At 44.8% G+C, this 72,089-nt stretch overlaps 1 protein-coding gene across 1 annotated transcript; it reads left to right on the top strand.

Annotated features, from left to right (window-relative positions):
* The first annotated feature begins 29,289 nt into the window (after positions 1–29,289).
* On the top strand, positions 29,290–33,955 carry Foxf2 (forkhead box F2). Its single transcript, XM_048347387.1, has 2 exons — positions 29,290–30,731; positions 33,792–33,955. The coding sequence occupies exons 1-2, from the start codon at positions 29,543–29,545 to the stop codon at positions 33,953–33,955; spliced, it is 1,353 nt and encodes a 450-aa protein (XP_048203344.1). The 5' UTR covers positions 29,290–29,542.
* Positions 33,956–72,089: the final 38,134 nt, after the last annotated feature.

Here is a 72,089-nt window from a genome sequence, read left to right on the forward strand (position 1 = left end):
GGACATAGGTGACATTGCTAGTAAGATCACAAAAGAAATTGCTGGGTGGCTTATGGCTGTAGCTACTCATTAGGCTAAGACCTTGAGGGTCATAGTAAAAGGCCAACTAGGGCAGAAAATTCTTTAAAACTCCATTTCCAAAAGTAACAAGCCACAATCAGGGCTGAGTACATAGCTCAAACCTGTAATCCTAGCTTTTCAGCAAACAGAAATCTGAGGTTTGAACTTTGAAGCCAGCCCAGACAGAAAATTCCAAGAGAATATCTCCAATTAACCAGCAAAAAAAAAAAAAAAAGCTGGACTATGGTAGAGTACTTGAGCAAAAACAAGCCAGGGGAGGTGCTCTGGCCCTGAGTTCAAGCCCCAGGACTGGCAAAAAATATCTGGACTGGAACTGTGGTTCAAGTGAAAGAGCACCAACTGTGAACACAAAAGCTAAGAGAGAGCTTGAGGCCTTGGTAACTGCCCCCCCCCAAAAAAAGATGATAGGAGAAACACTGAGAAGAAAATTAATCTCACAAAGGGTACATATTCCATCTCATACTAAGAATCGGGAATAGCTGCATGTTTCATTAGCCAGCAGAGCAACTGATTTTCATATTCAAACTGTCATTTGACTATACACAGCTCCAGGAAAAGTCTCATGTAAAGAGGAAATCTTGTCTTGGCACTTTTATGAAAGTGGTTTCACAGACTCCCTGAAAAAGTCCCGAGACCACATTTTGAAAACCACAATCCTACATGATTTTCTTTGGAAGCTTCAGGGATCCTGAGCTGGTCCTGAAGGTGGAATCCAAGAGAAGAAGAGACACAATCAGAGCAGGAGGAATACGGGGCTTGGGGACAGACTATGGGGGTTCTGCCCAGTCTTGGAAGGTTACATTCTTTGAATAGGAAAAGTCTCATAAACACCAACAGTGCTGGCTTCCAAAACAGAAAAGACATTCATGGACAGCCCGATTATCATTTTTGCTTCTCTGTGCATTTCCTTCTGTTCCTAAGGGTATTTTCAAACTGTACTGTCAACCTCTCACATGTGCACACCATTCTGGAGATGGGTCATAAACATTCAAACTATACTGGCTCAGTAATGGGGACATTTTGGCTCCAGACTGTGCTGAACTTTGCCCATTCCAGAAATAACCTATAAGACATTCCCAAGGCACTGAGTGATGCAAACCACATTTATCCACTTACCATGGACAAAAATGTGACTGCAAAGCAGAACTCTGCTTGCTCCCAGATAAAAGAAGGATGGGAACCATGTTCACGATATAAAATCTGCATTTCCCTTGCCTTAAAAGCAGTTTTCAAGCTCAAGACAGAATCTTTCACTTGTAGAAATGGTTTTGTTTAGCACTAGTGTCAAGTACCACTTCTATACTCTCCCCTTAAGCCCAGGACTGGGGGAAGAAGTCACTTGCCAGATTCATGAGTCTTGCAAATAACAGGTGTAGCAGTAAAAGGAATAACATGTCTGCCTCATTTATTGTAGGTACAGTGATCAAACATTCACATTTTTACTGGGTGCTAATAATGTCTGTAATCCTAGCTACTCAAGAAGCTGAGATGTGAGAATCACAGTTCAAAGCCAGCCTGGGTGGGAAAGTCAATGGGATTTATATCTCCAATTAACCAGCAAAAAGCCAGAAGTGGAGGTATGGTTCAAGTGTAGGTATGGCTCAAGTGGTGGAATGCTAGCCTTAAGCAAAAAAGCTAAGGGAGGGACAGTGTCCTGGTCTTGAGTTCACATACATACATATACAAACACGTATACATGTGCGCACGTGCGCCCACAGAGAAACTCACATTTTATTCTATGCATACAATAGTGGAACTTGAGCTGAGGGTCTTGTGCTCTCACTGAGCTTTTTGGCTCATAGCTGTTTGTCTACCACATGAGTCACACCTCTAGTTCCTCTACACATAATTTTTTTTTAATTCAGTGTTATTTGGCCCTGTAGCACAATGACTAGATTGACATTTGACTGGATACCCTTGAACCCTTTGCCATTTCATTATTGAGCTTTCAATCTCTTTTCATTCTGGTAATGCAGCTTAAAATACCAGGCACTATTTCCTTATGGTTCTGGAGGTTGAAGTCCAAGGTCAAGATGTGGGCAGATTTGGTTTCCGAGTCCACTGTCCTTGGCTTGTAAGTGGCATCTTCTCTCTGTGTTCACAAGTCTCCCCCTGTGTGCATCTGTGTCCAAGTCAACTCTTCTTATAATAACACAAATCATACTGGATTTGGGGATCAATCCAAAGGTCTGATTTTACTTTAATGACCTCTTTTTTTATTTTAATTTATTTATTAATTGAACACAATTTTTTTTGACAAGGTGTTGTGCAAAAAGGGTACAGTTACATAGTAGGGCCGTGTGTACATTTCTTGTGATATCTTATGCCCTGTTTTTCTATCCCTTCTCTAGGTCAGGTAGACATATATACAATATACAATGTATCAAGAACATATACAGTGGGCTGGGGATATAGCCTAATGGCAAGAGTGCCTGCCTCGGATACACGAGGCCCTAGGTTCGATTCCCCAGAACCACATATACAGAAAATGGCCAGAAGCGGCGCTGTGGCTCAAGTGGCAGAATGCTAGCCTTGAGCAGGAAGAAGCCAGGGACAGTGCTCAGGCCCTGAGTCCAAGGCCCAGGACTGGCAAAAAAAAAAAAGAACATATACAGTAGCCACGTGGCCACGCCCAAGAAAGTTCGCCTAGAGCTTTAAATGTAATGTCCATATTAGACAATATGTCCACAGTAGTCTTATATGAACGTACATACATAGCTTTTGAGCTATTGTATTCCCCTGAGAGGTCAATTTTTGACCTTTATATGTTGAGTAATTGTTTGGTTTTAGTTACATACTGTTGGGTCGCTGCCCCAATCCTGTGGGGAATACTATTTGACAAGCAGTTTTTGGTTTCACAGACTTGGTCTCTACTGTCTCTCCGTCTCCCTTTCTTAACAGTTTAATGACCTCTTTTAAACTCCTGTCTCGGGCTGGGAATATGGCCTAGTAGCAAGAGTGCTTGCCTCACATACATGAAGCCCTGGGTTCGATTCCTCTGTACCACATATATAGAAAACGTCCAGAAGTGGCGCTGTAGCTCAAGTGGCAGAGCACTAGCCTTGAGCAAAAAGAAGCCAGGGACAGTGTTCAGGCCATGATTCCAAGGCCCAGGACTGGCAAAAAACGAAACAAACAAACAAAATAAACTCCTGCCTCAAGTTTAGTAATATTCTGATTTGTTAGAGGAGAGGCATCCTGGCACAGGACAATAGTTCAGAAATGCAGGTCCCTCAGAATCACAGAGACAAAACTATTAAAAGTTAAACATCTGATCTCATTCAGGAGCAGGTTCATTTTCTCTTCCCATTAAAGGATTAAAAGACAAGAAAATGTTTAAGATAAAGAATAAGTATATTTGAGAGAGAAAGTGAAGCCTGGAAAGAAAGTAACAGAAACTCCTCAACAGAGAGGGACTAGAGTGGATTCTAACAAGAGTCCTCTCAGAAGGTGATCTTAGAGTACGGGACTCCTCCCATAGCCACTCTCCAACGTTTTTTGTTTTTTTTTTTCTTTTCTTTTCATTGTCTGAGTGGGCACCCAGGGAATTATGGGAAGAAGCATTTGAAAAGGAGCTGGAGGCACTATGAGAACAAGAAGGGCCATGATGGAACACATGCTACTGGCCACATATTATGTCCACCACTTTTTATCCCTATCTACCTAACAATTCTCCTTTCTCTCTCACATTGAACTCCAAAGTGACTCAGTCCTATTTCATAATAATAATCTGTTCTCATACAGAGTACCCCTAAAATATAACACACAAAGTTATTACATGGTATAATTTTTTTTTTCTCAGTACTAGGCATTGAACTCAGGGCTTGGGACTTGGTAGGCCAGCATTCTAGCACTAAGCCATATCTCAGCTCTTTTGTGTGCTTTTTTTTTTTTTTTTGGTTAGTAGTTACACAAAGAAGTTGCCATTTAACAAAGTATGAACATATTTTGATCAATGTCACTCCTTTCAACATTCTCACCATCCATCCCCTTCCCAGCTTTTCCCTCATTCTCACTGCATTTTCCCCTCTCCTCTTCGTTTGTCTACCCCTTTCCCTTTGACCCCAACCTTCCATTTCATTACCTGCTTCCTGCTGTTTTATTTTGCTGAACATTGATTTTGCCTTTCTAAGGAATTATAGTATTTGAGATCTCCTTTGAATTTGCCATATTATAATTAGCATATCTGTATATATTTTTATAACACCCAACATATTCACTTATGCATGTGTAAGCTAACTCTAGCTTCCATATATAAGGGAAAATATACATCCTTTGTCTCTCTGGGCCTTCTTTATTCCATTTAGCATAATTTTTCCAAATCTTTACATTTCTTTTTTATTGTATTTTTTTAATCAGTGATCAGGCTTGAACTTAGGGCCTGGGCTCTGTCCTTGAGCTCTTTTCCTCAAAGCTAGTGCTCTACCACTTTGAGGCACAACTCTACTTCCAGTTTTCTGGTGGTTTACTGAAGATAAGGGTCTCACAGATTTTCCTGCTGGGGCTAGTACATTGATCCTCAGGTCTCAGCCTCCCGAGTAGCTTGGATTACAGGCATGAGTCCCTAGCACCCAGCTCCATTTCTTTACAAACGGTGCAATATCATTCTTTCTAATGGATGAGTAAAATTTCATTGTGTATAGATACCACATTTTCTTGACCCATTCATTTACTGAGGGGTATCTGGGCTGATTTCATACCTTGAATTTTATTTTTGTTTTCTTATGACAGTTATGGGACTTGGACTCAGAGCCTGTACACTGTCCCTTAGCTTTTTTACTCAAGGCTAGTGCTACCATTTGAGCCATAGCTCTGCTTCCTGATTTTTGCTGGTTAATTGGAAATTAATGTCTGTGATTTGTCTGCCTGGACTGGCTTTGAGACATTACAGACATGAGCCAACAATACTCAAGTCTTTTTTGTTGTCATTTTGTTTTGGGACAAGATCTCAATACCTTTGTCCAAACTAGCTTTAAATGTTCAAGTCTCCTGCTTTTGTCTTTTGATTAACTGGGATTGCTTACACGTGTGCACTGGCATGTCCAGCCTATATAGCATGAATTTATACACTTTAAAATATTTTCTGAGTGATAACTCAAAATAATTCTATGTTTTGTTATCTTTATTCTTTGTTTAAAAAGATTAGGGAGGTAAATAAACTTTTTGAAACTGTATTTGTTATTATCTTTAAGTTGTTGTACAAAGGGTTATAATTCCACATGTCAGTTTATGAGTACAATGCATCTTGATCAATATTATCTCAAATAAACTTTTAAAATGTGATCTTTAAGATGAGGCACAGGACCGTTTACTATGTTTACCAAGAGTCGTTTCGCTATATGTGAACTAAGTTTTTCCACATCAATAAGTAAGGCTGCATGTGGACACATTCTCACAAAACATAGCATGTGCAGATTAAAGAAAAACACTTTGGGGGTCAAATTTTCCACATATGCTATCACACCACTCAATTTCATATGCAAATGATCTCCTTTAAAGCATCAATGTTTGAAGCAGGAAATTAATCAAATCTGGATTGTTCATTTTTTATGGTTTTTTTCCTGTTCCTCTCTCTAAAAATGGATGATTCCCAAGACATACAGGAAAGTTGGGACCGTTTTATCCTCTATTCCATGAACTCATACACATCTGCATTTGCATCTGGTGTTCTATGGCCTGACTATCCAAACCAAAGAGACATCCACACTAGATCTGGAAAACTATTCATCAAAAGTTGGGGCGGGAGCGGGGGGCGGGGGGGGGGGTATTGCAAAACTTAACTGCCTGCTGAAGGCCATGGAAAAGATGCTGGAGGCAGGGAGAGAGGGAGGGAGCAGTAGACTGAAACTCCACAGTTGGTAGGAAGGTTCAGAAATCCAGCATTTATCTCTGCTGGTTTCAGTCTTAAATACCAAGGAGCCCTGAGACCCTTCCACTGGGGACAACAGAAACAGAAATAGCAACATCGTGTGACCCTCTGTGGTCAGTTAGCTTCACTCTGTAATCTACAAACAATCTGTCCACTGCATCTAGGGGAAAAAAGCACAATTTTAGGAAGTCCAAACAACCTGTGAACCCGCTGACCTGTAGATAACCTATTCCGCAACAATGCCACTTGAAAGAGGATTTCAGTTGGGAGGGGGGGGAAAAGGAAAAAGGAAAAGAAACTTATAAAGGGTGGGGGGACGCTCCCTCATTTAGAGCTATACAGATGAGAGTTTACATTTCATCAGATTCCTATCTTGATAAACCTGACTCTGAAGTCTTTGGGGGTTATTTTTCTGCAAGGCGTAAGTAACTATGGAGCTGGGCATGCACTACAGTGTGAACCAAGTACCCCTAAATGAAGCAAGTACCTTACACAACTGGCACAGAGCAATAGACACATGCTGGGCACTATAGGGAAAAAAAAAAAACTTAGAGAATCTTTGGGTCTTTTGAGCTGGGACTTCAAAGAAGGGAAGATGGTAGTAGCATGTATATGCAGACTTAAAGATACAAAGATTCAGGCAAAGGGGGAAGGATTTTAAAATATGCTGTGGAATTGTTACAGAACCCTCCCTCCACTTTAAGCAAGACACTGTGACCAAATGACTATCTGAATTTCATTTGAAACAAAAACATAACTTAAAATTTTTGTTTTCACATTCAAATTATAGAAACTTAGGAAAGGTGTTATTTTTTTTCTGAGTGTGTGTGTGTGTGTGTGTGTGTGTGTGTGTGTGTGTGTTGGTACTGGGGCTTGAACTCAGGATCTCCTGACCTCTTTGCTCAAGATTGGATATCTATCACTTGAGCCACAGGTCTTGTTGCTGATTAATTGAAAATAAGAGTCTCACAGACTTTCTTGCCTAGCTGGCTTTGAACCATGATCGTCAGATCTCAGGCTCCTAAGCACCTAATATTACAGGTGTGAGATGCCAGTACCTGGTTTATTTGATTCTTATATTTCTCTATGTCTCTGAGATAACAAAACCTTTTGGACAATAAATAATTTAGCAAACTTTCATCAGAGTATTAAAAACAAAGTGAAGGAGGTTGGACTCACCACTTTGAAGGACTAGTGTTCCCTCCAAATCAAAATGAAAACCATAATCATCTTTTTTTTTTCTTTTTTGCCAGTGCTGGGGCTTGAACTCAGGGCCTGAGTACTGTCTCTGGATTCTTTTTGCTCAAGACTAGCGCTCTACCACTTGAGCCACAGCACCACTTCTGGCTTTTTCTGTGTATGTGGTGCTGAGGAATCGATCCCAGGGCTTCATGCTTGCCAGGTAAAAACATTCCCAGCCCCATAATCTTTTAAAGAAGGTTTTTTGACAGTAGATGAGGATGTGGAGAGAACAGAGAAGACCTTGGACAAACAGGGCCACTTCTGCTGTCATCTGCAACCCAAAATAGCACATGAAAGATGGATTGGGCCCCTCCAGACTGTCTCTAGCATGATAGGAGCCCAGTCCCTGTGACACCCTCCCCTCCAGATGACCAGCTCTAAAGGAAACACGAGGGACAACATGGCTCAACCCAAGGCCAACCTGAGAACAGTCCCATCCACAGTGAAAACCCAAGATTTCTCTTCCTACTTGTGGTGAAAGCAAGTCCTGACTTGGCCTCCTGCCCATCCTCATTGTCTAGTCCTGAAAGGATGGACCCTTGGTCAAGCATTTTCTATTTAAAAGGAAGATAAAAGACTTTTATAAATCTTGGAACTGCAAAGAACAGACCTTCTGGATAACATTTTAAATGAGAACCACTATCAAGTTGAACAAAAGACAAAAAGAGAATGCATGCTTAGTCCACAATAAACCAGTGTTTATATCCTAAGCAGTTTCTATGTAATTGCTAGACTTTTCATGATCAACGGTCCACCCTATGAAAAAGAACCATAAAATGATTCCCTTAATCTTCCTTAAATTATAGAAATTAATCCAGATGGCTCTTCAATTGCCTCAGAGATACCAATAACACTCACTTTCATAAACTCTGACCTATCGTTCCAACTGTCCTTATCCCTATGCCAGGGACCCTCAGGGGAAGGCCAAAGCCAATGAAAGAAAATATTAACTATTAATTCTCTCTGAACTTTTATTACGTTTTTCTTCTAGAGGTAGTGAATTCCTCCATTCACAAAGCTTTTGGTTTGGTTTGGTTTGGTTTGTGTTCTGAAGCTGAGGATGGCACCCAGGTCTTTGTCTATGCCAGGCTTATGTCCCAACCCCATCTGCCTTGTTTCTTTGAAACCTTCACAAACTCTCGAGAAGGAAAATAAAGGAAAGAAGGAAGGGGAGGAGGGAGGGAGGGAGGGAGGGAGGGAGGGAGGGTGGAAGGAAGAAGGAAGGAAGGAAGGAAGGAAGGAAGGAAGGAAGGAAGGAAGGAAGGAGAAAGGAAGGAGAGAAAGGGAAAAAAAAACAAAGATTAACAACATAATGCTTCACTTTCTTAGCCTTCCTCTGTCCCTTATGGTATATCTTTTCCACTCATTCAAATAAAAATTTCAGAGATGTAGCTTAGCCTAGCATGTGCGAAGCCCTGGGTTCTACCCCCAGCACAAAAACTAATAAACAATTAATTTTTTTTTCAAATTTTCATGGGTCTCATTGTGGGGATAGTCTGAGGAAAACAGAAGTCACCAGGCTTTGTCAAAGAGCCCTAACAAACCTAGCTCTTCCTGACACCCTCTTGCATTGGGATTGTTCTGCAACCATAGTCAAAATTGAAGACATATGGAAAAGCTACGCCTGTGTAATCTGATTGCGTTACATCTTAACGGTCCTCCAGGAGGGGAGGTGGGAGGGAATTACTTGGACCAAGAAAAAGCAGTGTCACCAAAGACAGGCAAAGCTTTAAAATAAGCCTCTCAATAGAAGGATCGGGCAGGGATGGGCTCCCTGCTCAGCCTCAGGGGTGTACTGCTAATAAAAAAGCAAATGCTGGCTGGCCTCTGTTTCTAAGTGTCATAGACCCGTGATGTCAGAGTTCATTATGCACACAGGGGCAATTTACTGCCTCATAAACTTGTAGACAAGGAAATTGTTAGTGAAAAATAAATGGTTTCCAAAGCTTAGATGCAATCACTCATTCAGCAGTTTCCCCAAGGTGCACCAAGCTGATTGACTTCCCAGCCAAAAGCAAAATCTTGAACCCAGAGAAATAAACCTCCCTGCCCTGGATCTATTCTGAATGCTTGTGCCTCTTCTGAACCCATGTTGGCTCTGGGTGCAAGTGCTCAGTGTGAAGGTAAAAGTCCTTGTCCATCATGACTAAGGTGGAAAGAAGAAGGAAGAGAGACAGTGGAGAAAATTAAGAAATGACCAGAGAAAGAAATCTCTACATCATCAATTGTTTCAATGTGGAGAGATTAAAATAGCCCCATCTAAAGACCAACTCTTTAAAACTTGGGTAAGGCTGACAATATTAGGTACCACTAACAACTAGATGCTGTTAGAGGCTCACCAAAACTATTTGTCATGTGAGTGATACACAAGGGGTATGTCATCACAATTTGCCAATTCAATTAAAAGTGATCAACAAACCCTCTTATCACTTTTCTGGGGAAAAAATTCATATGCCTTTTTCACCCATTGCAAGACCAATGTTTTTGAAAACGCTTTAAGACTACTGATTAGAGTCTGGGAATATAGGTCAGTAGTAGAATTCAATTACCAATCAGACAGACGAGAGAAAGAGAGAGAGAGAGAAAAGAAAAGAGAATGGAGAGGGAAGGAAGGAGAAGAAAGAAAGGAAAGGAAAGGAAAGAAAAATAGCCTGTTGTCTTCAATGTCTATTTGTGTGTGTGTGTGTGTGTGTGTGTGTGTGTGTGTGTGTGTGTGTGTGTGTGTGTGTGTGTACTGGAGCTTGATCTCAGAGCCTGGGTGCTGTTAGCCTTCTTACTCAAGATGGGGGCTCTACCACTTGTGCCATAGCTCTACTTCCAGCTTTTTGGTCTTTTACAGATTGTTTGCTTTTTTCTAGAGCTGAGGACCGAACTCGGGGCCAGGCAGGTGCTCTTCCACTGAGCTAAATCCCCAGCCCCTACTTCCAGCTTTTTGTTGGTTAGCTGGAGATAAGAGTTGCATGGACTTTTCTGCCAGGGTTGGTTTCAAACTTCAATCCTCAGATCTCAGCCTCCTATGTAGCTAGGATTACAAACATGAGCTACAAGTGCTACCCACTCCTGGCTCCCATTTCTGGTTCTTTAAGTAAGAAAAATTTTTAAAATCTTACATAAAATAATTAATGGTACCTAAATTATTTTAACTCATGGTCAATATAATCTTTTATGATGAAATGCTAGGGACACTCTCATTAAACCAGAATGACAATAAAATATCCACTATCACCAGTACCATTTACTGTTGTCTAGATGTTCTAGCCAATCAATGCAATAAAACATGAAACAAAAATAAGAGATACACTTGGCAGCATTTCTCAAGATTTGTTCCTTGGAACACTACTTTTCTGGAATGTTAAATGAGGTCAGACAGTTTCTTTGTTGTCAGACTTCTGAAAGCCTTAAATACTCTGACATTCACTGTGAGTCTCCAAGAGGTGAAACATTATCTAGTGTCTCCCAACTTTTTGCATATTAAACTGTCTTACGTGCAGAGATTTTTAAGTCTCAGGTTTCTTGGAACACTCCTTGGGAACCTGCAATTATTTTTTTGACCCTAAGATATTTTAACATATATTTAATGAAATGTGTCTATCATCTATGAGCAAAAACACTTGCTATGGACAAGGGCTTTAGACAAAAAAATCTGGATATGAGTCCTACACTTCTGCTTAGGGGTTGAGACAAAGTTCTTTTCCTTTATCTTCAGATTTCTCATCTGTAAAATGAATATTTTGGTATTTACCTTACAAATACTGTAAATATTAAGTTAGCTAATATATAGAAAATTGCTTACCTTTTAGGCATTTTTGTGTGTGTACTGGTCCTGGGGCTTGAACTCGGGGCCTAGGTGCTATCCTGGAGCTTTATTTACTCAGGGTTGTGCTCTACCACCTGAGCCACAACTTCACTCCTGGCTTTTCTTGGTGCTTAATTGGAGATAGGAGTATCATGGATTTTCCTGCCTAGTCTGGCTTCAAACTGTGATCCTCAATTCTTAGCCTCCTGAGTAGCCAGGATCACAGGCATGAGCCACCAGTTCATGGAACTAAAACCATCATAAGACAACATTTCCATTATGAAATAATCAATCTGGAATGAATGCAGTAAAATGGACTATCTCTTATCATGGCCCATGAAACTGAAAATTATTACAGTGGTCAAAGTGACTTGATTATCTTATCTAAAAACAAAATTATTCCTATCTTTTGATATAGACATTTTACTCCTAGGAAATAAAAATATGATAAAGCTGCTTATTCAAACTTTTTATCGTTACTGACTATTAAAAAGAACATAAATGACTGTTGATAGTGACATCTCTCACATCACATAGGCTGATATTTTCTCATTTCTTCATTGGTTCCCCTTTGGGGATATTTCTTAATGTATGCGGTTTTGTTGGGAAGCAGTGTCTGACAACCAGAAACTGGAATGTGGAGAGGGGTAAATATCTAAGGCAAACTTGCCTAGTCACTCTCTCCATCTTGGCCCCATTGACTTGAGCAAATGAAGAATTATTACTTTATAAATTAAATTACTAGGGCTAGGAATATAACTCAGAAGTAGAGCATGTATAAGTTCTGGGCTCAATCCTCAGCACTAAAATATAAAATTTAAAAATATTAATTCCTTTGCTATTTCCTGCTCTCTGTGTGTCTGTCTGTCAGTCTGTCTGTGTCTGTGTGTGTAACATCAGTATTTTTCAAAATCTCACCAGAGATATATTTATCTTATGCTCTTGTCAAAGAAACACCTTTGATTCTGTAAATAATCTCGGTATTTCAGAAGAAGTTATGCATTCCCTTGGTTTCACCATCATCTTCATTATTTCCTTCCTACCAACACCTCCATGTCTTGAGGACTTCTTACTTAATTAATTCTAACTAGCAAGGTAGAAGCCAGAAATTCACTTCCCAGGACTCCCTGTACCAGAAGTTCACATGTGGAACCCAGACTTGGCTTGTCACAGTCACAGGGGAAATCTGTTAGAGAATTCACCAGGAGCCAGCACCTCCGGAGTCATGCACATCTTCCTTCTGGCCAGGGGCACCCCGGAGATTCTGTCAGGAGATGCTGGTATAAGACAGCCAGAGTTACCAATGTTGGGTGGTAGCAGCAACAGGGGAGAAGATGGGGTTGTCTTTTGGGGGCTGTGGGGGAGTTGGTTGCTGTTCCTGATGTTGGAGCATACAAAATTGACTCCTTAATTCTTTTAAGGATGCATATCACCTTTAAACATCCTTTCGCAATAACTTTTTGGCAGATGCTAGCCAGTGAGGGCTCTGTTGCTGCCAAGGAAGAATGTGGAGCAAAGAAGGTAAAGTGCTGTCTAACACAGAGGCCCTCGGTTTGATCCCTATACAGAAACAAACGAAATGAGTGACCTCTTTCTGCAATATTAAGAAGGAACAAACAAAAAGAAAAGCCTCAGACTAACCCATTTTTTTCTATAGATTTGTTCTACTGCTCTGGTTCTGTTTTCTGAAACTAAACCATTAGTTTATTCATCTTTTAAAATCTCTGATCATTGGTTGCAAAACTATAAATTTCCCTTTAAGAAATGCTTTAGCATCACTGACACGAGTGCTTTCTGTATTTTAGGACTCAATATTTTGTAATTTTCTCTATCGTAAGCTTTCAAAACCAATGGTTATTTCAAAATCTTGTTTATTTTTGTGGGGAAGAGTGTTCCTAAACATATTTTGAAGCTATCTTTTTGTGTCCTTGTTATAAATATCTAAATGTATTATATTGTGGCGAGTATGATGTTTGTTAATTCTCTGAAATTTATTGACATATTTCCTTTTGTGGCCTAAAACATGGGTTTTTTGTTTTGTCTTGTTTGTCCATCATGGGGCTTGATTTCAAGACCTGGGCACTATCCCTGCGCTCTTTCACTCAGTGGTAGCACTCTACCACTTTGAACCACTTCTGCTCACTTCTGGTATTCTGGTGATTAATTAAAGATAAGAGTCTCACAGACTTTCCTGCCTTGACTGGCATCAAACCATGATCCTCAGATCTCAGTCTCCTGAGTAGGTTGGATTGAAGGAACCCAGCTTGAAGAGGTGAGGCTCTTGAACCTGTGTCTTAATAATTCCATGATCCAAGAAGGAGAGATGAAGAAATATCCTCTTATTTGTTTTTACCAACTAGCCTAGAGAAGCAACTATCATGATTGTTGGTATCACATCAGTACTTGGCCAGCGACTATGGTAGCACAGCAAGCACAGCAAGCAAAAGTTACATGTCAACTATACTCAGAGGACATGAGTGGGAAGAACAATCATAACACATGTTGAGATGCTGTCAGCAACAGAAAGAAGACAGAAATGTCAGGCAAATCTCACACAAAGAAACACCCAGCCTTCTGTATCTGCAGGTTTTGAACCCTCAGAAATCAACTAACCTTGAATGCAAAATGTAAAGAAAAATATAATGGCATCTGTACTGACGATAGACATTTTTCTTATCCTTCCTCCCTGTGTATTTATATGTTCAGACTTTTGCATGGTATTAGGTATTACAGGAAATTCAAGATATTTTAAGTACACAGGAGGATGTATGTGGGTTATGTGTGCAAATTAATTTGCATCACAATTGTACAAATGTATGGGGTCATGATACCTACGTGAATTGTGCATGATTGAATCAGGGTATTTAGTATATTCAGCAATTCATATTCTTACTGTTTCTTATGGTAAGGCCACTTCAAAAATTTCTAGTTATTTTCGTACTTAGAACCCATTATTGTTAACTGAAGTCACCCTAAGTGTGCAATAGAGCACCAGAACTTATTTCACCTAACTGTACTTGCTGAACAACTTATCCACATCCTCTAATTTCCCACTGTTTATCTGGAGTCTCTGATATCCATTATGTGATATTTTATAAAAATTTATCTTACTGTGTATCTGGCTGACTTATTTTACTAAACATAATGTTCTCTGGGTCTATCGATGTTGTCACAAGTGACAGTATTTTACTTTTGGGGGGCTGCATAGTATTCCACTGATTGTACACACCTTGTTTTTCTTATCCATTTACCCATTGTTGATTCCACATCTTTGCTATTGTGAATAGACCTCTAGTGGACATGGAAGTGCAAATATCCCTTCCACCTATTGATCTCAGTGTGTGTGTACACACACGTGTGTTTTGTATGTAATAATGGAATTCTTAGGTCTTTTGCTAATTGTGTTTAATTTTTTGAAGATCCTCCATATTATTTTCCATAATGACTCTACCATCCTACATCCCCACCAACATTATGCAAGAATTCTCTTTCTTCACATTCTAACAACAGTTGTTGTCTTTTGTCTTTTGGATGACAGTCACTCTGACTGTTGTAAGGGTGGTATCTCATTCTGGTTTTTATTTTTATTTCTCTGATTATTAGTGAGTTTGAATATTTCTTCATATACCTGGTAGCCTTCTGTATGTCTTCTTTCTTTCTTTCTTTGGGAGTGGGGCTTGAACTCTGAGTCTGGGCATTGTCCCTGAGCTCTTTGAGCTCAAGGGTAGCACTCTACCACTTGAGCCACAGCACCACTTCCAGTTTTCTGGTGATTAATTGGAGATAAGAGTATCACAGACTTTCCTGCCCAGGCTGGCTTTGAACTGAGATCCTCAGATCTCAGACTACTGAGTAGCTAGGATTACAGGAATGAGCCACTGGTGTCCTGATATGTCTTCTTTTAAGAAATGTTTATTAAGGTCTTTTGTCCATTTAAATAGAATTACTTGACTTTTAGCACTGAATCATGTGAATTCCTTATGTATTTTGAATACTAACTTATTAATTATTATTAACTTATTCCTCCAAAAATATCCTGCCATTCTGTAGCTTTTCTCTGTGGAGTCTATGGACTTGGTCTGTTGATTGATACTCTTCTCTTGCAGTATAAAACACTTGTTAATTTGATATAATTCCATTTGCCTACTTTTGCTTTTGTTATTTTTCAAAAAATTAAAAACAATTTTATTGAGAAAGAAATTACTGGTGCACTAGGACTGTAGGTCGGAATCTCAAGATGCAGCCTTGATTATACTTTTGAGGTCCATTTTATCTAAAAGATTAGAACACCTGAGGATTTTGATTCTTCAGGGGATCCTGGAATCAATCCCTGTGAATACAAATACCCTTAAAAACACTTTTCCAGATATAAAAACGTGTTTATTTTTAAGTTCTACCTTCCACCACACAACAGTATCTCAAGATCCCCAATCATTAATGACAATGTCAAGCTGTACTAACATGAAGGCTTACTTTTCATCTTCCAACAACTCTGTTTTTTTAGTTCTCAGACTGGCAACAATGCTGCCCTCTCTCTCCTTCACAAGATTACTATGAAGGTTAGCAGATTCGTCAAATTGTGCTAGTGCTCTAGGACACACAAAGTGAATCCCAAGCAAATGCAATGCTGGCCACCACACATAAAAATAAAAAAGAAATTTCCAGTTCTTTTAAAACCTTTCAAAGTTTCAGTATCCTTTTCTGAATGTAACATTTAAAGAAAATGTGAACTAGCTTTAAAAGTAGCTTAATGGGGCTGGGAATGTGGCCTGGTGGTAGAGTGCTTGCCTAGCATGCATGAAGCCCTGGGTTCGATTCCTCAGCACCACATAAACAGAAAAAGCCAGAAGTGGTGCTGTGGCTCTAGAGGCAGAGTGCTAGCGTTGAGCAAAAAGAGCCAGGGACAGTGCTCAGGCCCTGAGCTCAAGCCCCAAGACTAGCAAAAACAATAAGTAGCTTAAATGGAGGCCTTACAGGTAGCTTCAATGATTCAAATGAACTTCCCTGCATTCTTTTAGGAAAGTAACTTTCTCTACTCCCATCAACTAAAATCTCACTTTTAACTCAAGGCATGAAAGTCACTGGCACATTGTCATTTATGCCAGAAAAGTAAATAAAAACTTGAACAGATGCTAGAGGCCAGAAAGTGTTAACAGGTGTTACCTACACTGCTAACAATCTTCACTTTTCAGAGGCATCCAAAATCTAGGTAACAAACATTGGCCTTGAAATAATGTCTTCACTAGAAAGTGATCAGGAATACACTAGAATGAATTCAAAACACAACACAGTTCCCATTCTTTTCACATTACTGTGAATTTATACATTCTAATGTCTGAAAATAAAGACAAAACAAATTAGCTTATTCTATTTCCTTCTTATTAACTCCCTATGGCCTCAACTATAACACAGTCCTTACAAATCAACTACATTTCTATAATTTATTTGTGAATGGAATGATTCTGTATGTTGGGTCTTTTCTGAGAAGCCTCCAACTACAGAAAAGTTATCCAAAGGCAGAAACTATAAAACAGAAGGAAGTTCATTGAGTTCTGTCTTAAAGCTCAGAGGGCAGACTCTCGCAGTCTGCCACCAACACGCACCCTTTCAGCCATACAAAGCATCCTACAGATGTGGGCAAGGGATACCTAAACCTGCTTCCCAGGTAGACACTTCCTCCTAAACCCGGTCACTCCCTACCTACTTTGCTTCTCTTTCTTACTCCAATACAGAGCTCCAAATGTACTCTGTCTCCTTATCAAAAGAACATCACTGTTGAAAGAAAAATAGCTCCTGCCTTCTCCAGCCTGCATCTCTAAATCCTATCTGCCCACTTGGTCTACACAGTTTTCCAAGGTGCTTTTTCTTTCCCCTAAGGCATGGATTCTGGAGGTTTCGTTTATATTTTCATGTCACCAAAGAGTATTTCTTCTAAAGGAAGTAGAAATTGATGAATGAAAAGATGACATATAGAAACAACCCTTAGTTCTTTTCAGACTCTTGACATATTTTTGATCCAGAGACTTAGAGAAGAAGTAAATGAATATTTGTTTTGTCAAAGTCAGTCTTCAAAATCCAGTCACAATTACACCGTCCCTGTGACTCTCACTAGATTGCTATGGCAAATGACCCACCAGCATTCTGTTTCCTAGGTTAAAAAAAACAACAAAAACAAAGATCCACTACCGGTGCCTCACACATGAAACCCTAGCTACCCTTGATATAAAGTCTGTGCGATTCCATCTCCAATAAACCAGCAAAATGCTGGACTGTTGATGTGGCTAAATCGCTAGAACATCTTACCTGATCAAGCCAGTCTCGGGAGAATATAAGGCACTGGGATCAAGCTCCAATACTGGCAAAACAAACAACAAAAACCAATTTTATTTTTAGTGAGACAGAGATTTTCTTTTTCCCCCCAAACATATTCTCTATCCAGTTGAGGAAATGAAATCCTGAATTTATCCGGTGTCCCCCTTGACAGGGGAGCCATGGGGAGGGTGTTAGCACAGATTAGACAGAAGTCTCTGGTCTTTATTCTGGATGGGAAAACCAAGTTGCAAACGGCAGTAACTAAAAGAAAGAGTGATAAAGATTATTTTGTGCCAGGTTGGTTTAAGAGTAAAAGTTCGTATGAATGATTTATTTAAATGGCTATAAAACTGCAAAGGTGTTTATATATCTAAAATATACAGATTTCAGGAAATCAGCTGGTAGGCTTCTCCTTCCCTGGAAAAAAATCCAAAATCCATTACCAAAATCGGTCTACCGCAGAGAAGTCTGCAAATCCCAGGGGCCTGAAACTCTTAACAGGCCATTCAAGACTCCGGCTTTTTCTATTTTCCTGTCTTTCCTTTTTTCTTTGGAGTAGAGTGGAGGGGGTGAGGAACGAAGCCATAATAGTCAGTGCACATCCTCTAGGAAGCTAGGAAAATGAAGAGGAAGGTGGGTTTGGTAGGATGAAGAACATTGAGGAAAGAGATTATATGGATCATCAATTAATATGGTGACCCCTTTGTACAACTTACAGACAATTTTCCAAAATCTGTCACAGCGTTTGCATTGGGTGAGGTTCAAGAGCTCCCCTTCCCTCTCCCTCTTCCCCTAAAGGCGGTGGTAGCCAGCCCCGTGCGGGCTGCAGCTCTGCCTGTGGTTTCGCGCCTCGCGCCCTGTAGCCACCGCCACCGCGGCGACCCGGGCGGCTTCTCCCCGGGAGAGGCTGGATGCCGCCCCCAGAGCCCCGAAGAAGCCCGCGCTGACCTCAAGGCAGAGGCCCACAGCCAGCCAAGGAGCAGCTGTTTGTTTGCCTTTTCCCAGCCATGTTTAGTGACTGGTCCCAGTCGAGAATGAACTGCTGGCAAGGTCATACTTGTAGAGATTAAAATAGGATCTCTCGCTACTTGCCTGAAAGGGACCCCTGCCCAGCACTGCCCAAAGTACCCGACATCGCCAGCCTGTGGGGTGGTGCCTCTGAGGCCCAAGGCAGCCCCTCGCTGCAGGTCACCGCGTCCTTTCTCCAAGCACCAGCCCGCCCCAACAAGCCGAGCCCGGGCTGCGCACCTGCTTCCCGTGGCTGAAGCCTTGAGCCTCTGGAATCTGCCCTGGACTTTGCCGCTTTTTCCGAGCTGCTTTTAACTTTTAATTCTTAAATCCCCAAACTGAGCGCTAGAGTTTGGTTGGCGTGGAGAAATAAGCCCCGGAGCCCAATTCTCCCCCACGCAGTGCTGGGCAGCACCGGGAATGACCCCAGGAAAAGCGCCCGGCGCCCACGCCCGGGGAATCCGCAGGTCCTCGCGAGGCTGACCACGTGCCACACGCATGGGCCTGCGCACGGTTTAGACCAATTCGGGGATCCTCCCACCAGCCCGGCTTCGGCCTGGTAGTGTTCAAAGACAAACAGGTGCAGAAGGCCAAAAGGACTTGGTCCGCGCCCCTCACAGAACGGCCGGACGCGAGATGTGTTCAAGAGCGCAGGCACGGAGAGACACCAAGAAATTAGGTGGACAGAAAAATGTCTATGACCGACCGTAAATCTTTGCTTATTGTAAATCGAGGCAAAATGGTGAACCTGCCGAGATCCAGAGGGGTGCGGGCGGCTCCCCGTAAGAGAAGTGCTGCTGGAGCGCCCCGCCGGCTGCTGCGGGTGCTCTGGCCGCCGATTGTCACTCACTGGGCTAGAGAAGGCATCTCTTGCTTATGGAAAATGGGGCAGAAAGGAGGACCCCCCCCCGCCCCAATAAAACAGAAGAAAAGAAGAAATTCCCGCCTGAAGCAAACCAAACGCCAGAGGTGACTTGGGGAGCGGCCGCGGCCGCGCGTTCGTTTCTGGTTCCCGCAGCCGTGCGGGCACCTCGGCTTCGCGAGGGCGCTCCCATGCCTCCCGCGAAACGGCATCGGGCAAGAAGGAGTCGCCAAAAGCAGGCCCAGGGATCCAAGCAAAGACCCTCGCCAAGCCAGCCCAGGGCTCCCAAGTCCCGCCCCGCACACTGAAGGCTTTTAACGCCGTCTTTTTTCCCCAAGTGATTTCCCCAGTGTGCACAACACACACACAACTGCACAGCACGCACACCTGCGCCCAGCCACAACGCGCGCAGCCAGCCCTCAGGACACCATCCACCTAACCTAAGGCCGAACCTCACTGCCCGGCTGCGGCGAAGACTCAAGACATCTTCAAGAGTCGGGGTTCCGAGAAGGGGAGCACCCCTTCCTTCCCAGAGAGCTCGTGGCCCCACCACAGCCGCAAAGCACCAGGAGGGCCGGGACCCTGGCTTGCAGAAGCCAGCTTAAGATAATGGATGCAAATTGTCTAAATGTACATGTAAGAAAGTGCTCGGGGAAGAAAGAGTGTCTTACAAGCAAGCAGTGCTTTCATTGGGTTGGACTTAAAATAACAGTATAAATGGCAGAATGTTAATACCTTTTCATATTTACAGATACTATTGAAAGGACATTGTTTTTGTTTTAATTCCCACTTTGCAAAAAAAAAAGCAGACACCTTAGTTTAGAGACGTGAAATTACTTACACGACATCACTAGAGGCAGGTGCAAATGTGGAACTGTAACTCTAGCCTATGAGCACCATATTGCTATTTGTCTGCTAAGGATCGCATTGAGAAAGGAGGAAGAAGTATGGATGGTATCACATAGTATTTGGGGAGTGGGAAAGTCAAACATACCAACAAATAACTGAAATATCCATGCAGAGTCCTGGTGTGTTCTGGAAGTTGGGATGGAGGATGGGGATAAGTAAGGCCCGTCAGAGCTTCCAGATACTCTCCCCAGACATTCTAATCCAGTAGCTAAATTCTCCCACAGGGGCTTTAAACAGCATGAAAACATCTTCCATGGCTGGCCACTATCTGGATAAATAATCTGGGAAGCACTGTGTGATCCACAGTATGTACACGTACATGCATGCACACACTCACACACTTATAGACGTTATGTGTGATGTTGCTAAATGCTGCTATGGATGTGTGCATAGAAGGTATTATGAGGTTGTCAGTGGAGACTGAACAAAACCAAACTGAGCACCCTTTCCCTAGGCGACAGCACTCACCCAACCTTCACTGAGAGGAGGAAAGAAAAATGTGTCCCCCTTCCCAAGATGCGGTAGTAAGGGGAAAGCCAAGACAACCAGGACTCAAGGTCCCTTAGGGAAGGGACTGAGTACTGGGATAGGAAATTCAGCTAGCAAAATACTGATCCCCATCAATGTCCCAGCTCTAATTTTAAACCAAAGAAGGTCTGAGAGACCTGGGAGGTGCGAGGAGTAACGCATAGAACCGAAAATACTTCAGCAAGACGTCGAAATGAAGGGGAAATAAATGAATAACGTCAAGTGGAGCAAACCTTGAGAATTATTCCATGGAGGTGCTGGGTACATTGGGGTTATTTGCGTACTTCACACTTCATTGTACTGTGAAACTTTCACAATAACAAAAGTAAAAACTAAATCTCAAAGTCTACACTTAAAATGGATGTGTTTTGTTAAGAGTTAGTTTTACCCTGATAAAACTATTTTTTAGACTTTTTAAAAACTCAGTTGAGACGTCTTATTCGTTTTCACAAACGATGTGGCCAAGAAAAGGAGAGTGAGCCCGGCGCTCCGGCCGCAGGCGCACTTTGGAGCAGCCCACCCCCAAACCCTCAGGTCCCTCAGAGCTTGCCCAGTGCCACAGGACTGTAAGGGCTTTGCTTAGTTAAAACCTTGAGAAAAAATCAAAAGAAAACCGTTCCCTTCCAGCCGCAGGGGACACCAGGCGGCCGTGCGCCGCTTCGGGAAGGAGAGCGAGCGCAGAGGCCCCGGGAGGCCCGCGCCTTCCCCCGCGCCAGCACCGCAGGGTCGGCTCCAGAACTCGAACCCGCGTCCAGGCGCTTCATTTGACCCTTCCTTCCTCAACTGAACGGTTCAGGCATAGCTGGAAAAAGGAAGCCACAAGCCTGCTCCTGGCTACCAGTTACCAAAACAACTGAATGGGGGTGGGGGTGGGGAGGGCTGGTTCCCGCAGCCCCGGGGTAGAGAAGCACGATTCATTTGTCCATGGAAATGGAAATGAAGAGATCAGGGTAGGAAAAACAGACCCATTGGGAGCTAAACCACTCCTCCCGAAGGCCCGAGGGCTCCTGGGGACCAACGCCAGCTTGCCTCCAGAGTGGGCCACGTCGGAGTGCGAGCACCGGGAATCCCTAGGCGGGCGTCTGCAGGAATCGGCCTGCCAGCCGGAGCCCGCGGCTCGGGACCCAGCGGCTCACCCCTGCGGGCAGTGATTTCCGAGATCCTGGCGCCACCCGGCGGAGGCGAGAGGAAGTGCGGGCGCCGAAGGCCAAGTGGAGACTAGTACCCAGGATCGCGTAAACACGCCGAGGGGCCATTCGTCTGAAACCTTTAAAAAGGCATGGGTGGCCTTCCTAGTTTACCCTTCCTCTACTCCAAGGACACCGTGACAAGAGCCTGAAAGCATGTCCCCGAGGCCATAGTCTCTTCCCCTTCCCTTCATGCCCCTCATCCAAAAATTTTTTTCTCCTAAAATACAGACTGCCTTCACCGCCGGCATTCAAAGCAGCGAAGGGCTGTGCGCGGGCCCTGCCGGCCTCGGGGTTGCAGTTGCTGGGGAGAATCAAGTGGAAGAGCGAGGGGGGGGGGGGGTCGCGTTAATCATTTGGAGGGATTTCTGGCCAGAATCCTTGTTTCCGAAAGTTTGCGGGACGACTTTGACGTTGATTATATAGCTTTTCTCTTTTCAAGTGCGCCCCCTCCCCACCGCAGCCCGTCTGGTGTGCTAGGATTGTGTTTGAAAGAGAGGAAGCATTCTTGAAGTGGTGGGTGATGGATTGTCTAAACCCTTCTGGGACTTTCTAGGCCGAGGTTTTTGAGGCAGCTCATCAATAAAGACCCCCCTGGAGAGAGGGGGGTGGTCGAACAGCCCCACCACGAAGCCTAAACCTGGAATAGAATCCTCAGCTCCAGGGCAGAAGGGGGGGGGCAGAAGGGAGAGGAGAGTGACTGGGGTCGGGCAGGTGGAAACTTCTTCCCTGGACCAGTCCCTGTGACACATCTCTCTTTAAGCCTTTTGGAGCTGGTTGAGTGGATGTGTGGGGTGTAAGAGCTGTGATATATTGGAGACACGGGGGAAAACTGAAAGGTCCGTGGGGTCCTCAATCCTTTGGTGTCAAGGAACACGTCCTCCATTTAGGTCACCTCTTTCTTCTAGTCGCCTTCCATCCCTTCTTGGGGGTTCCCTTGGTGTGCACTTCTTTCTCAAGCCCTGACCCAAGCCCTGCTCAAACTGGTGGAAGAAATCATGGTGGGATGGGGCTCAAGGATGACCCAGCTCAAGCGGAAGGAATACAGGCTAGAGATGTCAGAGTTGTCCCCGGCGCAGCCCCCTTAGCCCCAAGCCTGGGCCTTGCTGGGGTTGCCAGCTGCCCTGAGATCTGGAGCCCAGTCCGGGAAGAGTGGACGCGCGCCCCCTCCCACTCCCAAGGGCTGGCCAGCTGGAGAGGCGGATTGGGGGCCCGAACTCTGTCTCGGGCCTCCTTCTCAGCTCCATCTGGAGCCTGCACCCCCTTCTTCTTGGGTGGGCTATGCGGGCCTTGGGGTCTCGAAAGCCAGGGGCTCACACTGAAGAGCTCTCTTTCTCCTTTCCCAGGACCTATGCCGTGGTGGGTAAAGGGGAAACGGTATGCGGCCTGACTCCCAAAAGGCAAAAGCTCTTCCTAAGCAGCCTCTGGGCGCCCCGAGGTCCCCATCGGCCTCTGGGCGCCGAGCACGTTTTATTTATCCCCATAGAGGATGCTGGAGGACAAAAGAAATATTTGGACGTCAGAGCTGATTTATATTTTTGGAAGAGCTGCGTTTCCTCTTCTGAAGAGCGGCGAGCGCGCCCGTATCCTGCGCCCGGCGGGGAGGACTGCGGGGCAGTTTTGAAGCGCAGGAAATTCAGCCCTGGCCCCGGCACGCAGAGCCTGGCGCCCCGCGGGGTTCGCAGCCCTTGGAGATATTTGTTTATTTGGGAGGCGGGGAGCGGGGAGCGGGGGAAGAGAAGATCAGCCGGGCCGGAGAAGAAAACGCGACCCCGGCGGGGTTGGAGCCTCCAGGTCGCTCCTGCGGACGCGTCTGCAGCCCGGCCGCTCCCGCTCCCGCTCCCGCTCGGGGCACGCCAGAGCAGCGGCCTCGCCACGTTCGGGCGCGTTTGTTCGGTGCCTTCTGCAGCCTCCGAGCGCCTTCACTCCGATTCTATGCCAGGGTGACCCCTCTAGGTCCGGTGGCCCCCCGGGCACGCTCAGCCCAGCGTGCGGGCAAGGCCTGGAAAGGCAGCCTGAGGAAGGTCGCTGAGTTAGGGGGTGCCTTACTCACTGTTGAGGCACGGAGCAGGGGAAGCGCCCGGAAGAGATGCAGGACCCCTGGGGTTCTCTCGGACCCCACTCCCTACACACGCTCTCCCAAGACATGGCTGGGCCCCCACCAAGATTTCCATTTCATCTCAAAACCTGGACTTGCGCCGAAGCAGAGGGACTTCCCTCCCATCTGCATGAGTGGACGCAAAATGAACGTGCCGCCGCAGCACTTGCTTCCAGGAATGCGAGCTACAGATTTTCCTAGCTGTTTTCCTTCGCTGCCGGAGCCCCTTTTGGATTCCCCCCGCCCTCCCCCAATCGCTCTGGCCAACTCTGCCCCTACCAGGCCGAGGTTTTTCTGCCTTGGGAAGTGCAGACTGCCCTCATCATAAAACCCTGTTCTCCATGCTGGCGCCTCCAGCGCTTAACGCTGCTTGCTAGGAGTGCAATCTATGTGGTGCACTGCAGGCGGGTGGGCTGGCTCCGGGGGGGATTCCGGACTCCCAATCCCGGAGAGCCAGGCTTCCAGGTCTGGAAATTGTAGAGCTAGGACGAGGCCACATCTTTAAATGGGAATCTGGTAGGTTGACCTTTCTCCACCCTCTCTCAGCCACCACCAGACCTGGCCAAGTGGGTCATAGAGTCATGCGTACCGCCAGGCCATGGATACCGTAGGGCTATCTGCAGATCTCTCAGGAAGGTGCTAATAAAACGGGCCCTGCCTGTTTCACAGGGATTTGGAGAGCGGAAGAATCGATCCAAATAAACATTGGAAATTGGACGGCTAGCTTTCAGATCTGGAAGAATGGGGAGCTTCTGGGCAGAGGGGGCAGAGCAAATGCCAAAAAAGGTGTAAAATTCCCAGTCACCCTCCTCGCCACATCCCGGGTGCATCCTCTAATGATAAATCCCTAAATCCGGGAAAGATCTTCGGTTGTAATTTGAAGTACATTCTGTGGCTGCAGGCTAGTGTTCTTCTTTGGTTTCCTTAATTGCACAGATACACTTAGACCCCTGTACTGTGAACATGTGGAACACTCTGCCAATGGTAACTTAGAACCACTGGGCTGAGATGATGGTCAGTTTCAAACTGGCTTTGCTGGGCCACAAGGAAGGAAATGTGGGATGCTGCCATGTTGCTGCATGTGGACCAGGCCAGGACAGGTCTTAAATGGTTGTAAAATTTATCCATGCAGATGTGTCTCTCTTGCTGCTAACTAGTTTAGTCTAAGCCATTTCATATAAAATCCATGAAACAGAGGAAGCAGGCTAACAACATAAGATTTAAACCACAGTAATGGAGAGATTTCCTAGAATAAAACGCCGATTACAGAACAAAATCAGAGAAACCCAAGCTTCCCCAAGTTTACATTCCCCGGAGCTGTGGCAGGGGTGGGAGCTAAGGGCTTGGAGCGGGAAAGGAACCCACAGCCCAGATGGAGACAGTCAACCAAACCCGGATGAAGTGAGGACGGCCGATTCCCTTGGGCTGTATGTTTCTGGTTAACCAAGAAGCAGTGCCTGGGCTGATCTAAAATCATTTAAGTGAGCCATACCTTTCATTCCCGTAAGAAAAAAGTTCATTTTTTTGTGTGTTTATAGGGAGTGAAAGTGAGTGAGCTCACCATCACAGTAAAAAGGGACCTCCTGGAGAGGGAACTTGAACTAAGCAAGGCACACTGTCAGAAACACAGCTTTCCTTTTAATTCTTGCCTGTTGGACTGGGGCTGTAGCTCTGGAGAAACACTTGCTTAGCATGCCTGGAAGCTGAGGGTTCAATCTCCAGCACTACCAGAAACATAAACACCCAGGCAGTGGCCATGCTATTCTGGAGGCTGAGCTCCAGATTCTTCTGAAGTTAGCCTGGGCTGAAAAGTGTATGGGATTCTTATCTCCAGTTACCCAGCCAGAAACCAGAAGTGGAGCTGTGGTTCAAATGGTAGAATGCTAGACTTGAGTAAAAAGGCTAACAAACAGTGGCGAGGCCCTGAGTTCAAGCCCTGGTACACACAGAGAGAGAGAAGAATAAATAAGTAAATAAACAACCAGAGATTCATACTGCCAGAGAGAGAATTTGACATAATTTGATTAGTATGTGCATTGAAAACAGCCCATGGTGCGATGCAGTGAAAGGAGCCCTACATTTGGAGTCCCAAGCACTGCTGTAAGCTGGCTGCATTTATGGATAATTTGTATCAAGTCATCTTGGACAGCCTGTGCCTGGGGCACAGGCAGAAGTGCGATCTCCAAGAGAAGGGTTTGAAGGAAAGTCCTTTCAGCTCAATTGCTTAAGAAGGTCACTAAGTGGAGAAAACACTCAGCAAATGGTTTCTCTTGACTATGAAGACTTTGGGTAAAAGTCATAACATTGTTACTTGGATGGAAAGGAAAGCTTTTACAAAATTAATAATTTAACCAGTTCAGTTGAATGGTGCAAAAACTATGTATTCTTTTAAATATGAATATCTAAAATTTCAAGCAGGTTGGAAGTAGTTTTTGTGGAGACAGGCTCTATAGCTTCTGTTACTCTTCAAAAGATTTGTGACTCCCAAACTGAAAGCTACTGATATAAAAAGCTATATGGTCCTGACTGGATTTTAAGATGCTCTTGGTGTTTGTCAGTGGTCTCTTGTGTCCTGAAACCTTTTAGATCAACTCTTAAAGCAAATACTTACTGTAACCCAAAATATTTAAAATTCCCAGGTGCAAGAAATCAGAGGGTCCACAGCCAAGTCACACTGTTCTCAGCTAACTATATGTTTCCAAACTTATGATCTGCCCATCTTGCCCTCCAGTGAGATGACTGCTTCTTCCTCACCACATTTCCCCCTTGGGCCAGTGCTCTTCCTTTTTCATTCTTCCTTCTTTTTCTTTCTTTCTTCCCTTTTGTGCCAGCCTTGGGGCTTTAACTTTGGCCCTGGGTGCTGTCCCAGAGCTTCTTTTGCCCAAGGATGGCTCTCTATCACTTGAGTCACAGCTCCACTTCTGGCTCCCCCCCACACCCCACTGCCTTTTTTGTGATTAATTAGAGACAAGAGTCTCATGGACTTTTCTGCTGACTGGCTTTAAACTCAATCCTCAGATCTCAGCCTCCTGAGTATCTAGGATTACAGGCATGAGCCACTAGTGCCCAGCACTAGTTTCTAGTTTTAAGTAATTATTTTCAGACACTGAGAGCCTTGATTTAGTGAGCACATATTTGCTTCCATACTGAGTCACTTATTTTAAAATTATTCTATGCAGAATGACCAAAGAGAATGAGGGGGAAACATCATAAATATAAATAAGGACCTGTTCCCCCAAATGCTCAGCAGTCAGTCAGACAGAAATTCTTAGAAAGTAGGAACAACTGCAAACCCCCTCCCCAACCTAATCAAAACATCCCTGCCGGAACAGAGTGACTTGTTTCTTTCTTTCTTTCTTTTTTCCTCTTGGAAATGAGTGGTAAACTGAGTTCAGCTTGGTGGTGTTTTCTTAGCTGACTCTAGGCTACAATCAGGCCATTTTCGGAGACATTCCCATGTAGGTACCAGGGGTGCTCTGGAGGAAGCTGTCGACGCCTGTTCAGCTAATTTAGGTTTTCTTTGTCTAATTACTGTGGAGCTTAGGGAAAAGGAGCCCGGCTCAGGGCAGTAAACTGACACTCGGTCTCTGTGTGTGGTATCCAGGCAGGGTTTGATGGAAAAAGCCTGCTTCCACTCAACTTCAGGTCACTGTCTGGGGCCAGCCCCAGCCCAGCCCCCTCCTCCCCACCCCACCTTCTCTTCTCTGCAGACCCACTAGCACTGTCAGCCAGGGACAGTTGCCCCCCCCCCCCACCAGAGCTGAGGCAGCCCCAAGGGGCCTAGGTCTGTTCCACCAAGCTCAATGGAGCTAGGAGTAGAGAAGCTATGTTGTTGTTTTTTTTTGTTGTTGTTTGTTGTTGTTGTTTTTTTAAATCTGGCTTGCTGTGTGAACTCCCCTATCTAGCCTCTCATCTCCCCAGGCTCCTCAGCACACACAGCCTTGCACTGTTCTCTGGACACCAAGGTGCATCCATTTTTCCATTCTAATCTGTCCAGTCCCTCTATGCCTCGCGATCAGTCCTTGTGTGGCCCGCCTGCTCCCAGACTCCAGCTCTCCTCCCTCTTCCCAGCCCCTATCCCTAGTCAGACTGCATATCCCTGCACGTGTAATCCAATAACTAACTGTCGGCTCTCATTGCAAGTGATTTCTCCCGAGGGTACATCTCTCCCAGAGTGAGGCTCTTACAGAGAGGGATCATCCACAACTGGGCATCAAGTTTTTGAACCAAACTTAGCATAACCATGGCACAGTTTGGGTGAGACGATGCTGAGAGTGAGGATGTGAAGTAACTGGCAGCAACACACTCCCCAGAGTTGAAAAGAAATACAGCTATCTCCTTATCTCAGACTCTGCCTTTTTGTTGCTTTAATTTTCTTTTTTTTTCTTTTCTTTCCCTCACAAAATATTAAGTGGAAAACTAAAAAGAAGTGGAAGCGAATACAAACTTGAGTCCTATTCGGCCTAGATTTTCATTGTCTCTACAACTTGGCCCAGGTTTCTCCATTCCAAACTCCTCTGTTCAAAGTTCTGAAAATGGCCACGATTTTCTGAGACCCAAAACTCTAGGGTGCCCAGCGCTCACTCTCTTACGGACAATCCTCAGAGCCAACAAGCTCTGCCAGAAAAAGAGAGTATTGGCACATTACCTTTGGGCGTCTGGCACCCTGGCGTGTGGTTGAGGGCGGCAAGTTCTAAATAAAGTTGACAGATGGTGTCAGTTCGGACCCTGGGGAAGCCGGCTAAGGAGGGTCCTGACAGCACTCGAGGCCACGCGCGGAAAGCTGGGAGTAGGGAGGGGAAAGGCGAAGGGAAAGGAGAGGAGGGGTGGATCCGCTGCGGGGGGGGGGGGGGGGGGGGGAGGCTGGTTTCTGGGATGGGAATCTGGGCCTACTGGAAAAGAACACAGAGAATAAGTTCTTGAGGTCAGAGACACTCGAGTTTTCCTAGGGGTGGGGGTTGTCCTACCAAAATGTGAGTGTGTGACTCCCACGTTTGAAAGTGGGTGGATAGGGAAAGGGAAGGGGTCCCAGAGAAGAATTGAAAGGACAAGGCCCCAGAGAGTGAGCCCGAAGATAAGAGAGGAAGTCAGCGGCCAGGTTGGGGGGGGGGTGGCGGGGAGGAGTGAGCAAAGCGGCCTCGGCGCCCTCCCCAGGGCGGGCAGCGTGGAGCGCAGAGGGGGCAGGGCGGGGTAGGGGTGGAGGAAGGGAGCGTGGGAGGGAGGGAGAGAGGGAGGGCAACCGCGGGGAGGGCGCGGGAGGGAGGAAGTCCGAGAGACAGAGCAAGGAGCGCTCCTGAAGGAAGACGTCGAGCTCGTCTCCAGGGTCCCGGCCGCGGTACCAGGTGGCGGGCGCAGCTGCCGGGCGTCCGGCCGCTTCGCCTCGGCCTCCAGGGAGGCGGTTGCGCAAGGCGGGGACCCGAGAATCGGAGAGGGATGCGCCGGGCGTTGTCTCCGGCCCGCCGCGGCCGCCGCCAGAAACCCCAAAGGAGCTGAAGGAGGCTACGCCGAAGCGCTGGCCCGGAGTGGCCACTGTTACAGCCCCCGTGGCGGGCTAGGGCGCTTGTCCAGTTTCTGGGCCGATTTCGTTCCAGCGCCTCATCTCCCGACCCGGAGTCCGCCCCCGAGGCCCAGCCTCGCTCCGGGGTCCCAGATGACCACCGAGGGCGGGCCCCCGCCGCCCCCGCCGCGCCCGCCGCCAGCCCCGCTCCGCCGCGCGTGCAGCCCGGCCCCCAGCGCCTTGCAGGCCGCCTTGATGAGCCCGCCGCCTGCCGCCGCCGCCGCCGCCCTGGAGACCACCTCGTCGTCGTCCTCCTCCTCCTCCGTCTCCTGTGCCTCGTCCTCTTCCAATCCGGCCAGCGCCTCCTCGATCGCCTGCAAGAGCGCGTCTGGCGGCGGTGGCGGCGCGGGCGCCGGGAGCGGGAGCACCAAGAAGGCGAACTCGGGGCTGCGGCGGCCCGAAAAGCCGCCCTACTCGTACATCGCGCTCATCGTCATGGCCATCCAGAGCTCCCCCAGCAAGCGGCTCACGCTCAGCGAGATCTACCAGTTCCTGCAGGCGCGCTTCCCCTTTTTTCGAGGCGCCTACCAGGGCTGGAAGAATTCCGTGCGCCATAACCTCTCGCTCAATGAGTGCTTCATCAAGCTGCCCAAAGGGCTCGGGCGGCCCGGCAAGGGTCACTACTGGACCATCGACCCGGCCAGCGAGTTCATGTTCGAGGAGGGCTCGTTCCGCCGACGGCCGCGCGGCTTCAGGAGAAAGTGCCAGGCGCTCAAGCCCATGTACCACCGCGTGGTGAGCGGCTTGGGCTTTGGGGCCTCGCTGCTACCCCAGGGCTTCGACTTCCAGGCGCCCCCGTCGGCGCCGCTCGGCTGCCATGGCCAGGGCGGCTATGGTGGCCTTGACATGATGCCCACAGGCTACGATGCCGGCGCAGGGGCCCCAGGCCACGCGCATCCGCACCACCACCATCACCACCACCACGTCCCGCACATGTCGCCCAACCCGGGCTCCACCTATATGGCCAGCTGCCCGGTGCCCACAGGTCCTGGGGGCGTCGGTGCTGCCGGGGGTGGCAGCGGCGGTGGGGACTACGGGCCGGACAGCAGCAGCAGCCCAGTGCCCTCATCCCCGGCCATGGCGAGCGCTATTGAGTGCCACTCTCCCTACACGAGCCCTGCTGCACACTGGAGCTCCCCTGGCGCCTCGCCTTACCTCAAGCAGCCGGCCGCCCTGACGCCAAGCAGCAACCCCGCGGCCTCTGCAGGCCTGCACTCCAGCATGTCTTCCTACTCTCTGGAGCAGAGCTACTTGCATCAGAACACTCGGGAGGACCTCTCAGGTATGGCATGAGCAGGATTGGCCCCGGGGCGCCACTTCTAAGCCTCCAGGCCCCTGTCACTCCCTCTGGGACAGCTGGGCTTGAGGGTACTGGGAAAAGCGGGTGCTGGGGGAAGCTAGCATCTTATTTGTGGGATGCCCACCCTGCCATCCCTGGCCGGGAGCTGGGCCTCCAGAACTGCCCAGCCTCCAGGATGGTGCCCAATTGGGGCCTTCCTGGCCTTCAAGGATATCTTTGTGGATTTCACCCAATTAAGACCTAACAACTTATAGAGAAGGCAGTGGACTTAAGGAACCTTGGCCAAGGAACTGTGTCTAGTTCCTTCTGTTCTTTCAGAGTTTTCTTGGTTGTACTATTGTTCAAAAGTAAATGTCAAATACTTGTACCCCAGGGTATGAGTGGGAAAGGGTTCTTTGCTGAGCTATTATTGAGGGAACAAGAGAGGAAAGAGCACACACACACACACACACACACACACACACACACACACACAAAACCAGGCAAGGTATCAGGATCTTTCACTAGAAAAACATTGCCAGTTGTCAGGGCATCAAGGACCCCCACATACTCATGCATACACATACGCTTCACACAGTAGACCGGAATGATACAGACTGTCCTGGACAGCAAGATTCAAGGGTCCTGCTACTCCTCTGGGAAATATGCCTGGAGGTCAATTGCAGTGTGACTGGTCTAATTGTGTGGGTTGCTGATTATGGAAATTTATTGACTTGTGGGAAGCAGTGAGAGTGGGGTGTAGGAGAATTAGAAAATTTGGCCAGATTTTTCTGGAAAGCAGAGATAAATCCATATTAACCACTCTGAGGCTCCCACAAGGATGCAGATTAAAATCAGCTAGCCGGCCTGTCACAAGCAAGGGCCAAAGGTGCTCCCCCTCATGTTTATCTCCCACCCCAGCTAGAAAATGGTTCATAGGATGATGCATCCTTCATTAGCTCGTGTGCAGTGAGAGGATGGGGGGGGGGGAGTAGAAGGAAGCCCAAAATGAGCAAAAGATGTTGGTTTCAAGGATGGGGAAATTTTCCAAATAGACCTTTTAAATGCGGGTCTTAGAGGTTAACTAAACAAAGACAGTCTAGGCAGGACCACACTGGAGAGGATTTTAGCCTGACTTAACCACTGAGAACAGAATCTTGTTCAATTTTATGGGAATTTCAACAAGTAACCAATGCTGTCAGCCCTCCCCTGCTATTTTCCCCTTCCACTGGTTGTCAATCTCTCTTAAGCTCTCCACTTCTCGACCTCCTATGTCCCTGCTGGCCAGCCTCTCCTGGGGCAGGAGCTACTCAACTTAAACTCCAATTCTGAGGCTTGGAACAAACACAAAACACTCTAGGCAAAATAGTATTATTTTTAAAAATCACAGAACAAACTTTTCTGCGTGACACTGTCATCCCACCCACACAGCACGTTCACACTCAGAGCCCTCAGATATCCCAGGGTCTGGAGGAAAGACCTTTCATCTTGAGGGGCTGAGAACTGCCCCTCTGGAGCAGTCGGCGGCCTCTCCCTCCCCCCGCCACCCCCCAAGCCTCTGTGATAGCAAGCCCAGGCCACAATGCACACTGTTCATTCTTCCCTGCCCTCCAGTTCTCACCCTTCTCTAGATTATTCTTACCCATTTTCTCCCTGATGAGGTTGAGACCAAGGCTTCCAAGGAGCCAGATGATGTTCCTGGCTAGGTGGGGGCCTGGTTCTCAAGTGGAGCCCACTAGGCCACTGAGTCTGAAATCCAGGCCCAAGGAAGGCTGCGATCCTAGGACCCGGCATGCCAGCATGGCCCTGCCTCCAGCCTTTCCAGCAGGCCAAACCTCCTAAACTCCTGCCTGGACCCATGATTCTCAGGAGGGAAGCTGAGCAGACCTGCCAGGGCTCTTCATTAGGAGATAGGGCTGTGTGGTCAGGCCGCATTCCGAAGCGCCTGCCGCGACTCTGTTGGTGGGGCCTGGTCTGCTATTTGTGGTGCAGGAGCCTGTGTCACACGGGCTACAGTTTGGACAGAACGCACCTGCGTGTAAGGTCGGGCACGCACCGCGGGCACTGGCTTGCTTTCCTAGGATGGCCAGCTTGGGGAACACCCAAGCCGAATTCACCCCGCCGCTGGTCGGCTCAGTGGGCGCCAGTGAGCGCCGGAGCCCCGGAGCCGGGCCCAAGCCTTGCTGGGCACAAATATCCCGCAACTGCTACTGAAACGTCCCAACAAACAATCCTCATCTAGCTCCCCACTTCACCACAAAAAGGTCCAACCCGGGAAATGCGGGGCCCAGACGCACTCAGGGCAGGAAAAAGTAAAAGCAAAAGTGGGTGCTAAACGCCGCGAGGAGTAAGACTCCTACCCTTGGGGAGCCCAGTACCATGCTTCTGCAGCCTGCCTGGAGCTCCTGGCCTGGCCAGCGCCCATTACTGGGGAACATGCCCGGTTCCCCACTGCCCAGGCCGCTGTAGAGGAAGCAAGGCGCGTTCTGGACCCACGCGGATGCATGCGGAGGGGGAAGAGAACTGGCTTTCCTCTCAACATTTCTCCTGTTGGAGTAATTTTCTATTAGCTACCAGTGCTCCCCCTGACTCTCACCCAGCTACTTTGCGAGGAAATAAGGCTTAAAATGAAGCGGTGAAGATGTCAGTGGCTTTCGTTCGGGGACAGAACACTTGGTTCTCGGTCCTCGCTGTAGCCAGAATTCTGGGCCTGGCTAGCCTGGTCTCTCAGCCTTGAGCATCCAGCGTCCCCACCACTCTCTGAGAGGGAAAGGGGAATTTAGGACTCCTGTCCCAGGATCTTGCTTTACATTTGGGTATATAAAACCAAAACAAAACACAGTTATCCTGGGGCCGACAGTTTGAAATTTTGACACACTTCTAGGGCTAGCTTCTCTGCTGCCAATTTTGTAGCAGTCTAGGGAAAAGTACACCCCAGCCATTATTAGAGGGAAAAGTACAGTACCTGCCTTTAGTGGAGATTAAGCAGGTTAAATTGAAATAAAAACAATACATCAGCTTCATGACTTTGTATCTGAGGAGTTTCTTTTCTTCTTGTTTCAGTGGGACTGCCCCGTTACCAACATCACTCTACTCCAGTGTGCGACAGAAAAGATTTTGTCCTTAATTTCAATGGTATTTCTTCTTTCCACCCCTCGGCTAGTGGTTCATATTATCACCATCACCACCAGAGCGTGTGCCAGGATATTAAGCCATGTGTCATGTGAATGGACCGAGCCCATGGAAGTTGCCCTCCCTGCTACTCCCTCCTCTCTTCTCTCTCGAGAGGCCCGACAGGAACTGCCATGGACTCACAGAATGTGCACTAGGAAAGCAGTAAGTAGCATGCTACCACTAAGCCAGAAAGCCCTGGCAAACCTGCTCACCGATTTTGCCTACAATTGGAAAAGGAAACCCTTACCAAGGTAATGTCCCAGGTGAAGGAGATGCTAAAAACTTAACCATAGGTAAAACATACACGTGGAGCTCTGGGATTGCCATTGCCTTAAGTAGACAGGGTCTGAAGAAAGAAGACCAATTGTGTGTCTGTGTGTGATTTTTCTCGTGTGTGCTTTTCTAAAAGGCAGTGCTAAGCACAAGACTTCCAGAGAGCTTCATAGTGTTGTCTAGCTCAGTAGAATTGTTTTCCCCAAACATTTTGTTTGGACACAGGTGCCAAAGAACAGTATGAAGAAACAATCTAGAACCAGTGAGTCTAGCTTAAGATAGTGGTTCTCAGTATTGTGATAATACAGCATTTCTTTTATTTTTTTTTACAAAGTTGTTTTCTACCACCATATTTTAAAGTTATTTTTATGATCTCCGTGTATACTCACACTTTGCTTGTATTTTAAAAGGAGGATATATTTGCACTTACGTATACTTTTACAGTTTGCCAAAATATTTTGATGTAAAATTTTCAATAAAATGTATATAACAAATACTTGTTTTAGAAACTTATTTCCTTCACTGGATGTCCAGGAAAACCCCTTTACAGCAAGCATTGCAATTCTATACCCCCCCCCCCACTTCTAAGCTGTATAATTGCCCTGGTGTGGGGTCTATATCTTGGTAACTCAGGCCAGGTTCTGATGTGAATCTTCTTAGGAGAGAAAAAGAAGAGAGAATGCTTTGTGTGAATTCTTTCTCTACTTTACCTCACTTTTCCTGGACAAAGAAAAAACACAAGATGAAAAGAAAACTAGGCAGGAGATAGCTAGGCAAGGTTTTGATCTGAGGAACCCAAGTTTTGTGTCGCTTTTGTTTTCTTTCCTGTGCCCCAAAACAATTCTCTTTCCTCTTCCCTACCAGTCTGTCTACCGATGTGGGAGCTGAAGGAAAGTCGCTACTCAGAGCCTGCTTGGGCTGAGCTTAGCACCAATTGTGGGTGAGATGCCCCAGAGCAGCCCCCCATCCACAACCCTCATTTCCTTTCTGGAGAGGCTCAGAATTAGAAAATAGATCAAGGAAGAAAAGGCCTTACTTCCCATCCAGCCCTCTGTGTGCCCAGCCTTCAAACTCAGCAGTGCTGGCAACTAGAGAGCAGCAGCAGAGAAACCCTCAATCATAATCAAGGGTTGAGGGTTTTTTTTTTCTTTTCTTGTTGTTGTTGTTATAGATTTTTTTTTAAGTGGGAAACCCACATTTGCTTCTGATCCCCTAAAAGGTCTTACTCCCCAACCTATGGTCAGACAATAACTGCTGCTCAGGAGATAACACCTCTGGGACTCTGTTCCTGAGTAAAACACCTTGTTTCAAAACCTTTTAACCCCCTTCCTAATCTTTAAACGTCCGTCCAGTGTTTTCCAAAGTTAGGCAGTGAGTTAAGCAAAAAACAATTTTTTTTTTTTTTGCCTCACTATTATATTTTCAGTTAAATAGAGACTTTTTCTTTCTTTTTGTCTTCTCTTTTCTACCGAGCTACTCCGGGCCTGCTATAAATTATGAAGTCAGTCTCAGAGTTTGCTCCGACCACAGTGCTGTGTTTACATTCCTCCCGAGGCAGCCGGCATGGTCGTAATTTATATCCTAAACACTTGAACGTAACTTGTTTATACAGAGAATGACAGGACCTCAAAGACAAAAACTGTTTCTGTTTGACTGACCACATCAGGATGACCAGTGTGCCCCCTGGTGGCTGAGTATATCAGTGCATGGGGATCTAGACTTAAAAGAAATACAAAAACTACACAATGATCCCTCCATGGTGGAGCTTACCAGTAGACTTTCAGAATAGCTCACTTGCAGGAGCCATGTTTCCTAGTCTTAGGAAAGACTTGAATTTTCCTGTTTTATTCTTTTTATCTACTTTGTTATCCTGAAGCCTGGTAAAGATTTAGTAACAGTCCAGACTTGCCCATTTTGTCCTTTTGAACTTCTAGAATTATTTCCAACTAAAGTCATTGTTTCACTTCCTTCTGAGTCAAAATTGCTTCTCTATTAACTGCCATTCCCTCAAAGATACACAGATAGACATGTTAATATTCATTCCTTTTCTTTCTCTGTCTTTTTTTTATTATCAAGAACATACAGTTCTTAATGTTGCTCAAATGTTGGTAATAAATTCTAAAAATAAGCTAAGTGTTTCAGTACTGTTAGAAGTGAAAATAAATGAACTAAATAAAGTGGGAGTAAATGCTTCAGCTGAGTGCCTGTGTATGTGTGTGCACATGTGCACACATGCAGAAGAATGAACCCCAAGGCCTTGAACATGCTAAGCACTTGTTCTACCACTGAGCTACACCCAAGTCCATGCCATAACTGTTTCATCAAATATATTTTGGGTTCTTAGATTTCCTTCTCAATGGCAGAATGAGATGATATATAAAAAGACATTTGCTTATCTTATGAAAGAATTACTAGGTTTCATTTATTAAGACTTTATAAAGGAAGAAGGAAAAAACAGACCTAACTTGTGCCATTGTGCTATCTTGGCATTGTACTATATAATTAAGCCTTATGTGAGTATCTTCATTAACTAAGTTAATTTAACTAAGGTAGCTAAGTTATTCTAGTAAATTTTAAGTGCTGTTCCGCCTCCATCACTATAGCAAATACTTGAGATAGTCAACTATCTCTCAGAAGAAAGGTTTATTTTGACTTACAGTTTTGAAGATTTTAGCCCATGACTTTTTGGACCCATTGCATTGGGCTTGTGGTAAAGCAGAACCTCATTATGGAACTATAGTAAAACAAACTGCCAAACTCTGGCCAGAGTTAAAGAAAGAGGAAAAGATGGGATCCCATGATCCCCTCTGAAGATACTCCCTCCTCCCCACACATACCTGAAGACCTCCTAATTAGGTCCCACATCTTAAAGGTACCACTATGTTGGCCCACGTCTTCTGATTTAGGCTTATTCAATGCAAGTCTTCATTTGGAAGATCAACCTTAAGTGTGCCCTCCAGATTATTCTGATACATACCTAAAATTATTTTTATTTAAAGTCACAAAACATTTTATTCCAGTAAATCTTGCAAAGAGGAGTCAGGCAATGTCACTAAGACCTCCTGCCCCACAACATGTCTCAGTACTTGCACATAGCAGCAAAGTTGGTGTTCTTCAGACTAAAGTTGAAGAAATTCTCTTACTGGTTGTAAAAACTTCTGAGACTAGAAAGGAGGCCATGACAGCTAGGTACAAAAAGGTCAGGCAGGACCATGGTGGGGGAGAGACCTAAGGAGAGAGATACAGAAAGTACAGAGGAGGGTAAGGAGGAGAGAGAAAAGTGAGGAAGAAGGAAAGAATAAGAAGAAGCGTAAGAGAGAAAAGGAAAAAGGAAAATAAGAACGGGTATGGAGCTAGGGACAAAGGATGAGGAAAGAAAGGAAGTGACAGGGATGGTGAGAAAAAAATTGAAAAGCAAGGGAAAGAAAAGAGGAAAAGATTAAGAGAGGGTAGAAACAATAGAAGGGAGAGAAAAAAGGAAAGTGGGAGGAAGGAGCGAAAGACACAAAGGTCAAGAAGGAGAGAGGAAGAAGAGAAGAAGAAAAAGGAGAAGGAGAAAAGGAGTAAGAGAGGTCTGGAGAGGAGGAGCCTGAGGACTGAGGACATGTGGCCAGCTTGGTAGCCAAGACTCCAGCCCCCAGTGCCAAGGCTGCCAGCTAAATGGCCTTTGCACTCCCATGTGCCTTGGTTGTTGCCTGGATTCTAGAGATGTGAATGCTGATTGGGCATGCTTAGACTTTCTGAACTCCTGCAACAACTTCTAGAGATTTAAAGAACAACCTTGACTTCTGGAGAAAGTGGAAGTCAGATTTCAGGGGAAAGTTTAGGCCATCAAGATATGCCACTGCATGTCATTAAGTGGGATTAGAAGCTCCCTCCCTAAAGAAACCCTCTCTGCAGATTCCTGTATACCTAATTACTGGGAATCATGGTGATTAATTCAAAACAGGCACAGACTTATTTAGAATGGAAATATATTTTAATATATTTTATCAGAACGGAAATGCATTTTACCAAACCTGCCTTCTATGAAACACAATCTTAGCAAGGGAAAACACCACAAATGTAGACACTGGGCCAGAGAGGGCTATGGCAGACAAAAGTCAGCATCACTGAGGGAAAATGAAAGTCCTTGAAGTCACTTTGGAGTTCAGAGCACCCTGAGGCCACAGCAATCAACCTATAAATATTCAGCTTCCCCTCCCTGGGGATGTGTGTGATGTATGTGGGATGTGGAATCCTGCCCAGCCCCCAGGGCTGAATGTCCAGCCCTCTTGGCATAAATGTAGTCATAAGAGAACACAGAAGAGTTCTGAGGAGCAGGAGGGGTAGTGAGTGCCCTCCACAGCTTTCCTTCTAGGAAGGCCCCATCCAACCATACGCTTGGGACTGACTGCCTAAAACTGCTGTCCCTCATCCATAGACCTTGGCAACAGCTGGTCAGTGACTCCTGGAGTTACTGGGCAAGACATCACCTCCCCTCCCAGAATCACAAACAGCTTGTTTTCCTTCTGGTAGCTATGAATGGAACTCACAGCCTCAAGCATTTTAAGCAAGGGCTTAATAACTACCTACATCTCAGGCCCCCTACAAACTGCTTTATACAGGGTCACATCCAAGCTGGAATGCTTGGGGATCAAGAGCTGCCTCCTCCTCTCTCCAGGTGCTTGCTGGGCTGCCATCCTGTTCTCTGCCCACCCTAAGCATATCCATGGATACTGAGTGTGCCTGGAACACCATGGACTGGGCACTGATGGGCTGAGTCACCGGACAGTTCATTCCAGCAGCTATTCTTCATAAGGAGGAAAGGAACTGGACTTTGTATTGGAACAGTGTTGTTCCACCTGGGTGAAACAGGAGGGACCCAAGCCTGGGTTTGGTATCTGAATCAAACACATCCTGTCACCTATCAAACACTCACCCTCAGGGAAAAATGGGTCTCCTGTCATGGAAAAGTCAGCTGGACTTCATGCAAGGAGCAATGTTTCCTAAGAATAGGAAACAGGGCTCCTGGGGCCTTGGAGATGAGACATAGCTGTGGTGAGGCTCTGACTCAGCCTCTGAACATGGAGAGGTCCAGCAGTGCTATGAAGAGGCTAGAGACTCCTTTTTCTTTTGGATGATCTCTTCTGGGAGTCCTCAAATAAGATGTGTGTTTCTGCCAGTGATCATTTTACCCAGAAACACTCTTACTGCCCTTACTGACACATTCAAGCTTCTATCTTTTCCACCTTGCTTAGGGGAAGGGCAGAAAACCCTGCAATCGTTCCATTCAAGGCTGTCCACTCTTTATTTCACCCCAGGAATTTGCTCCTGGAGAAAGTGCATATGCTAAAGATGTCCCACCACTACCTGCAGACAGACTGCCCACCCTCACCCCTTTGAGTGCAAAGAGCACTCAATTTACCAGATGATTCAAGTTACAGGAGGCAAACAGAGCTGGCTCTAATGAAACCCTCCTCCTGCTACTCACCACAGAGCTTCAGCTGTCTGTATCTCACTTTCCTAAGCTGGGCAGCAGGAGCAACACCAGCCTTCAACACCAATAGGATAGCACACGTGGAGCCTAGCAGTTCATTTCCAACCTAAAACAGAGAGTCAGGGTAGGGATCTCTCTCAGGTGTCTATGAGCACTGAATCTGAATGCAAAAGCCAAAACAGACCACATTTATCTTCCAGGCATCCATGAGTGGAGCCCCACAGAAGCCCCACAGCAGAGGACAAAAGTGGCCAAGAGCCGAAGTCACAGACTGGGGAATCAAGATGCAGAAATCTTGGGGTGCTACTGCATCACCCTGCTAGGGTAGCTGCACCAAAGTACTGCACACCAGGAGATTTAAATAGCAGGACTTAATTGAAGCCAGACTCCAAAGTCCTGGCATCATTAGGAGTCTTCCTCAGAGGGTTATGAAAAATTCATTCCAGGTCTTTCCCTAATCTGAGCATAGATGTCTTTTCCCAATGGCTTTATATCAGCTTTCCAAATACATGTCCCTGTGAGAGTTCAGATTTACCTTTTATGAGGTCAGTCATATTGGATGGGGCCATCCTAATAACTCCATTGTACTTTGGTTGCCTCTGTAATAACCCTATTTCCAAATATGATCAATGGAGGGTTAGGACTCTGTCTTACTTAGGGTTCTTCAGAGGAACAGAATTGGGATCATCTATGTAGGTGTATAGATGTATATATATATATATATATATATATATATATATATATACATATACATATACATGTACATAAAGTTATCAGATCAGGTCATTTGATCAGAGGTTGGGTAGTCCTGTGATAGACATCTGCATAACAGACGTAGCAATAGTAAATCAAATGATGCCTGACTTCTGTGGCTGTTTACAGAGCTTTCTGCATAGCCCTAGACAATTTTTCAGAAGAGCAAAGCCTCTGAAGGCCACTGGGGAGAGTCCCACCCTCCTCTCCAGTGAGTGGCTACAAACTGAATTCCTAAAGAGAAAACACTTTGCAAATAGGGCCCAGGTGGGTTCTAGCCCTCGCAGTTGAGTTCAAGGCCTGCCAGGCTATGTTTTTTCAGGAAGGTAAAAGTCTGCAAGTTACCTTCTCCACAGAGACATAGGAAAAGCTATGTTGTCTTTAATGAGACACACAAAGTCCCTTTCCCAAAATGAAAGGAGATCAGGGCAAAGGCATTCCCCCTTTGAGCCTAGGGAATACTGCTGGCATAAAAATCACACAAGCACCAGGCTCCATTCTAACTGGCCATGTACAAAATCTCAAGACCTCAGCTACATCCTTAAAACAGTATTACAAGGGAGGAGTTACTAAACCCACTTAGCCTGCCAACTTGCCTACGATTACATAGCGAGTAACTGGGTGCTCTGAAATGCCACACATAGGAATCAGGCCACTCGGGGAGAGAATGGATTGGCAACCACAATGGAGGAGGCTTCCTTGGAAGGACTGATACATCTGAGCACACTCTGGCAATCCATAAAACACACTGGGCATATGTCAGGTGTTTGAGCATCCAAGGTCCAAGGCTTGGCCCACAGGAACCCAACACATCTTAACCAAGACAGCACACACATATTCCAGGACTCCCATTCTTTGTCCTAAAGACCCAACCAAGAACTGAATGCCCCCCTAAATGGTGCCATTAACTATCAGCTTCCATCCTGAGTAAGAGCAAGGCATGTCCAAGCCCAGCCTCAACTTCTAGAGTCAGGAGCCAGTGCAATGAGAGCTCACACAAAACTCTGCTGAGCAGCCAACTTCCACTCCAGGTCATAGGCCAGTACCACTCAAGAGAAAGAAAGCAGGAGATCTGAATGGACATTAGAGACTTAATGTGAAAAGGAGTTCATGAGTTCATGGGAATCAAGGAGGAAAAGGGGCACCTATTGCAAAGCCCACAAGGAGAACATAGCCCACACTCCTTTCTAAGGACCCCAGCCCCAGTCCTACAGGCATGCGGAGACTATCATTGTCACATTACCTTCGGGGAACTGAAACATCCCCCTCAGCATTTGCAGAGATGAGGTCTGCCAGGCTTTTGGTGATGGGCAGCCAGTAGGCTTGCTAGGATTTGTAGCTAGAACTTCAGTTTTCCTGCTTCCCCAGAATTTTCCCAAGCCAACTCTCTTGACTTCTCTTGCAACTCACAGGCTGTGGTGGAGAATGAGTCACTAAAGGTTTTTAATTTGGAAAACAAGATTACAAAAGAAAGAAAGAAACCACAATTCTATTAACAATTATATGCAGAAGAAGGCCAGAGTTATAACTTTCCTTTTACCCCCGCAAATTCACTGCTGACATTAGATGAAGCTTTTCAAAATTTCCAGGCAGACTCCAGTGTCCTGGAAGATACAAGAGTGACTCTGGGGTTGAGAAGGGTTGTGGGGGTAGGGCTGGGGTCGAGTGATTCTAGTATTCTTACATAGGTTGTCATCAAAGCCCAGATGAAAAACATTAACTCTGATTAAACTTACTGAGCCTTTAGAATGAATTAGTGTACCATGATGCTTTCTGAGAAACTGAAGAGTAAAAACACAGTAAAAGCAAGTGCTCCTGGGTGAGAAAGAACTGCTCCAATGAATGGCAGTCCTCCTGACCACCCTGGGTTGTTATTTTGTGCCCTGGAGGAGAGATGAGAGTCACAGACCTTCGGTGAACTGTGACTCGGAGACCACCCCATGTTCTTGACTTTGCACTTTTTGAAAGCAGTCCCGGAGCCCAGGGGCAGCCAGGCAGCCGGCTCTGTTTTCCTGTCTCCTCTGCCTGTCCCCCTTAGAGCAGAGTTGCTCGGTCACTGCCCAGTTTGATATTTTCAAATCCGTCCTGAAGCAGATGACGGACCACAGAAGAAGCATCCTTCAGGGTGTCTTGTTTGCCTTGGAACTCACTGAATGTCTGCTGCATTTCCTTCAAGAGGGTAGAAGCCGGGACCCATGGGAGAGAGAGATCAGCACTCTGGTCACAGCCCTGCAGGGTCCCGAGTTCCTCTGCAACCATCACCCTGAGACAGGATCCTGCTGCCCCCACCCACATCCTTACCCTCAGCACCCTGAAAAATCCAAGATGAGCCCAGATGTTCCCACAACATTTTTACAGCCCAGTGATTCAGCTTAGCATTCCTTGTAATCCCATGTAGCAATTGTGTGTGATTACAGAAAACTTCTCAGCTTCTGGAAAAATCACCAGCAGGTTATTAACTTCAGAAGCCAGACACATGTTTTCCATAGATTTCTCTAATGCTAGTGACCACCGCAGATGAACACAGCCTTGTAGAATAAAGAGCGTGTAATTAAGACATAATCTTTGCTGCTTTGTTATATATGAAGCAGCAAATGGCTACTAAGATTGGCTCAGTCTTCTAGCTACCCCTTGGCACTAAAACACCGCTCAGGCTATGGGACCTTTGTCTTCACTCTCACTTTGAAGGCTGTGGTGATTTCATAACACATACTAGCTGCAGATGCACAGCAAAAGGCCCTCCTAGATCTGGGGTGCCTGATGTCGGTGGGATCTGAGATTCATACTAACACAGCTGCACGGACAGAAGGTGCATGGGAAAGCCCGGCACGATACTGATTAACTGATAGGGAGCCAGACCTTGCTTAGTCAAAATGTTGACTGGGGCATGGACTCACTGTCAAAGGAGATTGGATTGTGTAAACTCACTCTTCACATCACAGCTTCCTGCATCAGAGGCAAGCTGGTATCCGGGAGGAGAGAGGCCCACATGGCCTTTTCATGTTGTCAAAAGTTCTCTGAAGCCTGCCCTTGCCAGGTCAAAACCCTGAACCTTCTTGGATGTGTCCATATGAGGGAAAGTGCAGCAACTTTACATTTGTCTGTGCAGAGTTGACAGAGCCATGGCTACTTTTCCAAGAATAAAAATCTACATTCCTTTGATAATTCAGTCTTTGTACTAAGGTTTTTGCCAGATAATATAGCATGAAATGCTGCTGTTCAAGCCTTATCACAAAGCTTACTTCATTTATTTTTTTCTTTTAAAATGCACATCATCACAGATGATGTTTCCCAGTATGGCCTCAAACTTCTAGGCTCAAAAAAAGACTCATCTTCCCTCAGCCTCCCATTTGCTAGGACAAGGCTGCCATTACATCCTTCTAAGGCTTTTTTATTGCTGGTCCAAGGGTTTGAAAACAGGGCCAAGGCGCTATCCCTGAACTTCTGCTCAAGTCTAAGTCTCTACTTGAGCCACAGTGCCACTTCTGGCCTTTTCTAAGTAGTTTACTGGATTTTGCTGCCCTGCCTGGCTTAGAACCATAATCTTCAGATCTCAACCTCCCGAGTAGTTAGGATTACAGCTGCAAGCCCCCTTGTCCAGCTAAAACTAATTTTTTTTTTTTTTTGGCCAGTCCTGGGGCTTGGACTCATGGCCTGAGCACTGTCCCTGGCTTCTTTTTGCTCAAGGCTAGTACTCTGCCACTTCAGCCACAGCGCCACTTCTGGCCATTTTCTGCATATGTGGTGCTGGGGAATTGAACCTAGGGCCTCATGTATACAAGGCAAGCACTCTTGCCACTAGGCCATATCCCCAGCCCTAAAACTAATTATAAAGAGATAATTTTCACAAAAAATTTACCCTAAGAACTTCAGTCCATCCAGGGCCCATCTCGTGTGTGTGTGTGTGTGTGTGTGTGTGTGTGTGTGTGTGTGTGTGTGTGTGCTGTGTTTGAACTCAGGGCTTCCTGTGTATTAGGCAAGAGCTCTACCACTTGAGCATCTTACCCAGATCTGGGAAGGTTTTGTGACACCCATAGAGATGCTGCTGCCTCTCTGAGTGGCATGCACACATGGGCCAGATGCCCATACCAAGGTCTTTTTCAGGGTGTAGCTACTCAATCCTGACTAGTATGGTTACCAGAAGAGACATCTTAGGTTCGTATTCTGGCTCCTTTAGGGCATCCCCCAGGCAGCAGTTGGCTTTTTACTGATGGACTGAAAATCATGTAAGTATAGTCACATCTCACTCCTAGCTCTGGCCGTGAGAAAATTTCTAAATTCAGTCCTGGCCCGCCCACCTCCCAAAGCTGTAGAGCACTTTCTTATTTCTCTAGAATGTTGATCTTATGTCTCTTCCCTCTCCTCCAACTTCCTCTCTGATGTTAAATATATCTGTGTAAATTGCTTTAATTTTGATTTCTTTTTATCCCTCCTTATCTGTGTCAGTTTTTAGTTTTTGTCATTTTGCTTTCAAATGTATCCTGATTTAATGGCCACATTCATATGGTAGATATGCAGTGGTCTAACAAATCCATGTTGTGTGACTGTGTAGATGGAGTGTATGTGGAGTCTCTCTCCACTACCATCCACTACACAAGCCACCCTGTGTGTGTGCTTTGCATGCTGTACAGCAGGACACAACTATCAGAGTGTTTGGAAGTGCTTCTCAACACAGGATGCAGTCACACCTTGAAAAGCTCATCATAAACTGTAAGTGAAAAAAATACACTGAACCCACTTAACCTATTCCAAGTCCTAGCTCTACCATGCAACCCATTGCAGGGTGTTCATTGTTCCTTCTGGCGGTCGCAGGGCATCCTGGGAGCTGCAGTCACCATGGCTGCCTAGCATTAAGAATGAGGCTTTGGGCCACATCATGAAGCTGGGAAAAGATCCATATTCAACATCTAAGTATGGTATCTACCAAACATGGAGCACTTTCATAGCACAGTAAGTTGAGTCCTTTTAAATTGAGGACTGTATGTATATATAAATAAATTTTATTAAATATATTTAATTTTTTTTCATGCTGGTACTAAGGCTTGAATTTGAGGCCCCCTTTCCACTCAAGGCGAATGCTCTACCACTTAAGCCACAGTTCCATTGATGGCTGTTTGGTAGTTAATTGGAGATAAGAATCTCATGGGCTTTCCTGCCTGGTCTGGTTTGGAACCATGATCCGCAGATCTCATCCTCCTGAGTCTCTAGACTTTATATCTCTAGACTAGAGATATAATTACCAGCACCCAGGTAATTATAATTAAAGAATAACTGTACCCAACTTTTTCAATTGGTGATTTCCTTTTTATTCTTATGCATTCTCTGCTAGAACTTTCAGGTCTTGTTGACAAGAGGTGTGACTTGGGTTGCATGCATACACTTTCACACAAATTGCCTTCTTTGTGCCTAAAAATAAGGAGCCCTTCGGCCAGAACAGTTCCAGACCTAAAAGGCAGAAGAAGAACATGAGCAGAAAAACTCCAAGAGTCCTCGAGTTGGTACAGGTAAGGCAGATCACCAAAGCAATTCTGTTTCTAAAAGCTTGCTTGGTTTTTCAGCAGGAGCAGAGGAACTAAGAACAGGGACCTTTACAGGCTACTGCGTCCCCTGAGCTGCCTGGCTCTTGGCCTGGGAGATCTGAGCAGAGCCCAGTGGTCTGTGGAGCTGCTGTGCCCTGTGGTGGGAAGGGAATGCGCTACAGGAGGGAAACCTCAAGCCATGGGTTTTGGAGCTTCAAACACAATCTTGTGGCTTTGGGTTTTCTTACAAAAATCAGCAAAACAAATACATTTTATTTATATGTAGATGCAGAACCATTGAACTGCGGGCATGGGAGGGGAAAAAAAATCTGGGAAAAGGCAAGGAGCCCCATGGATAGGGCTGGTAGCCTGAGCCCAGAGTCACTGTGGTGCCATTCAGGTGAATTCAGAAGGAAAGCAGTGCCTACTCTACCCCTGTAGAAAACAACAACAGAGTTGAAGACGAGAAATCAGCTAGCAGGTTCTAGCTGTCCAAGCACCCAAGGCCCCAGGCCAGGTGACTGTCTGGAATTACAGGCAGAAATCTTGTTTAACACAGCTGGTCTGAGTTTTAGTAAAAAAACAAACAAACAAAAATACACACAAAAACCCAGAACCTTCATGGGGCTCTGGTGACTCACACCTTTAATCCAAGGTACTCAGGTGGCTGACATCTAAGGATCATGCTTCAAAGCCAGCCCAGGCAGGAAAGTCCATGAGATTCTTACTTCCAGTTAACCAGTAAAAAGCCAGAAGTAGGACTGTGACTCAAGTGGTAGAGTGCCAGTCTTGAGTGAAAAGGCCAGTCCTAAGTTCAAGCCCCAGTACCAAACAGAACAAAAAAACAAAAAACAAAAAAGTAGAGCCTATTTGTGCAGAAAAAGGAGGTATTTCTAAGAAGAGCCCAGAGCAGCACGTTCACATAGATTGTCTGGCTCATTACCCTCAGTGGACCTCAAGGAATTGTCTTATAGTCAACACAGTAATGAGTCTAAGAAAGAGCAAGTGACTTATCAGAGGTGATGAGTAGTTCACCAAAGGGACAGAGTGATCCACACATTTCAGGGACCCAGAACCAGAACATGTGTCTCCTTCTGCCTTCTAACTACTTCTTGAGGTCTTTGATAAATCATCATGACAAAACCCAAGACCTCAGAAAATCAAGAGCCATCTATCAAGGCTACAGACTTGGGGTTGTCATTATAGGGAAGGGTGATGTCTCCTGACATCTAAAGTTCAGGGAAGCTTCTAAGGTCCTACAGTGCATGGTGCATAGGACACCTTCCCAACAAAGAATAGTTTGTCCCCAAATATCACTTCAGAAGTTGGTGCACTCCCATCTGTTGGCACTACAAAGGCAAACCTTCTGCCTATTTTTAATAAGTGTTAAAAGTGTTCAAAGGGAGCATACTTTTTGTAGCTTCATTGTCCCCCCACTCAAATAAAACTTTCCATGTCTCTTGACATAAGGTGAACTTGTTTGTATATTGTCCAAATAAGCGTTCAGTCATTCCCTTTATCCATGGTTTTCATTTCCACAATTTCAATTCCCCACTTTCAATAACAATCTGAAAATATTAAATGGAAATTTTCAGAAATAAATAATTGCTAAGTTTGGTATCACACGTAATTTCTAAGTTGCACAATAGGATCTCACTCAGCCCTTTTTCCCTCTCACCTGGGATGTGAACCACTCTTTTCTCCAGAGTATCTGCTCGATGTACCCCATCCACCTGTGCCTTGGTAGTCATGGTGGGTGGGGTATAGAGCCACCTCAACAGCAGGCAGATGAAATGAAATGCTGTGTTTAAGAAAACTTTATTTTACTTAGTAATGCCTGCAGAGTAGAATACAGATGTTAGCAACTTTATTACAGCCTACTTTTATAACTGTTCTATTTTATTAATAGTTATTTTTGCTAATCACTTACTGTGCCTTATTATCATAAAATGCACATATATGAGACAGTGCATACCATATGCAGTTGCAGACATTTGTGGGGGCTCTTGGAAGATATTCTTTAAGAAGAAAGAAGAGAGGAGTTGTATATATTTTCAATAACATGCACCTAAACATTCTCACAGCACTTTAAGGTGAGGCTTCACACGAATGTGTGAAAACTGGCCAGGATCTGCATCATTCAGGCAATGAGCAAGAGGAGACATAAACCTTGGGTCTCATCTTGTCCATAAACATAATGACCAAAACACCAGAGCTTCCTGTGAGAACAGTTCCTTGGGATGCCAGTGAGAGGTTGTTCCCAGAGTTCCCTGAGCTTAGATGAATCTCAACATATCTTTTCAATGGCAGCCTGTTCATCGTTATTCCATAGCTATCCCTGACTCTGATGCTGCTCAGATGAACAAACCCACAGGGATTTGAGAACAGCCTGGCTCAATGACGGCCATCTTCCCCCAGATGACAAAGGAGATGTTTGTAACATGACTGCCTCTCTGCTTTGTCACTCCAGGGCATTCTTACATCTGGCAACACCAGCAACCACAAGCCCAACACAGAATAACTCAACTGCCTACAAAGGGATGATGGAGAAAGACTCTGAATTGAACCCATTGTTATTTCATTTCTCTTTCTCTAGCTATTCCATCTAAAAGTTTCACTAATTCTGGAAATATAATTTGACTAAGAAGAATATAAACATATTAATCTTTATACCAATAAATTAAGCTCATCCAAAGCTAGTTATTTCTTTTTGTTACACAAAATTTCTGAAACCACATTAATTACAATTTTTAAAAAAAGAAAGATTATCCCTAATCCCACACTTGCGGAAACTTAAACAACAGACTCAGAATGAATGAAGAGGAAGGAAGGCATAGCCTGCAGAAAGCCCCATTTAGACACAGCCAGCTGTGGGCATATAAGCTGATTTTCCAGGAGTCCAGATTTGCTTTTGTAAATACTGGCTTATTAAAAAAAATGATTCCAGCTACATAAAACACATCTGTAGGTTAAATGCAAATGACAAGCCATCCTATTAAAACCTTTGCCTATATAGATTACTTCCAAACCAAAATAACAGAAGAAATTGTTGGGAGTCTATGTATTCCATGCCTTTTAAAAATTGGTGCCAGGGTTTGAACTCAGGGCCTCTTAACTCTAACACTTAAACCTAGCTTTTTGTTGGTTATTTTGGAGACAGAGTCCTGAGGAATTCAAACTAGTATCTTTATCTCAGCATACTCAGTAGCTACAGGCATGAACTTCCAGCATCCAGAATATTTCATACTTTTAATAACAAGAACATATTTAAAGGAATGTTCTCAATAACATTAATGAGTCTTAGGACTCTGAACTTATTAAGAGGATATTGAGATAATAATGTAGCTAAAGAAAAGATATTGGTGAATGAAAACTCCTTTTACATTTTCAGCCAGGAAACATCTCAATCCACAACAGTTGTATGTGTGTAATTAAGGCTCATCCCAGGTGCCTCTCAATGGATGGATGGGTAAAGAAAATGTAGAACGTGTTTACAATGAAGTTTTACTCACCTATGAAGAATGAAGTTGCCATTTGTTGGAAAATGAATGAAACTGTATGTAGATCATAGTGTTATGTAAAATAAGCTATTCCCACAAAGACCAACATGACAAGTTTCTTGTTGTTGTTGTTGCTGTTGTTGTTGTTTTATGCTGGTACTGGGGCTTGAACTCAGGGCCTGGACTCTGTCCTTTAGCTTTTTAGCTCAAGATTGATACACTACCACTTCAGCCACAGCTCTACTTCCAACTTTTTGCTGGTTAGTTGGAGATTAACAGTGGACTTTTCATGGACTTTTTAGCCTGAGCTGGGTTTGAACCATAGCCTTCAGATCTCAACTTTTCTGAGTAGCTAGGATTACAGATGTGAGCCACTGATACCAACTAACATCACAAATTGGATTGCATTTATGGAGGCTGGGGTAGTTAAGCAAGATTATGAGAGTGAAAAGGGGGGAACTAAAAGGGGACAGTGAGGAGGAGTGTAAGGAAGAGTACAGAAAGAGTGAACTCCAACCAGTTTCAGAACTGACCATACTGTTGAGTAACTGTAGAGAGTGTCAAGCTCACTGCTACAAAGCGCTCAAAGAATCATCATTACAAGAGAATCTGCCATACCGTAGAGCTCCCTCTTTCTTTGTTCATGATTCAAGTTCACTTTCAGGCTAGTATTAATGATCATTACTCTATAGGCATCTATATTCTAGACTTAGGGAATACAGAAATGAAATGAGCAAAACTGATGTGTTCCTGCCCTCACAGAGCACACAGACTAATGCAGGAAGAGGGAAATAAACATCTGTAAATGTGAAAATGTGAGAAGACCATTCAAGTGTCCATCAGCCTATAGAAATACTCACAGATCTGTCTACATAAGCCATCATATCTGTAATCCTAGCTACTCTAGAAGCTGAAATCTCAGGATCTTGGTTCAAAGCCAGCTCAAGTAGGAAAGTCCATAAGACTCTTATTTCTAGCCATCAAAAAGCCAGAGGTAAAGATGTGACTCAAGCTGTAGAGCTAGCTAGCCTTGAGCTGGACAGTGCCCAGGTTCTGAGTTCAGGTCCCAGGACTAGTACACATAACTGCCCAGCACAGTTGGTAGTGAAGGCTGTGGGGTGCCTAGACTCTTGGGGAAAGTAGAAAGTGAGAGAACCTTGAAAATATGAACAAGCCTGGGTGCTGGTGGCTCATGCCTGTAATCCTAGCTACTCCGGAGCCTGAGATCTGAGGTTTGAAGCCAGCCCTGGCAGACAAATCTGCATGATTCTTATATCCAATTAACCAGGTAAAAGCTAGAATTAGAAGTGTGACTCAAATAATAGAGTGCCAGCTTTGAGCAGATAAAGGTAAGTCAGAATGTGAAGCCCTAGGTAAAGCCCTAGTAAAGGTACCCCCCACCACACACACACCAAAAAAGAAAAAAAAAGGTGTGGGGTTGGAAGAAAATGTGAACATGAGGAATTCATGTACATGATTTTTATTATAATTTTATTATCTTTAAGTAGTTGTACAAAGGGGTTGCAATCCAACTTGTCAGTTTAGAGTTCAATGCGTCTTGATCAATGTTACCCCTTTCATCATTCTTCCCCAGCTCTCTCAAACCACCCACACCCTCAATTTCCCTAGCTCCATTTTCACATTTTTACATTGGATGTTGCCACTTCATTCCTTCATTCTTCTACCCTTCCTCTTTCCATTTGTCTATCCCCCTCCCCTTGACCTTACACACACACACACACACACACACACACACACACACACACACACACACTCAAATACCAGCTTCCTGGTATTCATTTTGTTAAACTGTAATTTAGTTGTTGGAAGGAGTTATAGCATTGGAATCATCTCCTGCATATAGCACATTTTAGCTAATAACTTTGTTTATCTATGCATATGATCCTGTATTCACGTAAATCATTCAGATGCCATTATTAAAGCATAGATAACATTTTATGTCCTAATTAGAGGGTATCAGGACACAAGCATTTCACAATGATGATGATGCACATACAGTGTGAAGAGTGAGCAGGACTCTTGGCACTAGCCCCGGAAAAGCCAACCACAGGTCAGTACTTAATACATAGACTGCTAGTCCTCAGGGGGCCTTAGAGTTCACCACCTCCACACCCTGATTCTGGAGCAAGGCAACCTCAATCCAACCTCCAAATGATTTATTAAGTACCTATTCTTCTGGGACAATTTCCCCTGAGTTTATGATCTATCATCACCAAAATGGTTTGCTACTGAGGACACACAGACAAGTACCTCCTGACCATCAACCAGGGAAATGCACAAATAAAGATTTATTTTTGTTTCCTGCCCAAATGTTTTGAGTTAAAGGCTTAACAGATTGTCGATGAGGTGTTGGCAAGTTTCAGACCACTAAAGTCTCCTAGAGCCAATTCCAGGCACAGGAGGAAGGACTGGTATTCGAAGTTCTTTCTGTTATTTCCCTGCATCTTCTTTATGAATGAAGGTAAGAATTGGGTTGTGTGGTTTACACAGGCCAGGCTAGTCTGAACCAAAAATCTGGCTGCTTCCTCTCTGGATTGCTTCATTGCCAATCACAATATGATCCTCTCAGAGCTGCCAGAAAACATGCAGATCCTGACTTTTCCATTCTACTCCCCATGCCTGTGTTCCACTTATGGGCTGTGGGAAGCTGAGAAGCCACCTGCAAAGTCTAGCCTCTGTTGCAGTGGATTCTCACGAGTCTCTGGATTCTGAGCAACTATGCTGTATTGGTCCTTCCTATACAGCTAGCATCTCTGATGGGAATAATAAATGTTGGTGAGGAGTTGCAATTTTGATCATTCAGGCCCAGGAGTGCTAAGAGCTCTTGGCAATATAGCAAATGCGCAGTAAATAGAGTCGTTGTTTGCTGGCTGGTTATTTCCCTTTTCTTAGTTCTTCCTAATCAAAACTAGAGAGAATGGGCCAGGTTACCTCATAACACCTTCTCTGCTCAGAAACACTACAAAGAGAGAATGAGAGCTTATTTAAAAAAATTGTCAGCACAGAAATCTCTCTTGAGGTTAGAAGGGTAGTGGAGGGGTGTGGCTCAGGGGTAGAGCACTTGCCAATTGTGTGCATGGTTCCAGCCCCAGCACTGCACAAAATTGAAGTTTGAGAGTGCATTCATTCTTGTGCAGGATCTGAAACTCAGAATAAAATGGTGTGTCATTCAAGCAACTTCATTTGCTGATGAGGTTTGGGACCATCTCAATCTCACTGGACCCTCAGCCAATTCAGGTCATAGAACATGTCTACCCACTGGGTAGAACATGTCCACTGGGCAAGAAAAATAAGTCTGTTACCATCTGTTGCATTTCTATCAATAATGACTTTATCTGGATAATCGTTATCATTATCCAACACTTATATGTGTTAGATACTCTATACATTTTCTCCAGTCTTTCTAATAATGTCCAGGTAGGTAGATTGTTCTTTCTTGTACTGGGACTTGAACTCAAGGATTCATGCTTGTTCACTCACATTGCACATCTTGAGTCACGCCTCCAGCCTGACTTTTTGCTGATTACTTAGATATGGAATCTCAAGTTTTGTTTTGTTTTGCCTAAGCTTGCTTCAAACCTCAGTGCTCTGAATCGTAGTCTCCTGACTAGCTAGAATTACAAGTGTGAGCATAAATGCCTGGCTTCTATTTAGATTTTTAAATCTAATTCTTCTGAATTTGATGAGATATTTCTTTCATCTTGCAAAAATATAGACAACAATGATAATTTATTTTTCTTAGTCATATTGTTTATTACTCTGAAACAATTTTTTCCCCTTGGGCTTGCTTTATAACTGCCACTACCTAAATTTATTTGGGAGTTAGGATGTGATTGAGTTTAGACTCTCAAAAACCCATTGAGTATGAATGGAATATGAAAATTTAAAAAATATTATTTACTTCATTGTTATTGTAAGAATGATGTAAGAAGGATTACAGTTACACATGTCGGGTAATCAGTACGTTTCCTTTCATCCAGTACCTTCTTTTCCCGCAGTCTCTCTCAATCCCCTCTCCCTTCTCCACCCATGAGTTGCATGGCTCACTTTCATCATTGTCCAGTGAGCTCCACTGCTGCGCTTTTTTACCCCTTTCCCCTCAAATTCCAGGCCCTCCTCAACCCTCCCAAAGCTAGCTAGATTTTTATAGACACAGAAAGAAGCCTCAGAAAGTGCATGTTACTTTCCCAGGGCCATGGTGCATCTGCCTTCTTGCCAAACGGTGCAGCCTAGAATTCAACCTGGCTCTGTGAGCTCCAAAGCCCACACATTTTTTTTTATGGTGTCATGTACCTCACGTGTCTTTTGAGTGTACAGCAGGGATTTGTGTAGATATGCACAAAACAACACACTTAAGCACATACCACACACTGGGGGGGGGGGGGTCATTGTCTGCCCAGACCCCTCACAGAGAGGCAGCAGGGGGTCAGAGGGACCCACAGCCCTGGGGATAGCTGTCACCCCAGCGGTAAGCAGGGAGACCCGAGTTGCTGACTGCACAGTAAAGGAAGCCTACTCTCCAATTTTTACTTTGTGTGGCTTCTCATGGCTGGAAAAACAAAGCTGCCAGTATTATCCACCACCACAGAACAAGGAGCCCTGCAGGGGGCCACCCGCAGTCTAATCAGTATTAGCCCCAGGGCACGGAGGACACGGGGTGCAACAAGATGAGAAAGTCACCACCGTGAAATACTTTCCAAACCTCCCTTGGAAGAAGATGCCCAGAGAGACCACACGATCAAGGAGGGGGCTGAGGGGCTCCAGGCACTGCTTGGGCCCCTGTGGGGAAGTGGGTGCTCAGAATCTAGCATCTTCTCACACGGAGTCTGGCTTTCTTTCCTGGATGCCCAGTCACAGGCTTAGTATTACCACAAGGCCACACTTCCAGTTCAGAGCCTTTGGTGGACTCTTCTACAAAGCTTAAAGAATTGACCTTCTTCCTCTACAAGCACCTATTCTGTAGCTGGCCTGGCGCCCACCCACAGGGAAGAATCAGAACAGCTTTTCATAAGTGAACTAATAAGGAATCAGAGAAGGAGCTAATTTGCCTGAGGCCACAGAGCAAGCAAGTAGCAGAACCTGGCTTCCAGTCCTGGTCTGTCAGCCAACAGTCTCATTTGTAGACTAGAGGAAAACAGATATAAACATACAAAGAGCTAAATCATAAAAGAAAAGTTCTGTGTGGAGGTGGTTCAGTGGTGGAACACATGTCCAGCATGCATGAGAATTGGTTCAATCTCTAGCACAGAAAAGAGATGGGGGGGAGGAGGAGGAAAGGAAGAGAAAGGAGTGAGGGAGGGAGAAGGGGAGGAAAGAAGAAAGGAAGGAAGGAAGGAGGGAGGGAAGAGGAAGAAGGGAAGGAAGGAAGGAGGGAGGGGAGGCAAAGAGGGGAGGACAGTAGGAAGGAAAGAGGGAGGGAGGGAGGGAGGGAAGGAGGGGAGAAGAAAGTAAGGAAGGAAGAGAGGGAAAGAAAGAAGAAAAGAGAGAAAGGAAGAAAGAGAAGAAAAGAGAGAAAGAAAGTGAGAGAGGGAGAGAACGAAGGAGAGAGAGAGAACAAAAACAATCAACAGACCCCAGGTTAACACAAACCAAAGATGTGTGTCTGCAGCATGGCCTTGTGCTTCTAGAATCTTCCCACAGGGGAATGGCATTTCAGGGCTAGCATTGCAGTCTGGGCATCTGAAGTGTTTGTTATTAAAAAACAACAACAACAACTTGATCTTTGCCCCTTTCCCTCCTGGGTTCTGGAAACACCCCCCCTCCCAAATATTCTCAAACCATATCTTGGTCCCCTTCCTAGCTGGCCCCCTGGGATCACCTCCAACACAGCCCCAGTCCCATCCTGGCCCCTACCACACTCGTTTCCTGTAGTGTTGTCTTCTGTCATCCTTAGAGGCTCTGCCTTCTTTGGAGGTGTCCATTATCAGTCCTCCACAGGTCACTTCCCAACCTCCCAGTCTTCTTCTGTCCTCTCTCACCCCCCAGCCTCCCAGGGGCCTTCTCTGTGTCCCACGTCAAGGTACACGGTGCACATGCGCACACACGTATGGTATGGAAATGCTCCCCAGTGGCTTCTTCTATGTGCTTTGGCCTTGCTGGCCTGTCATGCTGGATGGTCTTGTGTGTATTCTGTGTATGTTACAACTTGAGGCGGTTTCCTCACCCCAGTGCTTAGCACCTAGCAACAAGGTAAGGACTGATTAAATTACCTCTAAGCCAGTGTTTGCCCCAAATGCATGTGTTTTCCATACATACATTGATTAGTAAGTCTTTTTTTAGTTTGTTTTTCAGATAAGTATTTCCCTTTTGCCAAGGCCAGCCTCTGTCTATGACCCTTTTCCCTCTACCTCCAGAGTAGCTGGACTTGAGCCTTTATGATTTAATGAGGCTCCTATTTTCTGTCCTTTCAGACACAGCTCACTGGAGGGAAGATGTGCTTTGAGGCTGAGGCTAGCAACACCCCTACTTACTCTTCCTCGATGTCCCAAGACAGATTCTTCCATCATGGGGACCAGGGCCACACAAAGACAAGGCTGGGGGTGTTCGCCTAGTGTTGGGTCTCTGGACTCATGTCCACCCACCGTCTTCTTATTCTTTATGGCACCTCTGAGGTTCTTCTCTGGGACATATTTTTTTTCAACATCCTTTATGACAAGCTCTTTAGGTGTATGTTTTGATGAAGATGTTTGAAAGCCTGACTCTTTCATAGGAATTAGCAACTTTTTCTGCAAAATGGTAAATAGTTTTAGTTTTGCAAGAGAAGCAGCCTTAGACAACATATAAGCATATAGGGTTATCTTCCAGTACACGTGTGTGTGTGTGTGTATGTTTAAATAAGTGGCCTTTCCAGCTTCTACAATAGGATGTTTTCTTTTCTATGCCAGTACTGGGGTTTGAACTCAGGGCTTACTCCCTAGCTAGTCCTTAGCTTTTTCAGTCAAAGCTGGTGCTCTACCACTGGAGCCACAGCTCCATTTCTGACTTTTTGGTGTGTAATTGAAGGTAAGTGTCTCACAGACCTTCCTGCCTGGACTGGCATTGAATCACTATCCTTGCTCAGCTTTCTGAGTATCTGGGATTACAAGTGCAAGTCACCAGCAACTGGCTTAGTGTGATGAGTTGGGGTCTATCAGCAGTTACCCACTGCAAAATATTGCTTCCAGCACTTCAGATGCTCACTGATGCCTGGAATGTGTGTGGAAATTTCAGGTATAGATCTCCCCTTCCTACAAGGTGAATGCTCCAAGACATGGAACAAGCCACAAGTAGCATGATAGCAGGGTTCAAACTATTGATAGATTATATTGAGTGTTTACTGTATACTGGATATCATGATTTGAATGTATGATCCAAAGTTCATGTGTTGGAAACAATCCCATGCAAATAATTTTAGGGGTGAAACATTTAAGAGATAATTAGAACCAAGAACCAATGGCTTGTCCATGTAATCCTAGCTACTCAGGAACTTGAGACCTAGAGGACTGAGGTCCCAGGACAGACTATTTCCTAACTAAAATAAAAAGCAGGGCTTGCAGTGTGGTTCAAGTGGTAGAGCAACATTGAAGCTTGACTTCAAACCCCAGAATATAAACACGTGTGCGCGTGCGCACACACACACACACACACTTACACGTGATTAGTAGCCAAGCACCAGTCTGTAATACTAGCTGTTCAGGAGTCTGAGATCTGAGGATCACAGTTCAAAGCATACTTGGGGAGACAAATCCAAGAGACTGGCCAAATCAATTTGAGAAACTCTTATATACAATTAAGCAGTTAAAGTGCCAGAAGTATTGCTATGGCTCAAGTGGTAGAGTGCCAATCCAGAGCCAAAAAGCCAAACAAGAAAGTGAAGTCCTGAGTTCGAGCCCCAATACACACACTACACTATACACACACACACACACACACACACTCACTCACTCACAATAGATAGATAGATAGATAGATAGATAGATAGATAGATAGATAGATAGATTAGGTTATAGGTTATATGTGTTTCATCAGAATGAATGAATTAATGCTGTCATCATGACAGTGGTTTAATGAGTTCCTGGTAAAAAGTGCCTTCAGCCTCCTTGTTTCTTCTTCCTCTTCCTCTTCCATTTCCTCTCTCTCCTTTTTTTTTTTTTTTTTTTGCCAGTCCTGGGGCTTGAACTCAGGGCCTGAGCACTATCCCTGGCTTCTTTTTGTTCAAGGCTAGCACTCTGCCACTTGAGCCACAGCGCCACTTCTGGATTTTTCTATATATGTGATGCTGAGGAATCGAACCCAGGACTTCATGTATATGAGACATGTATATGAGGCAAGCACTCTACCAATAGGCCGTATTCCCAGCCCCTCCTTTTCCTCACTTTATCTCTTCTTTCTTCTTCCTCCTCCCTGTCTTTCTTCCTGCCTTCTGCTACATGATGCCTTCTTCCATGTTGTGTACTTGATATAGTCTTCACCTTGACATCCCCAGCCTCCACTGTGAACCTAATAAAGTTCTTTTGTTTATAAATTATCTAATCCCAGGATTGTGTTATAGGGCTACAAAACTAAGACTCTACTTGGGTGATTTATAGTTTCAAACTGCACACTAACTCTCCCAAACTATCACTTCTGTTTTACAGATGAGGAAACTGAGGCTCAGGAGAAGACAGATGGCTTTCCCAGAGACAGAAGAGGTCCCTTTAAGCAGAGGACTTCCAAGCCCACCCTCAGGCTGCTGCCCAGTTCAGATGGAAACCAGAGGCGCCTCCCAGTCCTGCCTCATACAGCTTTGTGAGACTGGGCACCAAGTTGGTTTCCTTATCTTCAATGTGAAGCTAACCATTGCTCCTTTGGGAGTTTTGAGTGAATTCTATAAGCCATGTAGAGATATCCATCACAAAGCCAGTCAGCTAGTGTCGAGAACAAGCTAGCAGAACCAAGTTGTTCAACAGCTCTATTCATGATTCACCTACCACACAGGTATCAACTCAGTTACATCCGCAGCCATATCACATTCAGGATACTTTCATCACCCCAGTGAGAATCCTCATCCCCAGGGGCAGTCTCTCTCTGTCCTGCTGCAGCACCCAGATCTCAGACTTAGGCAATGCCCAACCCACTTTCTATCTATCCTGATACTTCATGTGGAATGGAATGATAAAATATGTGGGCTTTTGTCTAACTTCTTCCATTTAGTGTCACATTTCCAAGGCTCGTCTGTGTAGTAGTATGGTTTGTTTCTTTTCCTTGTTAAGTAATACTCCACCATTCAGTTCTAGTTATACATTCATTTACTGTTCCTCACTTTTGACTATTATGAATGGCAGTGTTGTAAGTTTTCATGAACATGTTTCTATATATATATATTTTTTTCCATCATTTAGAGGCACATGGCTGGGGTTAAAATTGCTGTTACATTGAACCTTTTAAGGAGCTGTCAGAAGGTTCTCAAAAGTGACTTCATAATTTTATACTTCTACCAGCAACATATAAATGTAGGTATGAAGGTTTCTTCCAACTCTCTTGACAATGCTTGTTAGTGGAAAGATCTTCACAGGCATATATAATAGAGTTTCCTCCCAGAAAGGTGGCCAGCCAGCTTGAAAAGACACAAGTCACAGGCTTGGTGGCCTAGAATCAGAGTACAGTCTTCCCCTTCACAAATGACTGGTTCTAGAACCTAATGCAGGAACAAACCCCCTGGTGCCCTTGTACAGGCACAGAACCTATACATCCTCTCTTGTGCTTTAAAATGCCTCTGAGTCACTTGTCATATGAGAGGCAGTATAAATGCTGTGTAACTAAGTGTACTAAGTGTACTGAGGTGTCTCAGAATTAATTAAAAGGACAAAAGCTGTCAACAATCGGTAGACATACTGTTTTTCTGAATAGATTTCCTTTGTTTGCTTCTGTCCATACTGGGACTTGAACTCAGGGCCTTGCGTTCTTGCTTGGCTTTTATGTTCAAGACTTTAGCCACACCTCCACTCCTGGCATTTCATTGGTTAACTGTAAATATGAGTCTCTTAGATTTGTCTGCCCAGGCTAGCTTTGAAGTATGATCCTCAGATCTCAGCCTCCTGGGTAGCTGTAGTGTAAGTACAGGCACTTGGGACTTCCTGAGTAGTTTTGATCCAAGGTTGATTGAAAGTGACAAAGCGGAGGGATGACTGCATTCGTTCCCACAGTTTTAGAGGGCTCCTGGGCTCCTTGAGGTGTGTATGTGGGGAGGTAGATTTGAAGGCCTGGCTCACAGACCTCAAGCTTCTGAGAAAACTATTCCAAGGGGCAGAGTAGAAGAACAAGGCCCTGTAAGCTAATACCTTGCAATTACTTTGAGGCTGCCCACACCACAGTCCAGCGGTGAATACAAGTTACAAGCCAGCCAGATGCGCAACAGACAGGGGGGCCTGCAAGTCACTGTGGCAAAGGCCCAGTGTACTATAGGAGTACGCACTGCTCTGTCTCTCTGCCTAGAGTTCAGACATTGCCATGTGAAGATATTTTCAATATGAATTTTTTTTCAGCCTTTAATGTATCAAAGATGTGTTCTCTGCCCAAGGCTTCCTGAAGAACTGCTGTTTCACAAACCACTCTTTCCTTTTGACATCTCTGTGTCTTTCCCTTGAGCCTGGCCCATATGAAGGCAAGGAAAGGCCCTGAATGCTTGTATCAGAAATGGAGGCCTAGGTGGACACCAGGCCCCTGTGTTTCTCTACATTGCTCCTGCCTCCCAGCCAGATTCCTAAGACTGGAGGGGAGGAAAACAGAGCTGGTATCTTGACTTCCCCCTAGTGGCAGTGCTATGAGGTGATGGGATTCAATTTACATTGATGTAGTCCGGGTTACAATAATGAAACTGGATTAGAGTATTAATTTAGTATTCATTTAGTGACAATAAGGAATAGAGAGGATAAGAGTTGCTATTTCATTTAGAGTCTAATTATTGGGTTTTGGTTGCAAAATCTCAGCCTCTTATCTATAAAGCAGGTTGGTAGTAATGCCTGCTTCCTAGCAAAGCTGTTCTGATGAAGGACTTGACACATATCAAACCTCTAGAACATTGTGTACACAGAGAGCTTTATGAGTGTTACTGCTAATGGCTTAAAAGAACAGGCAGGCCTCTGCCCAAGAGGCAGAACTCTGGTTGTCATACCTGGGTGGTCCTACACCAAAGCATGGGGCCCAGGGACACGGTTTGGGTGGTAATATCTGGTCTGGGGAGAGATAAATGAGGACAATGGAACCACGTGGGTGATAAGCCATCTCCATGTGTTTACACTCTATATTGTCACCATTGGTCTAGAGGAGGAAGGAGAGAGGCTTTTGACAAAGGCTAAGCTGAGCAGAAGGCATTCTGGGTTCCAGATGTTATTCTTTCCACAGACAGCTGTGTGCATTCGTGCATTGCCTTTACAAGGACAGAGGGGTATGGAATCACTTCTAGAAGCCTGCATTCTAGGGAAGACCAGATACATGTCAGCCCAACTCATAAAACTCAAGGGGTTGATGCCTGCACCTCATACCATTCCCCTCTTCCTCCATACCCTCTGAACTACATCCTCTAAGCAAAAGTTGACAGCATGCAGATTTCAGTGTCTAGTGGTTTATAGGACAGTTCTTTCTTTAAAAAGTTACAATGTAAATCAACTTTTCTCTCTTAGATCAGAACACTGATCTCTTACCTGATGAAACAACACTGAGTCATTTTACATAAGGATGAGGGACCTCCACTGTGTTCCTATTGGCCAGTGTTCTTTGTACTGCATGCTCATCATGGCTCTGATTTAAATGTTTAATCTTTCTACCTTCTTTTCTTCCTTCCTTCTTTCCTTCCTTCCTTCCTTCCTTCCTTCCTTCCTTCCTTCCTTCCTTCCTTCCTCTCTTTCTTTCTTTCGTTCGTTCGTTCTTTCTTTCGTTCTTTCTCTCTTTCTTTCTCCATTTCCTTTTGTTTTGGCAGTACTCAGGCAACAAGCTATGTAGGCAGGCACTCTACTGCTGAACCACACCCCAGCCCTTTCTTATGCTGGTTATCTTTTAGATAGAATCTTGCTTCCCACTGGGCACCTTCCAGGACCACGATCTACCAGTTTAAAGATTTCTTACAAAACTGTATGCTGTAAATCAGCTGTACAACTTATGGGGGGAGGGGTGTGAGGAGGGTAGAAGGCCAGGGAAAAGTGAGGGAGGAGGTACCAAGTTGGATAAGAAATGTACACACTTCCTTACATATGAAACTGTAACACCTCTCTCCATCACTTTTATTTTTATTTTATTTTTTGCCAGTCCTGGGGCTTGGACTCAGGGCCTGAGCACTGTCCCTGGCTTCTTTTTTGCTCAAGGCCAGCACTCTGCCAATTGAGCCACAGCGCCACTTCTGGCCGTTTTCTGTATATGTGGTGCTGGGGAATCGAACCCAGGGCCTCATGTATACGAGGCAAGCACTCTTGCCACTAGGTCATATCCCCAGCCCTCTGTCCATCACTTTGACAATAAAGATATAAATAAATTTTTTAAAATATGGGGAAAAAAGATTTCTGTCATAGCTGGGGTGACAAGTAGGTGCTATCAAACCCAGTTCTTTGGTTGAGAGAGTTTTGTGGACTCCTCTGCCTGGGCTAGCCTTGAACTGCCATCCTAGAATGGAAGGTGGTAATGGTTGCAAACAATGTGAGTATACTTAATTCCAAAGAACTGTACACTTTAAAATGGTGAAGATGAGCTGGGCAGTGGTGATTTATGCCTGTAATTTTAGCAATTCAGAAGACTGAGATCTGAGGATTGTGGTTCAAAGCCTGCCTCAACAAAAAGGTCCACAAGACTCTTATTGCCAATTAACCATCCAAAAGCCAGTTTACTTCAAATGGTAGAGTGCTAGCCTTAACCAGAACAGCTCAGTAGCAAAACCAAGGCCCTGTATTCAAGCCCCAGGTATGGCGCAGAGAGAGAGAGAGAGAGAGAGAGAGAGAGAGAGAGAGAGAGAGAGAGAGAGAGAGAGAAGTCTGGTAAAGATGAGCTAGACATTGCTGTCTTTAATTCTGTCTGAGATCTAGAAGATCTTTCTTCATGGCAGAAAACTTCATGAGACATTATCTTCAAAATAATCAGCAAAAGGTATAGCCCAGGCTGGTCTCGAACTCATGATCCTCCTGCCTCATCCTCCTCATTGATTACCAGAGTGCGCCACCATGGCCTGCAGAAAGACTCTTCTTTTCTTTTCTTCTTTTTTTGGGCGGGCCAGTCCTGGGCCTTCAACTCAGGGCCTGAACACTCTCCCTGGCTTCTTTTTGCTCACAACTAGCACTCTGCCACTTGAGCCACAGCGCCACTTCTGGTCGTTTTCTATATATGTGATGCTGGGGAATCAAACCCAGGGCTTCGTGTATATGAGGCAAGCACTCTTACCACTAGCCCAAATAAAGTTAAAAAAAAAAAATAAAGGAAAAAAATCAGCAAAATGCAAAGTTAGAGGCATGGCTTAATGGTCAAAGTGCCAGCCTGAGCAAGCAAGTTGAGTAAGCATGAGGTTCTAAGTTCAGTGTGACACTCTGTAAGCTCAAACTCCAGTACTACAAACAAAAAGAGAGGTGAAAACTGTAAATCGATGCTATGTATAAAAACCAAAAACCAAGACTTATGATTGCGGGGTAGCTTACCTCCACACCTCCTGAGAGTCCTACCAGAAGGTCAATCCTCTCTGAGGCCAGTTGGGCCTCTGGGGTGCAGAGTACTCTGTGGGCCTAGACTCCACAGCAAAGCCCTTGCTCCTTCTGGCACCCCAGAATTATTTTCTGAAGAGCTACCATACATGACTAGCCTCAGAAACAAAACAGCTACAGAGATGATATTGAGAACATAAATGGTAGCAAAAAATAAGTGGTAGTTTCACAAACTGTAACCAAGAAAATATGTTTAATGTAAGCACCTGACAAAAGCCAGGTGCATATTTAAAGGAGAAGTTAGACGAAGGTTTGAGTCTTCTAGTTTTAGCAGTGGGGTGGGATGATCTCTTGAAATGTCCAGTTTTGCAAAGCAGTAGTTAGGAAGCAAATTTTCTTTTGTGGCACAATTGCGCCACCTCATGGGCAAAGTTTATATGACATAAAGTTCACCCAACAATTCAACTCTGCCTTAAGTGCCTGGTATTATTAGAGGGAGCCTAGAGAGAACCTTCGCAAGCTAAATATTTTGGGCAAAATCAGATTCTCACATAGTCTCAACTTCCCTCTTAAGAGTAAAACAACTTTTCCCACACTTGAATGTCAGGATAGGTTTTGCGTGCTCCTCTTTGGTCTTGTTTTTACTCAACCCATCCGTGTCCCCATCTGAAAAAAAGGGGGGGGGCAGTTCTCTCTCTGCCCCACTATCCATATCACATCACATCACATCACGTCATGTCACGTCACTCCCAGCTTCCACTCTCTGAGCCTATCTTCCACCCCGGAGCCTACCTTATCTCCTACAGACCTCAGAACCACCTTCTTGGTCCCCCAAAAAACACCCCTCTCTGCTCTATTCCTTCCCACACCACATGCACATGCTGTGTCATCACCCCAGGCTTCCTTTTGTTCCCTGAGGCTGGCATTTTCTACAGCAGTTATTATTATTATTGCTACTGCTGTTGCTAATTTGCTGCTAGTCCTGGACCTTGAATTCAGGGCATGGAAGCTGTCTCTTAGCTTTTTCACTCTGCCTCAGCTTGAGCCTCAGCTTCACTTCTGGCTTTTTGTTAGTTTATTGGAGATGAAGACTCTCCCAGACTTTCCTGCTGGGGCTGGCATCGAACCATGATCCTCAGATCTCATCCTGCTGAGTAGCTAGAATTACAGGTGTGAGCTGTTGGCATCCAGCTATCTAGCAGTTGTGGACAAGGCTAAATAACTGCTGGCAGGTTCACACACTGCGCAGAGCAAGAGTAAATGAATGACCTTTAGGGCTAAGATATGAGTCTGAGTCTCACACTTGATTGTTATTTGTCAAACGCTGAGACACAAAACCAAAGCATGACCCTCCAAGATCTTATTAATTAATTAAATTTTATCAAAATTGAAAACTTGGCTTTCTAAAAGAATACTGGTAAGATGGAAAGACAAGCCACAGGTTGAGAGAAAACATTTGTAAATTATATATCTGTTGAAAGACTTGTATCTAATGGATATACAGATGTTTTGGGTTAGATGCTGTTGACTCATGTCTGTAATCCTAGGTACTCAAGAGGCAAAAATCTGATGACTGAAGTTCAAAGCCACACCAGGCAGAAAATTCTGTGAGACTCTTATCTACAATTAACCACTAAAGCCCAGAAGTGGAGTTGTGGCCATACCACTCCTAGGCATCTATCCTGAACAACAGGTCTCAGGATAGCATAAAGACATCTGCACATCCATTTTTATCACTGCACAATTCACAACAGCCAAAATATGACAACCCAGATGCCCCACTACAGATGAATGGATCCAAAAAATGTGGTACTTGTACAAAATGGAATCCTACATAGTGATTAGAAATGATAAAATATTGGTATTTGCAAGGAAATGGTCAGAGCTTGAACAAATAATGTTGAGAGAGACAAGCCTAGAAAACAGAGAACAAAGGTGCATGGCCTCCTTGATATATGACTGGGTGGGGGGAGTTGTGGAGAACAGTAGAGATCAGGTCTGCAAAGTAACTAACTTCTTTTCAAAGGGTATTTCCACATATTTGGGTCAGCGACTTTACATTATGTATCTAAAACCAAACAACTACTGAACAAACATAAAAAGGTCTAGGATAGAGCTATCAGAGAATCACAACATCTCAAAAGCTATGTACACATGATTATATAAGATGAGGATAAGCAAAAAGAACTCCAAGAGGACACAGGAGGATTCTATTGTTGTTGTTATGTTCAATGTTCTAGGTGAATTTCCTTTGGCATACCCCACGTGGTTACTGTATATGATTTTGGTACACTGAATATTGTATATATGTTTACCTGAACTAGGGAAGGGAAAGAAAAATGAGGGAGGGTGTAACAAATACGACAAGAAATGTACTCACTACCTTATTATGTAACTGTACCCCCTCTGTACATCACCTTGTCAATTAAATTTAATAATAATTAAAAAAAAAAGAAGTAGTGCTGTGGCTCAAGTGGTAGCACACCAGCCTGGAACAAAAACAGCTAAGAGACGGTTCATAGGCCCAGAATTCAAGCTCCACTACTGATACACACACACACACACACACACACACACACATACACACACAATTGTGGTAGTACTTAGGGCCTTGTACTTGGTAGGCAAGCGCTCTGCCACTTGAGTTATACCATAACCCTTTTTGCCTTATTTTTCAAATAGGGTTTTCATTTTTCCCCACCCCCAATTCAGGCAGCCTCAGACCTCTAGCCTCTTACCTCCACCTCCTAAGTATCTGAGCCCACAGGTGTACCCCCACCATCCACAACTATTTGTTGAGATGGGGCTCTTGATAGCTTTTGCCCATGCTGCATTTTCACCTCCCAAGTAGCTGAGATGACAAGTTTGAGCTACTGCACTCTATCAGTGTTTTTACTTGGCTAAAGATATAAGCAAACATTGAAGAATTAGAATCTTCTCAACAACTTTATCACTACAGAAATACAAATGAAAACCACAGAAAGGCCATGTATATCCTGCACATGGACTATATGGGCTGGATATGAAAATATGGGTGAAGAAATGGAAATTAAAAAATGGTGCAGCCCCTATACGACCAGAGAATTTACTCTTGACTTTTATCTAAAAGAACAAAAACAAACACCCCAGATCATCATTCATGAAGACTCATAGCAGCTTGACTTGTAAGAGCCCAGACTGGAAACAAACTAAATGTCCATAGTGAGTAGACAGAGAAACTTTTTTTTTTGGGGGGGGTGGGGGCGGTACTGGGCCTGAACTCAGGGCCTGAGCACTGTCCCTGAGGCCCTTTGTACTCAAGGCTAGTGCTCTACCACTTGAACCACAGAGCCACTTCTGGCTTTTTCTGTGATTTAATTAGAGATAAGAGTCTCACTGGCTTTCCTGCCCAGCTGGCTGTGAACCAAAATCCTCAGATCTCAGCCTTCTGAGTAGCTAGGATTACAGGTGTGAGCCACCAGTGCCCAACTTCTTCCAAAGATGTTAATAGTTGAAGCAAAGTCCTCTTGCTCTGATGGTCTTGTGCTATCAGTATTTATGAGGAGTGAAGCAAAGGAGATATTTATCCCCTTTGAAGATTAGGGATTAAATCACTGTCTAAGGTCACAAAGCCAGAAGGCAAAGCAAGGGCTTGAACTTTCACCCACAAGCTCTGTGAAAAGTTTGTATCCCAGCTAGGCTCTTGATTCACTTCACACTTACAGAAAGCTTTGCCTGACAGTGAAGTCTTAGCTTCTCTTCTTTTATCATATCAATTCCTTTCCCTTCACTTTTGCCAACAAATGCATATTTTTTACAGGACCACATGCACTTATTGTTTAGCATCCTAGCAAAATAGAAGAACATAAAGATGTGAGGGAAATCTCACGCCACAGATGCAGCCTCCTTGATATTTTCATGACTAGTTTTCCAACCACCTCGTTATTACACCATTGTGACCCATTGAAGAGAAAGAGAAAAGGCAGGAAGGAGAAGTAGCCAGGTCAAATCATTCTGGAAACCTACTTCCTGTTCCATTCCCAACTGAAGGTCACAGCGGACATGGATATCTTAAAGGTTTCCCAGGTTGCTATATCAAGGGTTTTTTGTTGTTGTTGTTTGTACAGTATGTGTGTGTGTGTGTGTGTGAGAGAGAGAGAGAGAAAGAGAGAGAGAAGGGGAGGGAGAGGGAGAGAGAGAGAGAAATACTAGGACTCAACTCAGGGCTTCAAGCTCTTGTTTGCCTTTTTTCAGTCAAGGATGGTGCTCTACCACTTGAATCATACTTTTACTTCCTACTTTTTTGTTGGTTAATTGGAGATAAGAATCTCACAAACTTTCCAGCTCTGTATCCAAACCTCAGTCCTTATATCTCAGCCTCTACAGTAGCTAGAATTATAGTCATGAGCCACCAGTGCCCAGCAATTCACTTTCTAAATTTATTGACATTAATCAATTGTACAGGAGGGTTGATGTAGCATGTCCATTTAAGGATCCCTGCATCTTGGTCAGTGTCACCCCACCCATTGTTTCCTTCCTCTCCCCTCTCCCCTGTCTCCCTGGGCTTCTCTGTTCCATCTTCATGAATGGATGTGGATGTGATGATCATGTCCCCCTCTTTCTCTTTTGTTCCTCTGCCCTCTCCCACTAGCATCCATACCCCAGTTAAGATATGTTTCAACTTCCTAGTATTCATTTTGTTAAACTGCCTCTTAATTGCTCAAAAAGGGTTCACTATAGTTTAGATAATTAAGTTTTAACTCCTAGATGAAGGACATCTTTTAAATTTCTTTACATATTTCACATTTAGTGAGATTCATTTCTGGAATATTGTTTTGGAGGTTTTTTTCAGTGTTACGGGTAGAACAGAGGACCTCAACCATGCCAGACAAGTGCTATGCCACTGAATTATTCACCAAACCTGCGTAGAGAGCTTTGAATAATTTTCAGAGACATTTACCATCATCACAAGCAAGGTAATAAACAGTCCACCTCCCCACAATTCCATTTCACAACCTCTTTGTAGTCGACCCCTACCCCATTACCAACCCAGAACAGCCTAGTAAACTTTCCCCATACTTATGTTTTGCCTTTTCTGGAATATAAAAATAGAATGGCCTCATGTGTGGCTTTGGGGTGTAGCTTCATGTTACTGTAACAAAATGAATAATAGTAAATGTATAAAAAGAAAAAAGGTTACTTTTGTTCATGGTTTGAGAGGTTCCAGTCAAATAGTGGGTGAAGTCATTACTTAGAGCTTCTGAGGGACAGAGAATGAATGACAATGGTGGGGAACATGGACCAGTGCAAACCACTCACCTCCTGACCAGCAAAAGAGGGAAGGAACTGGGAACCTACAATTGCCTTTGAGGGCTTGTCTTCAGAAAACCTTCTACCACCCCAGCATCACAGAAATCGGGGGAAGAGGAAAAGGAGGAGGAGAAGGACAAGAAGGAGGAAGAGGAAGAGGAGGAAGAGATAGTGAGGAAGGAAGAAGAGAGGGCAGTCCTACTAAGCCTACCTTCTATGAAAGCTCAACCACTCTGGGGACCAAGTCTTTATATTTAGCCCATGGGCCTCTGGAGGATATTCAGTATCCAAACACAGCAGCTTCTTTTGTTGAGCCCAACACAGAAGATCCAGCCATGAGTTTATGCCTGAAAGAACACATTACATCCTATTATTGCTGAGTAACACTCTAATGACCCGTACTGCGTTCATTCGTTCATTCATCAATTGTAGGACAATGTGGCATGTTATAATTCTGTTTTTCGTGATCATAAACATTTGCATACTGGTTTTTGTGAGAGCACATGTTTTCATCTCTTTTGAGCAATCCCATTCTAGGAGTGGGATAACTGGATCATATCTCGCACACAAATGTTTCTACCCTCAGAAGAGACTGTGCCCTGGGCTCAAAGCAGCTGCATGCTTGGCATTGCCACCCTCGCTCCACACTCTTGTGGGCACTTGGAGTTGAAGATGTTGTATGTTCTCACTTTTTTCAACCAGAATGTTCTAACAGATGTGCAATGACATTTCATTCTGGTTTTAATTCCCATTTCCCCTACAGTCAATAATGGTAAGCACCTTTTTTATATGTTTGATATTTTTTTAGATCTTTGGTGAAATATCCTTTATAATTCTATGCTAAATTTTTATTGGGTTATTTTCTAAAATTTTAGTGGACATGGTGTCTTTCTTATGTACTGTGAGATCTATGTGAGTCTATTTCTGGATTCTCTGTTCCAGCCCATTAATCTACCTGACTACTCCTGGGCCAAGACCACAGGTTTTGTTTTGTTTTGTTTTGTTTTTATTACTTTAACTGTTTTATTGCTGTAAGAATACTACTTCATTGGTAAGAAACAAATTTCTTGTTTTTTTTCAATCATTTTCAAATATTTATTTTCCAGCTCAACAAGAGAATAGTTTTGTTAAGTTCTTCCCAAATTCTGTGGAGATGTTTATCTGAATTAAAGGGAATAATTTAGGCAATTTATAGTACTGCCTTCCAGCCCAAGGACAGAGCATCCCTTTGGTTAAAGGCTGTGTGTGTGGGATAGGCCCATTTCTTCTCAGGTATTTGGACTCAGCCTGTTTGCATGGTCACAGAAACTGGCATTCAATCCTGAGTGAGAGCAAGCAACCCTAGTTGACTACTGGATGGGCTGGAGACCACACGCTGTCAATGGTAGTTTCGACATCTGTCTTATTTTAGCTATTTGTAACATGTACAGCATTAAATTTGAGGATTAGGAAAGCAAATAGCCTGTTACAGTGAAGGCCCCATCTGGACACTGCTCGTAACTCACTGCAGTGAGGAAGCTCTCAGCTTATTTTTCACTAAGGGGAGCCGGCTGCTCACAGAAGGGTTCTCATCACTACTGTGGCCGCAGCCACTCCTAGGTAGCCACTTATTTGTGACACGAGGGGAAAAGAACACTCTCTCAAGTTTTGGTATGAATTTAATTCCATGTAGATACGTTTTCACTTTTGAAAAGGGCTGTTTAGTTCTTTATAATTTAGCGAGAATTTCACAAAAGATTGTTTTGGGAATAAAAACAGTCAGCAGGCTGCCTGTGGAACTTCCTGAAATCTGCCAAGGCACCCAAAGTAACCAGCACCACCTCCAGGTGCCTCTTCCTAACAGTCACATATACCCTTTACCTCAGGCTCAATGATCAATTGCTGGCCAAGTGCCATGGCTCATGCCTGTAATCATAGCTACTCAGGAGGCTGAGCTCTGAGGATGGCAGTTTGAAGCCAGCCAGAACGGGACAGTCTATAAGGCTCTTATCTCCAATCTAGCAAAACACTGGAAGTGAAGCTGTGGCTCAAGTGGTAGAGCAGTAGCCTTGAGCAAAATAGCTCAAGGACATCACCCAGGCCCTGAGTGCAAACCCCAGGTCTGGAAATGGGAGGTGGGGAGAGAGAGAGAGAGAGAGAGAAAGAGAGAGAGCATTTTCTAAATCTCTACCATTTTGAAGGGAAGAAGTGGCTCTTAGACATCTGATTTATAGTCTCTCAATCAACCTTCAGTTGTGTGTGTGTGTGTGTGAGAGAGAGAGAGAGAGAGAGAGAGAGAGCTTCTTTGCAGAAGGACATTTTGCTTTCCAGAAGCTTTCCATCCAACAGAATGTCAGTGTATAATTTACATGTTTCAGTCATGATGGAAGTTCAGTTTCCTTACAAAGAAACCTTGGGCACCATGGCTTACATGAGAGAGAAGCTTCTTTCTCTTTAATGTAAAGGTCCCTGCTGGCATGAAGGTTTGGCTCCACAGAACTATCAGGGAGTCAAGCTTCTCAGCCTTACAGCCTTCACATCCTTTAGGTGTCGCCTATATGTCCAGGGCCCAGTGCCACAACTCAGCGATGCTCCAGCTCTGCGGCAGAGAGGAAAGGATAGAGAAGACTCGCTCCCTCCCTTTAATGGCATAAATCAGAACTACTCAGAACACGTTGCCATCTTTTTTTTTTTTTTTTTTTTTTTTGCCAGTCCTGGGCCTTGGACTCAGGGCCTAAGCACTGTCCCTGGCTTCTTCCCGCTCAAGGCTAGCACTCTGCCACTTGAGCCATAGCGCCACTTCTGGCCGTTTTCTATATGTGTGGTGCTGGGGAATCGAACCTAGGGCCTTGTGTATCCGAGGCAGGCACTCTTGCCACTAGGCTATATCCCCAGCCCACGTTGCCATCTTTTTAACTGGTGAATCTATGGCATGTTCTTGTGTAGCACACTGTCCCCAAACAACTGCAAAGAAACATTTATAGTTTCCACAGTTCCTGGGTGCGGTCTGAGCTGGGTGCCTCTGGCTCAAGGTCTCTTCAAATCACAGGCAAGCTTTCAGCAGCACTGCCTAGGAGAGTTGTGTCTCTTGGCCACATTTGAGCTCACTTGGGTGGCTGTAGGTGGGACTTATCTCCTTGTGGGAAATGGGACTGGAATCCTAGAGTCCTTGCTGACTGCTGGCAGAGGCTGTCCTCATTTCCTTACCCATAGAACAGCTCCTAGAATGCAACTAGCTTCCCCGAGAACAAGCAAGCAAGGAGCCACAGTCTCTTTACAACCTAGTGGTGGAAGTGTCATTTCCTTTCCGTTCAGATCCAAAGTGAGGCCCAGTGGAGACAGACTCAGTTTTCCCAGATTTGCTTGCAGCTTCCCACCGCATTGCATAGCTACTTCCTAGTTAGACACGAGATTAGGAATTGTCATCTTCAGTTCTGCTCTTGTATACCCACCTAAAAATTCTCTGTTAATCTGAAGAAGAGGAAACTATCATTGAAAGATAAACAAGCAGTCTCATTTGCCCTATAAACCTTCAGAGCTAGCCATAAGTCTGGGCAGAGCTTTTTAGTCATAATAGGCAAGTTGAAGATGTAACAAAAGAACTCAGAGTCTCAGTGCTAACTGAACAAAAGGCAGGCTCTCGCAGGTCTGGGCCTCTTAACGAACCATCTTCCTGTGTGGCTCGGCATTGCAGATTGCTTCATAAACGTCAGAGGTGAGAAATGTCTGGCTAACAGACT

This window comes from Perognathus longimembris, chromosome 6 (assembly GCF_023159225.1).
Source record: "Perognathus longimembris pacificus isolate PPM17 chromosome 6, ASM2315922v1, whole genome shotgun sequence".
NCBI lineage: Eukaryota > Metazoa > Chordata > Mammalia > Rodentia > Heteromyidae > Perognathus > Perognathus longimembris.

Bases quoted from the DNA above. Each gene is read 5' to 3' on its own strand.
- Foxf2 (XM_048347387.1), top strand. From the start codon at position 29,543: ATGACCACCGAGGGCGGGCCCCCGCCGCCCCCGCCGCGCCCGCCGCCA. The intron at 30,732-33,791 runs GTATGGCATGAG...TTCTTGTTTCAG, and splicing joins CACTCGGGAGGACCTCTCAG to TGGGACTGCCCCGTTACCAA.